General features: G+C 35.1%; 1 protein-coding gene across 3 annotated transcripts; it reads right to left on the bottom strand.

The window, feature by feature from the left end:
• Positions 1 to 10764: 10764 nt before the first annotated feature.
• SCYL2 (SCY1 like pseudokinase 2) lies at positions 10765 to 52547 on the bottom strand. 3 transcript variants are annotated; one of them, XM_032844276.1, is made up of 18 exons: positions 52314 to 52547; positions 42957 to 43114; positions 39450 to 39594; positions 36875 to 37024; positions 35088 to 35309; positions 34520 to 34636; positions 33807 to 33932; positions 32724 to 32900; positions 30620 to 30631; positions 30385 to 30507; positions 26863 to 26976; positions 23861 to 23993; positions 21875 to 21993; positions 17576 to 17676; positions 15779 to 15845; positions 14723 to 14815; positions 13467 to 13586; positions 10765 to 12406 (listed from the first exon to the last, which is right to left on the bottom strand). In XM_032844276.1, the coding sequence occupies exons 1-18, from the start codon at positions 52488 to 52490 to the stop codon at positions 11762 to 11764; spliced, it is 2799 nt and encodes a 932-aa protein (XP_032700167.1). In that variant the 5' UTR covers positions 52491 to 52547; the 3' UTR covers positions 10765 to 11761. The 3 variants fall into 3 exon arrangements, with proteins under 3 accessions (XP_032700167.1, XP_032700166.1, XP_032700168.1); XM_032844275.1 differs by having other exon boundaries at positions 14723 to 14818; positions 52314 to 52546; XM_032844277.1 differs by lacking the exon at positions 30620 to 30631 and having other exon boundaries at positions 14723 to 14818; positions 52314 to 52546.
• Positions 52548 to 70421: the final 17874 nt, after the last annotated feature.

Below are 70421 nucleotides of genomic sequence, written 5' to 3'. Positions count from 1 at the left end.
AGGTAGGTACAATTATTATGCCATCTACAGATGAGGAAATGGAGGCCAGAAAGGTTAGGTAAACTTGCTCAAGTGCACACAACCAAGACACTAAACATAGACAAGAGATGAACCCAGGAATTCTGCCATCAGAGCCAGCACTTTAAGCTTCCACACTAGAATTGGGGATAATAGAGACAAGAAAATATCAAGCCAGACTTTAAAGAATTGAGGTTTGTTTTATTCACCTGCTGTTTTTCTTTAAGGCCTACTATGTGGCAGGCCCTTCTGAGGCACTGTGAGAGGTTGAAATGGAAAGGCCTCTTGAAAAACAAAACCAACCACAAAATGAGTTCGTGCAGCACAGCAAGTGTATGGAGTTACGGGAGCACAGGCAAGGACACCTCACTTGGCTTGCTGATGGGGAACAGGAGAGGACTTCCTAGATGAGGGGCGTGGGAATGTTACTTTCCAGGGATGAGAGAATGAGGCAAACTAGGAAAAGAACAAGTGCGAGCAAAGACTTGCATGAGGGAGTATAGCATCTGAGGGTAACTTGCATACTTTCAGAGTTGGGTGAGTGTGTGCCATGTGGTAGAAAACAGCCAGAATTATGATCTTGAGCTTTCTATAACTCAACTGTTAAACATTGGATCCCCATCTCAAAACATCAGATAGTGTAAAGATACAGGAAACGTGTAGAATAGAACCTCCTGAGGGCCATGAAATGAAAGCTTTTTTTGGGATATGTAGACTGAATGTTTATTAGAAAAGAGTCCACCCATCAACACATATTAGATGACTTCTTGGCATCCTGTATCAAAAAAGTCTCTTCTCTTAGACAAAATATTAACTCAGACCTCTTTAGAAATACTTGTTCAGATCACAGCAGGCTCTCATCTCTTCTCACCACTGCTGGATGGATCAGGGGTGAGCTCCTACACCCAGCTAAGGCAGTCAGTCAGATGCCAGATTCTCCTGGTAATTAAACTTTGGAATTGAAAGACTGCTAGTTAACTGTGCAGGACCCGGGGGCTGTAACTGTGGAATGGCTACATTCCCTGTATGGACTGGAGATGCAGAGAATACTGGCCTGACAAAGAGAGGAATGAAACAGAATGAAACTTTATCAGGGTGAGTATGTCTCTGCTTATAACAACCTTCCAGTTCCTGTTGGTCTGGATCCAGCTGTCCTTGGACCCTTGGGTTTCATGAAATACCCACACCCTTATAACAAATTGACCTTTTGTAGCCTGCTCTAGTTAAGACAGCTTCTGCTCCTCACAGATAAAGAACTTTGACTATTGCAATGGGTTAAAACCCAAATCCTGTAATGCGAAGACTGTCTCTACCTACACGATACAGGAAGATTCACTGTCCAGTTTACTGACAGGTAGGATTTCTAGTCCCCAACAGTGAAAAGAGTAGAGCCTGTGGCCTGGTTGTGAGCTGACGTTCTAATCTACCTGGGATGGGTGTATGGGGTGGGGTAGGTAAGCAAACGAATCCTAAGTAACCTGAAGATAATTATTCAAGAACATAATTTCATCAAATCCAATCAAAGTGTTTGGTGGAGAATTTTAACCAGGCTTAGAGCTAATGACCAAGTTATTCACCCTTTCAGATAAGAAACTTCATATGGAAACAATGGTAATGAAGAAAACTAATCATCTTGAGGTCCCTTCTCTCCTGAATTCTGTGCCAGCTTTTCCAGCCAATCCCTTTCTCCACCCCAACTCCACACTCCTCCTACCCATCCTCCCATTACATACTGAGACCAGCATAAAAATTTTTTTTCCAGAATCTCTCTCAACTTTTTACAATTTATAATTATATTGTTGAAAACTATCAGTACTAAGCAGAATGTATATAAAACGTTTTTTTGTTACACTTTCATATTTAACATTCATTCTTTTATTAATAGTCAAGGTTGTATACAAAGCAATTTCAAATATCTCATTTGATTCTCACAACAACCCCGTGGAACAGGTATGGATATCAAGACTCAATTCTGCCCAAGTCAATCTGGCTAGTAGAATGTGGAGATCTGGGGGTAGGTCCTTACACCCATTTCCTGAGCTTGTAATACCATAGTACACAGTACATTGTGATCCTATAATCCTACTGTGCGTACTGAAGATTGCCTTTAACATAACTCAGGAAGGTGTACTCAAAATCTTTGTATCTTTAAAAACATCATTGAGGGGCACCTCAATGGGTAGCTCAGTCCACTAAGTGTCTGCCTCTCGATTTCTGCTCAGGTTACTGTCTGAGGGTCTTAACAGCAAGTCCTAAGTCAGGCTCTACACTGAGCATGGAGCCTGCTTAGGATTCTCTCTCTCCCTCTCCATCTGCCCCTCCCCCCTCTTTTGCTTTCTCTTAAAAATGAATATAAATTATACCTCTAAAAGTAATAAAACGCTATACGTTAAATTGAATGTAAATAAAAAATTAAAGGGGCACCTGGGTGGCTCAGTTGGTTAAGTGCCTGCCTTCAGCTCAGGTCATGATCCTGGGGTCTTGGGACTCAGCTCCACATTGGGCTCTCTGCTCAGTGGGGAGCCTGCTTCTCCCTCTCCCTGTGCCTGCCCCCCTGCTCATGCTGTCTTATACACACTTTCTCTCAAAATATTTTTTTAAAAATGTTAATTAAAGATGGATGAATGAATGAACAAACATCATTGAGCACCTAATGATAGGTAATCTTGTGCAGCTACTGTGGAAATTCTAGAAATAAATAAAATTGGGTGCTGATTTTTAAAATTACATCCTGTGTTGTTGGCTTTCACTATAAAGTTCCACCAAAAAGTAGGGCCAACCAATAGTAAAATCAAGAGAAATTGACATAAAACACTGATGTACTAGGCCCTATATTAAGACTGCCACTTTCCACCAAAGTGTGGTAACATAACCTTTCTAAGGTTAATGGGAACCTTTGGCCCATTCTATAGTAATTGCTTCCTTATCTATCTTTGTGACTTGAGTTTCTTGATATTTTATTCTCACAAAGTAAAACGATAAAGTATATGCAAAAAGTAGAATGACCAAATAGATATTGTCTCCATTTTGCAAATCAGGAAACTGAGGCTGAAACTCAGTAACTCGTTCAAAGTTACAGTTTGTGGAGGAGCCAGGATTTAAACAAATCTGATTACAAATGTTCATTATGCCCTGCTGATTCAGGTCCATCAATAAAGCATTGTCGGTCCTATTATATTACAGCTCACTCTGGTTGGGTACTAGAATTCAATTAATTTGGCTCTATGTTCCTAAATCATAGAATAACATTTTATACCCTTATTAAATAAAATACATCTCCATATACTTTGCAAACATAAGGTTGCATATATGGACACCCTGGGAACATACCCAATTCTATTTTTGGTTCATCAGTGTAATTGCCTAAATATTCGGTGTCATTAATTTTTTCCCAATTAATGAAAATTTAAAAGAAAGTCAAATAATCAAAATAGAGAAATTCAGGATGCCCATATAGCATGGAATAATTTCTAAGTGTTTCACATTTTTCATAAAAGAATTTACTCATGACATAAATTCCTTGTATTTATGAAGCACTTTTAACTTCATTCTTAACTGCTTCTTTGATCTTTATAACTATCTAGAGGACCAGCTTGGGCAGACTACCCCACTTTACTGTTAAAGCCAACAGCACGGGGAAAACTAATGATGTACTTTGTTCTTTTGAGGTACTGAGCAGGATTACACTCTAAATCATACCCATATATTCATCTGCTAGCTATCCCTGAATGCCTTTAACAAATTACCTACCATTTCATCTTAAAGAATCCCATTCCCCACAGCCCCCAGCACAAGACAATTATCAATTATCAGCTCTGTCTTCTGGCTGTAAAGACAAAAGAATTTATTTTTCTTTAACAATATGTTTTGTCTGGACACTCTTGAGTATATATTGGCTCAGACTCAGTCTGATATCCCTATTTGTAAGTAATTGGGGAAATACTGGTTCATTTCATCCATGGAAACACTTTCCAGCTCTGCTTTACACACAATTGATGGTGATTTGAAAAAGAGATTCAATAGCTTAGGTTGTGTCCAAGGCCAAAATATCCTAGAAGATCTGATAAATTAGCAAATACAGTTGCATCATAACAAGGCAACCTGAAAATGTAAGCAGAAATCAAGATCAGAGAGGATATTTTGAAGAATTTTTCACCATCTTCTCTTTCAACTTCAGACAGAACTCAGAATGTCCACATAATTTCAATAGATGGAGCGGCTAACAGGGTTCATATTTAGGACATAAAGAATCAAGATGAAACAAACCTACACACCTTGGATGCATATTTCTTGTGAGGTCCTATCCTTCTTATAAATTCAATACTAGGAGACAAATACTCTTAGCAATCTATCACAACAGGCTGGTGTTCAAAAAAAAAAAAAACCGTACCTGCAAAAGTGCCAAAGGAGCAGACCATTAATTGGGAGACAGTGACATCTTCTGGTAGTTTATGACAAAATACATTTACGCCAGACATTTTTTCCTCTGGAAACCAGCTGTTGTTTTAAAGGAATAGATTTACTTACCTATTTAGTATACCTTTATTATACCCATAGGTGCAAATTCTTTAATTTCTGAAATGAATGAAACATAAATTAGCTAAAAAGGACATTATAGCTCATTTACTTGCTCCTTGCCTTGTCATCCCTGGGTTCATCTAATACAGAAGGTTTTAAGCAGCCAATGTTCATTCTACTTTTTCTGGTAATCAGTCATTCAAACACTTTCCTTAATTCAAGCAATTTCATTTAATCTTTTCTTAATAAAGATTTTACTTATTTATTTGCCAGAGAGCGGGAGAGCGAGAGAGGGAGAGAGAGAGCACACCAGCAGGGGGAGGAGCAGGGGGAGCTACGGAGGCAGAGCGAGAAGCAGGCGCTCTGCAAGCACAAAGCCCAATGTGGGACTCGATCCCAGGACCCTGGGATCATGACCTGAGCTGAAGGCAGACACTTAACCAACTGAACCACCCAGGCATCCCTGTCTTCATATAATCTTGTAATTCCAAAAAACCTGCTCCCTATTCCTCTCCACAGTGTATACAGCTTAATTTAGGAAAATGTGATCCCTAAAGTAATCATTTGATAGCATCAAAAAGAATTTTAAAAGGGCAGCATAAACAACTCACTGTAAGCATGTTGGGGGGGGGTGGGGAGGTAGCATCCAAGGTTGACCTCATGTCCCATCTCTTGAGGAAGCCTTCCTCACTCCTAGTCTAGGTTGGGCTTGTCTCCTATGTATATCTGTCATGTTACTGTCCTATAATTGTCTGCTTACTCAGCTATCTTTGTAACTACAGTGCAAATTCCTTGAGGGCAAGGCCTATATCTCATTACTATTTGTGTCCCAAAAATCTCACTTTGCCAAACCTATAACCTATTTTTTGAAGAATGCATTCAAACTATCCTAGGTGAGGTATCTGTTCTTCATTCAAACAGATATTATTTTAAAGGCCTATGTCCGTGATGAGATGAGGAGGATATCTATTGAACACCTACTATGTGCCTGAAGCCTTGCCAGGTTCTTCACTTTTACTTCATTTAATCCTAATAACCCTGTAAAGCATGATCCTCATTTTATAGCTGGGAAAACTATCTGTGGTCAGCTAGTGAAAGACACAAGATTTAAATTCATTCATTCTATATATTTATACACTTATTCCAAAATGATCATTTCTAAAGAAATGATACAAAACTGCAAAGAAAAAAAAGGAAATCAAAACAAAGGAGAAAGCATAATTTAAAAAATCAGAACCAGAAGGTAAACACTAAACAGTGCATACTATTAACACACTACATTTGCTCCAAGTAGACTACAAATTGGCTGAACTTTCCAGCTCTTTATATGTGATTTCTCACATTATTCAGAGACATTCTTTTAAAGATAAGGGCAAACCAGTTACTTAGAAGCACGTTTACTCCTGAGCTGAAACCTGACATTTCTCCTGTGGGTCCTCAAAGAAGGCATCGTATGTTAGTGAACCATCGTCATCCCTGGCATGAATTTAAGTTTCACAGTGCAGTCCAAAGCTAAGTGTGGTAAAGGAACTTGATGTGTAGCCAAAGGTGCCCCAGACAAGAAGTCTCCAAAGGGGGCTTGATTTCATTCACAATTTCAAAGAGAAATGGACTGGTTACTCAATTTTTTGGCCTCTTCCATAAATATTTCTCCAAAATGAGATTTTGAATGTTGGGCAAGGGAGAGAGAGAACAATGTTGTTCTCTGACAAGTACCGGGGGCCCATGCAGCATATTATCACTGGTGCTGGAAGAGAAAGGACATCCCTTCTGAAAGTAGAGCAGCCTAACAAGGCTATTGCTCTAAGGAGAGGCCTTTCCCCCTTTCCACACAAGTGATCTTCAGAGTACCTACTGTTAGAGACAAGATTTTCTTAAAAACAAGTTTGGATCTGTTTCAACACATGAACAAATGTATAATCATGCCACCTCCATACAGCATGAATGCTACTGTTTTAGCTTGAAAATTTTTTAAAAAGCATATACCGAAAAACCCCAACTTTATCTGGGTTTAAAGTCCTACACACTCTGTATGCTTCTAGTGTGGCCCTGAAAATGCCCTATATTGGACTTTTGTTTCATCGTTGCATTTAGAAAAACTGGCAAGCTTCAGGACAGAGACTTAGAAGAGACCTACATGAATGTTGATTCCTACCTTCAAACTTTAGACATTAAAGTCTCAGTCTTGACTTACTTATATGGAAGTCCAAACACTGACTTTCCTAGCAACCGAGGCCACCTACAAAGGAACGTGTACAAGAAGATGGAAAATGCAGGGGCGCCTGGGTGGCTCAGAGGGTTAAGCCTCTGCCTTCTGCTCGGGTCATGAACTCAGGGTCCTGGGATCGAGCCCCGCATCGGGCTCTCTGCTCAGTGGGGAGCCTGCTTCCCCTCCTCTCTCTGTCTGCCTCTCTGCCTACTTGTCATCTCTGTCTGTCAAATAAATAAATAAAATCTTAAAAAAAAAAAAAGAAGATGGAAAATGCAAAAAATTGGAACTGCATCAAGTAAGTATAGTTAAAGTAGCTAAACCATATCTCTACTATGAGCACATTTCAAAAGAACTTTTAGGAAATCAAGTTTTAATATAGGCTAGGTATATATAATCAATCCCATTATCCCTTTTGTTAGCAGCATAAATATATATCCTATGACCCCATTTTTAAATGGCCTAGTAACAACATAGTTGTCAAGTTGTATACTTGAAACTAATATAACATTGTGTCAACTTTATAGTTCAATTTAAAAAAAAAATTTAATATTTTAAAATTCTAAAATAAAATGGCATAGTAGATTCAGGAGTCTTATCAGTGAGGTTGAGGCCAGGAGAGAATCCACACCAGGTATCTGAATGGGGAAATTCAAATAAAGTAATTATTATCCAGAAGGTGGTTAACTAATTAAAGGGATAAAAGAGAACTCTAACCTTAGAGTACAGAAGTAGCAAATGCAGAAATAAGCAGGTACTTCTAGGCTGAGAGAAAGTGAAAAAAAATTAAGGAACTAAAGCCAGCTGCCTGATGGAATGGCTGAGTTGTCAGGGAAGCAGCCCACTGGAGCTGCTCCAAAGGAACAGTAAGGTTGGGAGAGCCTCACCAGGGTGCAGCTGGAACTCTCGGGCTGGGGCTGCTGAGCTCCTATGGTCAATTAAAATAGAGAATCGGGACCCAGAAGAGACATATCTTCTTGCTGCTCCTGCTTTGGAGAGCCACTTGAGGTCCCTCTATAAGGAAGCCTAACGTTCTGCCAAGCTGTCCAAAGAGACAAGTTTACAGGGTCCAGCTGCAGCATCACAAAGCAGGGCAGAAAAGGACGCGTTCGGAGCTGGGAAAGAGTTAAGTTGGTAGGTGCCATGGTTCACTCTCATGGCTACTCAGCTTCTATACACCTACACTATGTAATAGACTGCTACTAGCAACATGTGGCTACTGAGTGCCTGAGTTCAGCAGAAAATAGACACCATAAAATAAACACCAGGGCTCAAAGACTAGGTACAAAACAAAATGTAAAGTATCTCATTAAATTTTATATCAATTCTATGTTGAAATACTTTGGCTTTATTTACTTAAAACATGTTTTTACAATTAATTTCACCTATTTTTGCTTTTCAATGAGATTACTACAATATTTTAAATTATGCACATGGCTCGCACCGCAGATAGTTTAAATACTTTCTTGAGTGGCTGGAGAAACTTGGCTGCTTTGGACAGAAAAAGTTTCTAATATCCACCAACCTCCATTTTGATGAAATGTTTTTTCCCACTGTACCCCACCCCCAAGGTTATGTGTTTTAATTCTGCTACATGTCTGGATACTGCAAGGAGCACTAACCTGGCTCCCCCAGACCTTCTTACCCACAATTCAGAGAAGCAGAGAAGCTGATTTTGACCACAAACTTTGTTTTGTTGTCTCCCTCTCCTTCCTCAATGCCAATTTTTTCCAACATAAATATACATGGAATCAAATGAGTACTGAACACATCACTGAGACCCAGAATAGTCTCAACAAAAGCAATTCCAGAAGAATTCGTAAAATAAGGGATATAAAGCATGCAACATGGTAGAGTATCAGATTGCCGATTAGGGGGAAAAAAAAAAAAAAACTAGCTTCTGTTCCTGGCTCTAATCTCCTTGGGTGAGGCCATATAAGTATGGTCCTCTATTTCTACATCTCCTTGGAAAAAGGGCTGAATCATTCCAACTTTACTCAAATTACATCATGAAATTCTTTTAGAGATTGCAAAGATGTGTGTGTGTGTGTGTGTTTTAATGAACAGGACAGAATAAAAAAATCAGAATATACCACATGTATTAAAGACATTTTCTTAAACTTTTGTTACTGGTTTGCAACATAAGATATATGACTTACTGAGTGTCAGTTACAGCTTGAAAGCCACCAATGTAGATTTCTTCAAATCCTATATAGTTTAAATTCTTACCGATTCATCTTGCTCAAAAATTATTTCAAGACCAGTAAATCACAAAGCATAAAATCACAAATTAATATGGAGATTTTTATCAAAGCTAAAATTTATTTGGTGCATACTCTGTGCTATCAGGTATTTTCACATATACCTTTTCCTTTAATCTTGTAAAAGCAACCATGTGAGGTATTTTACAGGCCAAAAAAATAACAAAAACCTACTTCCTCAACTTGTTCAGGTGAAAAGAAGAGTTATAAGCATTCCAAAATAAAAACAAAAACAAACAAAAAACAGGCAAGTACACAGTCCATTTCCATCTCCTTTTATATATATTCTCACACATTTTAGCAGTAGGAGACTAAGAAACCAACTCAAATAAAGGGAATCCTTCTGGTCATTTTCGTCTACAGGTACTTTTTAAGCCACCAACTTTCTACCTAAGGACCTTAAGGGCTTAAATGCTGTCAATATCTGAAATAATTTTAAAGTGATCTAATATTTTGAAAAATTTGTTCCCATAGAAATACAAGCCTAAAAAAAGGGCACTATATTTTTTCAGATGTTATTTATTTTTTTTATTTACTTACTTACTTACTTATTTATTTCAAGTAAGCTGTATGCCCACTGTGGGGTTCGAACTCGCAACCCTGAGATCAAGAGTCGCATACTCTACTAACTGAGTCAGCCAGGCACCCCTCAGATGTAATTTCTCAACAGGCAATGGTACCAGTTCAACTGATGGAAAAGATTTAAACATCTTCAAGAAAACAGAAGAAGTGTAGGAAAAAATTTCTAAAAATGTAGCACCATTACTTCAGTGAATTAGCAAATTTCAAGACATGAAAATTACCTAAGAATTATGTATTTTTTCAAATAATCTATCTTTATATTTAGAAGTTCAACTTGTATGTTGTTATATTCAGCTTTCCTTCTAATAAGGAGCTCAACACTGACATCAACTTATTTTACAAAATAAAAAGCCACTTCCTAACAGTGACTACTAACTTGTTACTAAGGAAATTCTTCAACATTTGGCATTTATTCCAAATGCAAACTTTTCTCAAGAGAAATACTAATATTGTGTTACAAACAAGACAGATAACCTGATCAAGGTGTGAATGTATTTCACAAAAAACATGTGATCTTCCTAGAGCCTTTCTTCTCTTGTATAAATTTCTTCAACATTCTTATGAATCTTTTTTCTAAAACCATATAATAACAAAGTACAGGTCAAACAGAAACCAGATGTAAAGCTGACCTTTTATTTTTTTAAAGTATCCCCTTACTGAATAATGCCAGCAATACTATCACAAAATTACATTTTATAATCAAGTAATGTATACTCAATGTATATTTTTAGTATGTGTGTGTGTGTGTGTGTATCAATATATATATGTATCAATGACACACTAAACTTCATATGATTTATTTTAAATGATTGCTGGTTTTGGAGACTTAAAAACCACAAACTCTATGGCAGCAACTATAATGCATATATAGTTCTCTGAAAGATCATTTTTAAATTATTACACAATGGTGAAATATAATTTAAACAAAATACAAATAACATTTACAGCATAAGGCTTTGTGGTTGAACAATATTTTTAAAAAATAAAGCATGTTTCCTGTTAGAAGAATTTTGTCTTTCTTTCCTAAAAATGGCTAACTGTGCACATAAAAATGCAAACAAAAGGTTCCTAAAATTTCTAGAAAACAATTAAACTTTAGTTGCAGTAATTGATGAGATCAGACTTTACCATGATGACCTGAAAATTAATCTGTTGGTAGCGAGAAGATACAACTGCTCATTTTTAGAGAAGTAAAGTTTATTACATTTGAAACAATACAGCAGAAATCTCAAAAGTTTACTCATTAAATATAGTTTCTTACAAATATCCTTTTGAAAATGCAATTCATATATGCTGCAACCTCAGAAGTTTGAATTCAAAATGAAATATGAAGGCAAGAGTCAGGGAAATCACATCAGAGGGCTTTGTCAAATATCTGTACAAATCAGTACATATTCTTCTGTCTGTGATATAGTAGGAAAGAAAGTGATTCTAAATATATCCAAGTAAATGCAGAAAAATACATTACTATTTGAGGCAGACCATGCTAAAACATAATTTACAATGATTAGTTTGCATTTAAGATGGTTAATAATGCCTTTAGTTTGAACCAACGAAATCAACATTAAGTGAAATTTTGCAGTATTTGCTCAGTCTTTTGTATTGAACATCAGTTAATCTGAGAAGTAAATAAGATTGGAAAGAGCAAGCGACCTGATCCTTTTCGTGAGGTTTATCATTATCTCACTCAGTCATACTAAATGCAAACAAATCAATAGAGCATCAAGATTTTTCACACATTAAAATGAAGACAAATGACTTGTGAAGGCAGACTGTGTACCATGTAGTATTTAACATATGAATCTTGCATTAACCATCAACTCAATTTTTTAAATAAAACAAGATTTACAAGCTAAAATAAACATTTGATTAAAAAATTCTGCTATTCAAGATACTCAGGTGTCTTTTTTCTCTTTGAGATTGGTAAGGGTTGGGTCTTTTAAAAACTTGAAGAGGAGGTGGTAAGAGGAAAAAAAATCCTCAATGCTTTTAAAAACTCAGCTGTTAAGAAGTCCATACAACTACTATGCTGGCGTGGAAACAAGGTGTTTTCTGTCAGAGAACCATCCACTTCCCCACAGAAGTAGTTCCTCCGAGCCAACTATATAAAGATGTAAATCAGCTCACCCATGATTAAAATTGAAGTAATTCTTCAAAAATAGAGCAAGACACCTCACCCAAAAAGATCTTTTAAGTCATTGCTAGCTGAACTGCTATTGGTCATAGTAGTTGGCGGCTGTGCAAAGTTCTGCGGGTTAAAGAAAGGATTAGCCTGCACACCAAAGGCGGATTGTCCTATCATATTCATCTGTGTTCCTATTACTGAACTGCCCATACCTGGAGACCCCTGTGGTGGTACAAATTGATTAAGCCACTGATTTGGTTTCTGTTGTGACAACTGGTTCATGCTAACTTTGGGTTTTTGAGGGCCAAAGAGATTATTAAGAGCAGACATATCTGTGGGTCTTTGTTGAGTCGGCTTTGCACCGGCAGGAGGAACACTCACAGCACTGAAGTTTGGCAAAGTGGAAGGTGTTCCCAGGGTCATCTTGCTGACTCCAGGTGTGCTTGGACTACCGAATAAGTTCTGGTTTGTATTAACCGGCATGCTGAATCCTGAAGTCTGAAAGCCCATGTTAGCATTTAAGCCGTTGGTCAAATTTCTCTTGGTATTTTCAATTGGTGTAGAAAACATCATGCCAAGGCCCATGGAAGGAACAGAAGTGAAGGTACTTGAAGCAGAAATTTTAGGGGTACTAACAGAAAGGCTGGTCAAAGATGACATGTTATCCATCAATGTATCTGTCAAGTCCTTAGTCTGAAAAATATGAGGGAATTACTTTATCTCCAAGATTTCTAAATCAATTAAAGTCAATAAATGACAAGTTAAAATTAAGCTCAACAGTCTATACCAAGTCAGCAAACCACGGCCTACGGGCCAAGTCTAGCCAGCCACATATTTTTATATGGTTTTTGTAGATGAACACTGAATTGAACAAGAACACTGAACAAGAAACCAAACTATAATCAACTTGATGACAGGGAACACTAAATGTAAATTCCAATTAAATAAAATGCTGGCCTCCCCCACTGCTCCCCAAAATAGAAATATGTTCTTCTCTCATTGGTATATCTGTATTGCAAAAAGGATACTCTATTACTTTTATATTTTGAATTATATCACAATTTTGTGGAAATTTGTTTTCTCTATTCTTACAAAAGTACCTAGAAAATAGTTTTTATTTTGCCTCTTGCCCCACAAAGATTTTCCTCAGAAGAAGAATCTTAGTGATCAGGAGATAACAAAAAATAATTTAAAGATCGCTTTTAAGATAAAGTTATTTCTGCAGCCAGTAAGAGTATAAACTCTCTACAGGCAGGAACTTAGAACAGTGCCTGAAACATAACAGGAAATAAATACTGGTCAGGACATATAGACAAGTATTCCTAAATCAAGTTACAGACAGACCTAACTATAACTGAAAAGCCAAAAATTAAAATTACTTTTTGCTCAAAAATACATAGATGCATAAACATAATATTCCTGATCATTTCAAGGTGAACAGAGTTACTTATTAAATCTAGTATTTTTTAAGAAACCCTCTTATTCATGTAACTTTCTCTATATTGGTAACAATCACTATCATAAAACATTGTATCTTAATCAGGCTATTGAGGAGTTGTTGGAAAATCCTTTCTGCCCATACTTCTTAGAAACTCCATTACTGAAGTATTCTTTGAAATATAGTTTTATACAAACACTAGTTGGTAGAATAAGTTATATACTTACTTCTTCAGTACAGTATGCTTGAAGTCATGCAAAAGTATAACCTGAAATTAAGTATGCTTAAAATGATGCAAAAGGAATGAATTCTGACCTGTTTGACTGGAGCAACAGGTGTGTGTACTTGGGGTTTAAGAGGCTGCTGGCTTTTCAACTTCTGTGCCTGCTCCTGTTCTTTTGCTAATTTTTGTTTTTCTTCAAGAGTAAGAGACGCCTCAAAATGAAACAAAATAAAATATCAACTGGCGACTTGGTAATTTCACTTGTAAAACAGAAAATGTCTTTTTTTGTAAAGTATGTCTTGGTATGTTTGACAATACCAAATAGTTTGCAAGCTACTCTTGCACTGATGATTGCCACAGAATTATATTTTGAATTATTATAAGATTCAACTTTAGGTAGAAACAAATCTCTGCTAAAATACTTCCTTCCAGTATAAAAACAGTTATTATTTTAATACCATTCATCACATTGACCTTTTTCCAAACAAGGGGAATATCATTTAGTGGTTTTATTTTATAAAATTGGGAGACTCTTGTTCAACTCTAATCTATTTTCAAAAATATTTTAGGAACTAAACAAAAAGCTAAGGAAAACATAAAAAGCTTCTTTCACTGCTAATTTCTGAATCAAATTTGACATTTATCTTTTTCTTTTATCAACCTTGCTAAACGATAAGCTCACAGTGTGTTCTTACAATTTTGTAAACCCAATGTCCAGTAGCTTTGCACATATAGGTTCTAGTATTTGTCAAATGAACAGAAGAAAAGTTGCTCCCTGCAGAAATTCAAACTTGACATATTTATTATAATGAATACTAACCAATACTTCAACTACGAAGTATCATTTTACAATTTATCACTGAAAATCAGAAGCAGAGAAGAAACACACTTCTTTATCAAGAAGTGTGACTGGCAAAGTGTAGTAGAAAGGACAAAGAAGGAAGGCAATCTAGAAATAATACCACGTGGGTGGGCTGTGTATAATAAAGGAAGTTAAAATTCTTAAGCCTGTTTATTCTCAATGTGAGTCAGGTCATGTTTCCATGATAATTTTTAAACTTCATAAAGATTATTAAAGCATGCTTCCTGTTAAAATGCTAAACAGTAGTATTTCCCAACAAAAATCTGTAGTTTATAGGAAGTCCTATAATAAAAATCAGTGCATTACAGGTTAATTGGTTTTAAGCAGATAATTTGCTTAGAAAAGAGATTTTTATTTTCTTGCCAAAAATATTTCCCTAATTCTCCCAATGGAAGACGCTTGATGCCAGCCCTTTATTTCAATAATAAAGCCATTATTGAAATTTAAAAAAAAAATCAGTGCATTATAAGAAGTAAAGAAATTTACTCTTTTATGCTTATTCTGTAACCCATCCTCTTTATTTTCTGATTCACTGCCAGTCAGAAAGTCTGCTCCAATGTTGTTAAAGACTTTGTCAATCTGCTGAAAAAGAAAAATGTCAATCATTTGAATGACATCAAAAAACTGTGATTTTACACTTAAAAAGCAAAAGCCCCTCAGATGAAGCACACTGTCAAACTCTTTTTACAAAAATTAAAATGATCTAAATAAACTACCTTGTGACCCAGCAAATTGCATTACTAGGTATTTATCCAAGGAATATAAAAATACTGATTCAAGGGGCACATGCACTTCAATGTTTATAGCAGCACTATCAACAATAGCCAAATTATGGAAAAGAGCCCAGATGTCCATCAACTGATGAATGGATAAACAGGTGGTATATTTGTATAATGGAATATTGCTCAGCCATCAAAAAAAATGAAATCTTGCCATTTGTGATGACGTGGATGCATAAACATCACATCTCTGATCGTTTCAAGGTGAACAGAGTTACTTAGTACTATTAAACCTAACATTTTTTAAGAAACCCTCCTGTTCATATAACTTTCTCTTTATTGTTAACAGTCACTATCATAAAACATTATACCTTAGTCAGGCTATTGAGGAGTTGTTGGAAAATTCTTTCTGCCTATACTTCTTCGAAACTGCATTACTGAAGTATTATAAATAATGCTAAGTGAAATAAGTCAGAGAAAGACAAATACCATATGTTTTCACGCATATGTGGAACTTACAAAACAAAACAAATGAATATAGGGGGAAGGGAAAGAAAAACAAAATAAGTAAAAACAGAGGGAGACAAACCAAAAGAGGCTCTTAACTACAGAGAATAAACAGGGTTGCTGGAAGGGAGTGGGGAGAGGTTAAATGGGTGATGGGAACTAAGGAGGGCACTTGATGTAATAAGCACTAGGTGTTGATATACAACTGATGAATCACTAAATTTTACTCCAGAAACCAGTATTATACTATATGTTAACTTGAATTTAAATAAAATCTTAGAAGTAAACAGATAAATAAATAATCTAAATATCTTACCTGAGACCCAACATTTGTAACCTTTGTCTCCTCAGAAGCATTCATTTGATTTCCTATATCCAAAGATCTGCAGGAAAGTTGAATTATGACAAAGCAATAAAAAGAAATGCTTATTTTTGAAATACTCATACTAAAAACAGTTCATCCGTATGGTTTTTCTTTTAATTATTTACTATAATTAATGTCTGCTTGCCCCAAAAAAGTAACATTGCATATACAAGTCTTTTTTTTTAATTCCATATTTGATATTTACTGGAAAATTCACTTAGTGTGTCTAAAACCAGGAAAGCATGATTCTTACTGTCAGAGAGCTTATAGCTCACTGAGAGACAAGGTATGACAGGAGGAACTTGATGTGATTATATTCAGAATCTGATTTTCACAATAAAGGCTATAATCACTATGATGAACCAGAGCTAGGCCTTGAAAAATAGGTAAGATTTAGATGGGAAAAAGAAAAAAAAAGTTCATTTACGGCTTAAGTATAAATATTAGATATTAAATTTTTCTTATAAATTTTTAAACATTATTTATCTGGTTCTTATGTTAATAGTCAATCCATCAAACAACATAAATATATACATCACAGAATATTAGAACATACAAAGGGCTATTTCATGTCATTCTACACCTGGTATATTTATTTCCATTAGCCTTTATCTTACACTGGGGCAGAAGCTAAAAAATTCTATCTGGGAATCTTGCTCATAATTGGTATCAACTTCACTGATGTTCTGGTATCATTTTTTTTTTTTTTTAAGAGGGAGAGGGAGAGAGGGAGTAAAAGAAAGAAAGAGAGGAGAGGCAGACGGAGAAGGAGAATCTTAAGCAGGCTCCACACCCAGCATAGGCCAGATGTGGGGCTCAATCTCACAACCCTGAGATCATGACCTGAGCCTAAATCAAGAGTCAGACGCTTAACTGACTAAGCCACCCGCATGCCCCTGATGTCTCTTTTCACTGATATCTTTTGGTTCAGGATTAAACAGACATCCTAAAATCATGTGTTTTTCTTTGGCAAACAAATACAGTGGAGATTTCATTTTAGTAAACTGGAGTTTAATAAACTCCAGTAATTTTCACCTTTCCCTTCTTCCTTTGAATACTAGTATTTTGCAAATAACTTAATATTCTCCCTTAAAAAAAAAAAGTAGATGATGTGGTATTAAATATGAAATGAATGCTCTATAAATGTTTCTGGAATCAGGAAAAACAAAAAGGGAGAAATCAAAACACCAGGGTTTCACAGATTTGAAAAATATTTGTAAGTGGTGCTCTTAGTGATCACCCTGAATTTACACCTTTAGTAGCTAATGCTAACATAACAAGAGACTTTCTCAGAAATAGAATTTTCCTTATGTATACAAAATGCTAAGATTGTATCATATTACACTTTTGTACTCAGAAATGACATTTGATTCTCCACAAGATTCTATTTTACACAGTTCAAGTTAACATATAGGAAAATTTTTAAATGCTTTACATGTAAACAAATTGAAATCTATCAGTTTTTCACTACGCAGAACAAACTGATGGTCACCAGAGGGAAGATGGGTGGAGGGCTAGGTGAAAATAGGTCAAGGGGATCAATGATGAACACTGAGTAATGATGTATAAAATTGTTAAATCTCTATATTGTACACCTGAAACTATATGTTAATGATACTAGAATTAAAATAATAAACTTAAACTAAAAAAAAAAAATCAATTTTTCTAGTCCTTATTCCAGAAAATCAGTCATGAAGTAACTTTAATCTCACTCCGGGGCCATGTACAATCCATATGCAACCTACTTACTTCTGCTGTTCTTGCATTATATGAAGTTGTTCCAGTTTAGTCTTATGTTCAGACTCCAATCTGTTAAGCATCTCTTTTATGACGGAAATGAAAGAATTGAACTGGTACAATAAGAAATTGATACAGTTATAATGTTTCAAGTTAGCAGCAAATGTAATCTTATAAGATAATTCAACAAGTTAACCATAATACTCTCTATTTTTACCAGAATATGACCCACTCATAGCAGTGATGTCACAAGAATAGTATATTTAAACTTAGCATATCACAGCAAACTTTTATAGTATTTCTGTATGATGGTGATAAAGCTGATGAGGATTTTAAGTTCCAGAAATTATGTCTCAATTAGTTTTATAGCCTGAGTTCTCTAAGAGGTATTATTCAGCAGTCTTACAAATTTACCCCCAGCAGTTATTACATATTGATTTTCCTAGAATAGTCCAAAATTGACCATCTGAATTTGTACATATCTGGAAACAACCCATTTAATTATGCATAACAAAGTCAGTTTATTCAGATTGTTATAAAAATGACATGTTTGGCTACAATAAATCTGTTCCCTAAAGTTAGCAGAAATATTAAATGTATATGGTTTAACTTTCAAATAATTATAGTTCCTAAAGTGTATCTAATACTATGTCATAATGTAGTTTAAGCTTTGGTTAAATGATGATTCTTAGGGTACCTCAGATCATCATAAACAATTTATTTAGCAATACCATATATTACAGGAAGAATCTAGAAACTGCTTTCTTTCCCTCCTAAATCTTTTTGTACTGGGTATTTATACAACTCTTCATAGTAGGTTTATTAGTATTTATATTCCTTGGGGCACCTGGGTGGCTCAGTTGGTTAAGGGTCTGCCTTTGGCTCAGGTCATGATCCCAAGATCCTGGGATTAAGCCCCGCGTCAGGCTCCCTGCTTGGTGGGGAACCTGCCTCTCCTTCTCCCTCTGCTGCTCCCCCTGCTTGTGTTCTCTGTCAAATAAATAAGCAAAATCTTAAAAAAAAAAAAAAAAAAATTCTATTCCTTAAATGAGGAAACTATGGTTCTGGGAGAGAGAAAGCAACTTAGTAAGAGATACTAAATAACATATGGGAGCATAAGAATTCACTTAAGTCTGTCTCCAGAGCTTGTGCTCATTTGTACTCCACACTGCCTCTCACCATGATGCTCAATCATCCCTTGTCTTACCATGAGAGTAACAAAACGCATTATTTCCTTAGCAGTTTACCTGGACGGACACTCTGATTAGTTGTTGTTGTTGTTTTTTAACTTTGTAATGAAGTATAACAAACTAACAGAAACGTATACATAGATAAGCACACATGTTAAAAAAAAATGAGTTTTGGTCAGATGTAGAAAAAGAACACTGGCAGCACCCCATAAGCTTCCTTGTGACCCCTTCTAGTTACTTCCCACCCTCTTATCCTCCAAGTAAACACTAGTCTGACTTCTGGCAGTGTGGTTTTGACTATTTTTATACTTTATATAAATGGAATCATTTGGTAGATCTTCTTTGTCTGGTTTCACTTGCTCAACATTATGTTGGGGAGATTCATCCAAATGAATGTAGTTGGTTCAGAAGAATTAACACAGTGGGCCTGGACTGCTATCTTTGAAAAGGCCTGCTTGCGAGGTTGACTGTTGGCTGGTGTCCAGGAACTCAGATTTTAGGAGAGTTCCCACCATTAACTGATGAAAGTGGCTCACTAAGTTGTACAAAGACTGTTTTATGCTAAACATCTGCTTTCCTTCTGGAAGTCTGGAATTTGGGTACATGTCAGGCAGATAGAGCTACAACACTTCACATATACTATGATAACGCATTACCAGGGAGAGTAAATATATTGAGATGACTCTGGAAACCTGCAGCTGGTTTCCTCCAGAGTGCTCCAGACTTCTTCCTTTGCTGATTTTGCTTTATACCCTTCCACCATAAAAAATCATAGCCATGAATACAACTGTTTGCTGAGGGCTGTGACTCCTTCTACTGAATCACTGAATCTGGAAGTGGTCTTTGGAACCCTGACCAACACAAGCTGTATTATGTTTTAACTGCTACTTAGTATTTCCTGTTTTATAGTCAAATGCAAAAAAATGTACTTTTTTTTTTTTTTTTAGATTTTATTTATTTATTTGACAGAGAGAGATCACAAGTAGGCAGAGAGGCAGGCAGAGAGAGAGGGTGAAGCAGGCTCCCTGCTGAGCAGAGAGCCTGATGCGGGACTCGATCCCAGGACCCTGAGATCATGACCTGAGCCGAAGGCAGCGGCTTAACCCACTGAGCCACCCAGGCGCCCAAAAAATGTACTTTCTTATATCAAGTTACCTTTTTCCATAATTTAAAATATCCTTATATTATAATCAGAACTGACAGAAGAGGGCAGTCTTAAATTAGGAACCCTCTCCATGAAGTGAATAGCAGACAATACCCATGTTAACTATTGGAAAATACCAGAAAATATGAATCAAAATATTTCTGTTGATGAATATAGACCCCTAAAAAAAATCAACCATAAAGCTGAAGAAAACTAACACCACATTCCAAATGAAATTATATATTATGAAATAAGCATTTGGGAATATTTAAAAACATTCTAAATGACCAAAAGTTGGACTTAGGCATATTATCATCGTATTTTTCCCCAATATTCAGTTTCCCTTTTTGCCAATTGTAAACTCAATCCTGCCATCCAAGATATGAAGAAATTTATCAAGCCAATTATCAAGCCAAAAATTGAAATTCAGGGACAAAAACTTTCAGAGGTTTACCCTACTACTTTAAATGAAATTTGGGTCTGATTAATTTTATAAATTTCTCTAACTCCAACACCCCATTCACTCAGCACTCTCCCCTAAGGCCAAAAGCTTTCCTGCTTAACTCCCAGCTTTCTGCTTCCTTAATTCCTCTAATTTATTTTCAGTAGTTAATTCCCAATCTTGCCTGCCTATCCATTTCTGACACTCTCTGGTAAATAGTAACCAATTCTCAGTCTTTTTTCCATTTTTACTCCATTAAATACCAGTTCTACAGTAAACAAATGACTTCTCATTACTCTAACTCAAATTTTCTCTCAGTTCAATAAATATTTTTGATTTTTAGCACTGCATTAAGTGCTGGAGCTATAATAAAGTATAAGATATAATAACCAGCCTTCTGGGAAAGGCAGACACATAAGTGCATACCTGTGATAACTACAGTGACAGAGCTATACAGAGAGATAACTGTATAATAATCTTTGACCACATTACCTCTTTGAGCAAATGTTACCACATCTTAAAATCTCAAATACCTAAACCAGTACGCCAGAAACTAACACTGTATGTTAACTATACTGGAATTAAAATAAAAAACACATCAACAACAACAAAAAAACAAATACCTAAATCAGAGAGCAATTTGAAGTCTACCTATACTAATCTCAATTTATCTATCTCCCATTACTCCCCTACTGTATTATAGGTATCTCTCAGTCAAACTGGATTATTCATTTCCTATGGCAGATAGACTCTAAACTCGTTCCCAATTATCTCCTCATTCTGCTGCTCAGGGCTTTGTGTAACTCCCTGTCTTTGAGATTAAGCAGGAGCTGTGACTTGCTGGTAACCAACAGAATTCAGCAAAAGGAATTGATGTCATTTCCTTGATCACACTATAGGATGTTGTAACTTCCATCTTTTTAGCAGATTCTCTTTCCCACTTTGATGAAACAAGTTGCCATGCGGGAAGGCCCATGAAGCAAAGAACTGACAGGGCATCTAGCTAACAGCTAGAAACTGAGGCCCTCAGTCCAACAACTTAAAAGGAACTTCGAAAAACTATGTAAGCAGGTTAGAAGCAGAGCCTTCTTTTCCCCAACTGAGCCTTCAGATAAGACCCCAGGCTTTGACTGTAACATTGTGAAAACTCTGAGCAGAGAATTCATGCCCTGGCTTGGCTGACCCACAGAAATGATGAAATAACCATCTAGTGTATGATGATTTGTTACACAGCAATAAATAACAGATATACACCCCAGACACATTACATTGATTTTTTTCTTTGATCATGTCAACTTCCCAGCCCCAAATCTGAAGTAGTCCAAAATCCTACATATCTTTCTAAGTTCTAGTTATTTACTATCTCCCAATGAGAGACCTATATACTGCTTACTTTGAATCCACAAACTTTCTTTATTGAATTCTTGGCATATTTTTTCTTGTTTTAGCCACACTTAAATGTAACATATTTATATATTTAATGCCAAGAAAACAGTAAGCTGGATAAACTGAATAAAGCACAAAACTATTCTTACCTGATTAAGATTAAGATTATTTTCAATACTCAGGGGAATCAGATGAGGCAATACTTTTCCAGCCAACTGCTCTTTGGTGATTCCCAGCTTCTTATGAGTAAAAGTACATTTATAAATACCTGATAGAAAAGAATGAGACAAATTTCATAGTTCAATACCACAAATTAAGAGACATTAGGAAAATACTGTATCTACATGAAGTATCTTGATAATTAATATAATTACACATTTCTCTTTGTCAATGCCTAGAAGGATGTTCTTACATTGGATCAGAATGATTTCAGCTTTATCACCAGTTTAGATTTAAACACCATGACGTATTTATCCTGAATTCTTTCGGCTTAAGAGCACAGTTAATGTCAGAATAACATTAAAAGCCTATCACACCACAGGAGCAAGGTTACAGAATGACCCTCTATCCTGAAATTACCTGAATATATAGTTCAGACTTCTCACTCAAGCTTGAGACATCTATTTCACAAGTGTGTGAGGATAGGTCTTATACATTTCTTCACTTCTTCTACTAATCAGACTTAACATGGTTGAAACTTTAATAATTTAATTCAACTCCACACAATCCTTCCCTACAGTCTCACCTATTTACTCAAAAACTTCAAGACCCTGCTTATTACACTTATTCTACAAAGCCTTCATTTGGTAAACTGAGCACATTTGTTTCTCATTCTCTGAATGCTTTTGTTGTGTTTTGTATATAATCTATACCTTCAGAACACACCATGTCCTATAATTTTGCTGTTAAGGTACACTTCGCTTATATACTCAAAGAGTAACTTTATTGAACACCTACTAAATGTTTATTCATTAGGCATTTATTTGCTATGCTCATTACTTCTGTCTTCCCATTTTATCACTGAATTCTCGTAAGACTCCCATAATGATACATTTTATCCTCATTTGGTAGATGAAGCAACTTTTCAAAGTCACTGCAGGAATTGACACAACCAGGATTGGAGCTAGAGATCTTTCCACTGTGCCAAAGTCCTTCTCAAGAAAACAAATTTCTTTGAGCGGAGAAGTTTCGTACCATATCCCATGCCTACACAGGTCCACAATAAATTATTTGCTGACCATTCCTACAAATATTTACTGAGGACTTTCTGTAGACCAGGCACAACAGTAGGTGTTAAAAATACACAGCTGAATAATTTGGTTTTTCTTCAAAATTAACAAACTTTAAATTTAGTAAAATGTAAACTCATTCATGTTTTTGTGATTCTATAATTATGTCTGTTTCCATGAGTATAGTAGCACCTCAGAATTTCCAGACTATAACTAATAGTAAACAAATTCTATTGTCAAAGCTATAACTATAGTGAACAATTTCAGAGTTTCTTGACAGAGTAATCTGTAATTATGCTGATGGAAAAGAATGTGCTGTAAGGTTGATATGCTTCATAAACCCATCACTTAATAGTGAAACATACTGGCTAAGATAAATCAAAAACCAGCTCTACCATTTACCAGTTGTGTTATCTTGGATAAGTTATTTAAACGCCGGGCCTCAACTTCCTTACCGTAAAACAGAAATAACAGTACCTATCTCATTGGAATGTGGAGAGGACAAAATGAGATAATGAAGAAAAAATATTCAGCATAGCGCCTAATACAAACTGGGTACCAAGTAACCATCAAGTATTACTATTAAGACTGGTATCAGCATTTTAAGCAGCTTTGTTTGCCTTTCTTATTTAGTATCATTTCACAGAGAAAACTACATATGATCATGGTATTTGTGAAGCTAGGATTTCCAAAAGTCTAATTCTTTTGTAAATGTCAAGGAAGACCACAGTTTTTGCTAAAATTAACAAAAAGAAAAAGTTCTATCATGATATTTATCTCACCATTCCTCAATTACTGAATGCAATATACCTGAAAAAGGATACAAAGGTTTTGTAATTTGGAAGATTCATTTGCATGACTATAAAACAATAAAGTAGCATCAAATGACATTAAGTTTTCAGCTACCTAAAATTCCCATGAGGACTGCGGGTTCCTTGGATGGAATTTGTTGTAAGAAGGGCAGGATATCATCAAGTACAAACCACTTATCCAAGTATTCCAAAATCTTTCCTAAGCACACTAATGAATTTACACGAACCTATTAAAAGAGGTAAATTGCATTAGTCATTTAAAGTCTTTGCAATCTAGAACAAAACATTTAACTCTAAATTTAATCTTCATATAGATATATTAAAATCTCAAGAATAAAGATAGGTTTAAAAGCTCTCCTCCTTTAAAAATATAGGAAATCCACATATTTACTAACTTACTGGACTTGTTTCAGTAAGAATTTATGGTTGCTTTACCAGGACACTAGTTAGATAAAGGCAAGAAATGACTTCAATTTTTGTATCCTTCTAAATAAAGTGATTAGGATTTGAGAAGCTTTACTGTATATGTGTTTACTAACAATAATTTTTTGGGGACATCTGAATTATGAAAAGGACTACATTCTCCTAGCTTCCAGTACTTTCCTCTAACTCAAGGTTAATTCATTCTTAAATTAAATATTTCAACATCATGTAAAAATTATTTATATTTTAACCTACATAAAGTTTTCTATTTCTAAATATATCTTTAACACCAATAACTAGAACCTGATACTTAGTACATTTATCAAAATTCTATCTATATTTGCTTGACAACTTTGATAAGCATGTCACACCCTATTTTTTTAGCTTGAATATGTTAAGATAGAATACCGTCAGAAAAAAGGCAAAGCAAAAAAATACAGCACACTGTTACATACAAAAAAACTGATGGTTGCCAAACGGGAGGTGGGTAGGGGGCTGGGTGAAATAAAGGGGATTAAGAGTATACTTATCATGATAAGCACTGAGGAAGGTATAGAATTGTTCAATTATTCTATTTACACCTGATACTAATATAACATGGCATGTTAATTATATTTCAATTTTTTTTTAAAGATTTTATTTATTTTTTTGTCAGAGAGAGAGAGAGAGCGCGAGAGTGAGCACAGGCAGATAGAGTGGCAGGCAGAGGCAGAGCAAGAAGCAGGCTCCCTGCTGAGCAAGAAGCCCGATGTGGGACTCGATCCCAGGACTTTGGGATCATGACCTGAGCCGAAGGCAGCCACTTAACCAACTGAGCCACCCAGGCGTCCCAATTATATTTCAATTTTTAAAAAAAGAATATTTATTTCTCTTTATCTTCAGTAAACAGTATTAAATACAATTCTAACTCAAAACTCATGTTTCACTAATTTCCCAGTTAGAATTCTTTAATCTTAGAGGTCTATGTATATGAATGAAATTCAGAATTCAGATTTGCTCCTCTGAAGACACAAGCATAAAAGACACATGTATAAAATGCAAATCCATTCCAGAGTTACTGTTCTAAATACATTGATTATAACTCTTTATAATCATGTCTTTAATGGCTCAGTTGGCATCTTAAAAAGAGATATAAACATTCCCAGGCATTAATACAGACCATTTAAGTATCAATGCTTCCCACCTTACCCTACATACTTAGAACTAAACTAGAACATGTACTTTTACAAAATGTATGCTAAAATAAATCTACACTGCCATAAAATACAGTGTGCCTTATATAATTTTTTTTTCTTTTTTTTCTAAAGATTTTATTTTTTATTTTACTTTGAGTAATCTCTACACCCAATGTGGGGCTTGAACTTACAAGTCCTAAGATCAAGAGTCACATGCTCTACAACCAAGCCAACCAGGAGCCTGCAGATTTTTAAAGGATATTTTGAAAATGAAATTTTTAGCTGAATATTACTACCATTGATTTTAAAAATTCAATCATAAAATTTAGAAAATTTCAGAGAAAAGAAGTGGATTTCAAATCTTTTTAATATTTATGAAGAAAAAGACTCAGAGGGGTAAGTTAACTTGCCCAATGGCACAGGACAGTTAATAGTAGAGTCAGAATAAAAACTCGGGTTTTTTTACTTCATTTCATACTGTTCATCTTGGTAAACAATGATATTTTTTTCCATTTTGATGTTGCTTTCCATCTCAGTGCTTTTATACCAAATAAATAAATAAAACCCATGACCTAATATGGATTGGATCACTATAAGGTAAAATCATGTCATTTAAATCAGCTTAAGCTACAAATGCTTGTATTTATTTAAATTTACATTTTACCTAATAAAGATGGAAGAGATCTCCAAAGCACTATATTTACAAATTTAATAACATGACCATTATCAAACATTAATATAAAGAACTGATCAGATGAACGAAGGACATCTCTCCATCTTTTCTAAAGCTGCTATTTGAAGAGAATATTCAATGTTACTTCCATAAAGAATTATCTGTGGGATCAATTCTTATGATCTACTGTTAGAGAAAAGGTTGGGAATAAATATTTCTCCCAATACGAGATAATGAGAACTGTTACTTACTGCTATTTACTACATCCTTGACTACCAACTATGTTACAATTCTGTATTCAAAGGAATCAGCTGCCTTTGGCCTAGATTCTTGAGTACAACTATTCCCCCACCCCAACCTTGTGTTCGTATTAATGTATTTTACTGTACCCTAATTTTTTTTTGAAAGTAGGCAAGTAAGTGGTAGGTACAAAAATATAGATAACTAAAAGTAAAGGCAGTTTATGAAAGGAAGCTGTTCAAAAAGTTTTTAGGCTTTTACAAGTTAAACTCATGATTATTTTAAAACTACCAACAAAATAAATTGTGAATTAAAGCATAAAAGTCTTAAGAAAGAAAAATTACCCAAATTTTCTCTTGAAGTACTAAAATTAAGGGACAGGAATAAGGCCAGAGATGTAATACTACAAAATTATGTATGAGGGAAAACTACAGCTATTGATCACTTTTATAGCACTGTATGCAGGCCACCTATAGCCAAGATGAAATATATAAACAAACTATAAAAGGGTTATTTAACAATAAGAAAATAATTTAAAACAATGAGAATTTAAAGAAAAGCAAAAATTAATATGTAATTACTTACAGCAAGGGAAGACGTTTGTAGACATGCATTTTTAATTCTTGGTATCAAAGCATTTTTCATGGATGGATAGTCTATAAGATTTGCAAAGGTTGGAATGATGTTTAAACAGAGTTCCTATTAAGAAAATACATGGATTCAATCTTAGGGAAAGATTCTCTTCACTTCTCTCCCACATATTAAAAAATATTTTACATTTGCATGGCTAATTTGTCACACAGTTTGAAATAAACTTTTATGTATATTGTATCATTTGCTCCTTTCAACAACTATTTGAAAGCAGAATATTTATCACTAATTTTCAATTTCACAGATGAAAAAACACACTCAAAAGACCTTCCTCAAAATCATACAAGGTCATATGACCTAGCATATGGTAACAACACTCCTTGGTCTCATACCTAAATTTCTTTCCCTCACAAAACAATTCATCATTTATTATTTAAGAATAGGAACACCTAAGTTTTGCTTTCTTTCACAATGAGGGAAAATCAAGTACAAAGTGACATCAAACTATTCATCTTAAGGGATTTCTTAGCTGTTACATAAATCCTTATGACAGAATATAATATGAACATTTTATTTAATATATTTTAAAAGATTGTTTAATAATACCAGGGAGAAAATGCAGTAAGATATTATCACATAATCCCAACTTTTAAAATGTGTAGGTACACGTGTCTGTCTATAAGCTCAGGGAAAAAGACCTAAGGACAGATCTGGAAATGTTAAGTCTGGGCATCTCTGAGAGAGGATTTTAATTTTCTTTATATTTTTAAGTACTTCCAAATTCTGAAACTTCAGCAAGTATAACTCACAGAACCAGGAAAAAGTTATTTTAAAACATTGTTAACTAATGCTGACCATAATGTAAATGATTTTAACTGGGAACTCTGAATGAGGCTAACAGAGGAAAAAGGGCAATGACTAAGGAAAAGGGAACTAAATGAGTTAAAGAAAAGAAAAAGAAATGGCTTGAGAACTAACTGGCTGAAGAACATACATCTCAGATACCTTAAAAGGGCAGAATGATCGTTGATACTGTACTCCCGTTACCAGAGGGTGCCTCCATAGGGAAGGTCAGCTTTTAATTCAAGAGAGTGAGCATGCATACACATTGTACTGTGTAACCGAGCAGTAGGTTACAAAGAGGAAAATCTTAAATGATGTATAAATCATATAGGTAAAGGAGGGGAGGAAGAGGTTCTCCTGAAGAGGAAATACAGTGAACAACCTAAGAACAGGAGACTGAAACAAACCAAAACTCAAGGAAATCATTAACTCATTCTCAGGAACTTCTGCCTCTTAGTTATACTTTATAACTGGTGGTGGAGAGGGAAGAATAAACATGGCTTCTATGTTTAATTTTAAAGCTAAAAAATGTTTAAGTTGCTTTACATACATATTTCTGTTCATGCCTCTAAGCATCCTAACTTTTGTAAACCATCTTCTACTTTTCCAGGTATTTTTCTAAACTCTTTAGCCTCTTAACTATTTCTAATAAAACTTCACTTTAAAATATCACTCCAAAAATGAATTTCGGAAGTTACTTTCCAGTCTTCTACTTGCATGAAACTTCAAAAGATTGTTGTTTCTTGCTCTTGCTCTAATACTCTCCCAAAGCTTAAACAGTCTTTTAACTTTATCAGACTCTGCCAAGCAATGCTCATACTAATTAATTGGACTGGTGACTAAAGACTTATATTGAATGATACAAGAAATGCTGGTTTGTAAAATTCAGCAAAGTTGCACAGGTCAATCTGGATTAAATGTTAACTACTTCAATAAATATTCACTGACTGATAATTACTGGCTAAATGAAGTCCCTTAGGAAGAAAAATGGGCTTTCATGTAACTCAATTTTTTTTCTCCTTCCTAATCTCAGGGACTATAAAACCAGGTTGGCTACACAGGACCTGTGGGAATGTTTTAAGAAGCTATAATTCACAACTCCTTTGGAAAGGGCTAAAAAATAGAAGTAAGTACACCCTCCCCAACTGTCCCCTGTCATTTGGACAAAGGCAGCATATCCTCACCTTTAAGAAGGTATGACCTTATAAGGACAAAATTTAACATCAACTTCACAACTATGAATAAACAAATGAACTTAGACAAAGACTGAAATGAGCCAAAAAAGTAACCCTCATATATGTGGGATTAGGTTCACATCACTTATTTTTAAGTAATCTCTATACCCAACGAGGCTCAAACTCAACCCTGTTATCAAAAGTCACATGCTCGGGGCACCTGGGTGGCTCAGTGGGTTAAAGCCTCTGCCTTCGGCTCAGGTCATGATCTCAGGGTCCTGGGATCGAGCCCCGCATCGAGCCCCGCATCGAGCCCCACATCGAGCCCCGCATCGGGCTCTCTGCTCCACAGGGAGCCTGCTTCCTCCTCTCTCTGCCTGCCTGACTACTTGTGATCTCTCTGTCAAATAAATAAATAAAATCTTAAAAAAAAAAAAAAAAAAAAAAAAGTCACATGCTCTACTGACTGAGCCAGCCAGGCACCCCCAATATTAGGTTCACATTAGGAAAAAGAAGGTTTTGGTCAGTAACTTTTAAATATTAAAATTTTAGGGATGCCTGGGTGGTTCAGTTGGTTAAGCTTCTGCCTTGGGCTCAGGTCATGATCCCAGGATCCTGGGATTGAGTCGCACACTGGGCTCCTTGTGGGGAGCCTGCTTCTCCCTCTGCCTGCCACTCCCCCAGCTTGTGCTCTCTCTCTCCCTCTGACATAAAAATAAATAAAATCTTTTTAAAAAATTAAAATTCTGTTTCTCTTTACTAGAATTTCTATACTAGTAAATAATCTTTAAATATAAAACCATTAAGCAGTGCAATGATCTTAATATAGGTACTTATTTTTTCCAAAGTAAAAAAAAATCAAAAAACTAAATTACATTTTTAACAGTGATCCAAAAATTTTTTCCAGACAGTTCTGTAGAACCAAACTTTTAATAGCAAAGCTAAAGAACTAAAAGTTTGGCAAAGTACACGATATTTTAACATCACCTTTGTGACAAACAAGCGTGACTACAAATGTGTTAGGAATGGTCACACTAAATTACTGTCTGGTTTTCTATCTACTTGCTCCACAAATTAACTTCAATGTAGAAGGAACACTTAGAAGACTGAGTTATCAACCATGAAAGAAAATTATGAGTATGGGAGTACCTACTTAACATTTTCTTAAGAAAAAGGCACATGTATCTTTGACATTTTCATTCCTATGTTAGTTACTCATTCAGGAAGAAGATATAAATCAAATTTTCCAGAATAGAACATCTTTCATTTTATTTCATTAATACAGGCATTTGTCAATTGATTCTTTAAACTAGTTGGGAGCAGATACATTTTAGTAACAGTACACAATCCAATTCAATGGATTAATATATATCACTACTGAGTTTTATAGAAAAGATTTTACAACTCAACGCCAAAATGTACTTCTTTCTTTTGCTTTAAAAACAAAACAAAAAATAAATCAAAATCATTATTAAAGAAAAAAAATCAAATATTATACCTGGATCTGAATGGAAGGAGCCTCTAGTGCTCTGTAAACCATTGGTAGGACACTGTTCTTTATCTCATCAGGAGGAGTTTTGGTTAGTAGCAAATCCATTTTTTGTAAGAAAATTAACAAAATCTATGTAAGAAAAGAGGAACAATGTATTAAAGTCTAGAATCCTTAAAAGATTTCACTTATGACAAAATTCAAAATATCTTCAAAAAAGTAAGTTCTACATTTTGACACTCACCATGTTGCTAGCCTGAAGGCATGGAAGAAAAAAACATACAAATCAAGTTTCTTACATTTTCAGAAGCACACTATTTAATATCTGCTCTCAGTTTAAATATTCAAATGAAGACTAATTTCCTAACTCTCACACATCTTCAGTAATACATCACTCACCCATAACTACCACTATCTGGAATCTACTGAACTGGAAAATAAATAAATAAATAAATAAAATAAGCCTGAAAACAGCAAAGTCAAATATCCCAAAGCAGTAAATTCACTTGGCTTCTAAGTTTAAAAGTAGAAGAAAAGGTACAGAAATGAAAGGGACTCCACTCCCCTATGATCCTTTGTTGTGTTTCTTAAATTCCACATATGAGTGAAAACATATGATAACTTCATTTAAATGACTTATTTTGCTCAGCACAATACCCTCCAGTTCCATCCATGTCACTGCAAATGGTAAAATTTCATCTTTTTGAAGCTAAGTAGTTTTCCACTACACACACACACACACACACACACACACACACACACACACACACAACCATTCATCTGTTGATGGACATCTGGGCTCTTTCCATAGGTTGGCTATTGTGGACATTGCTGCTATAAACACTGGAGTGCAGGTGCTCCTTCGGATCATGTTTGTATCCTTCAGGTAAATACCTAGTAGTGCAATTGTTGGGTCGTAGGGTAGCTCTATTTTTAACTTTTTGAGGAACCTCCATGCTGTTTTCCAGAGTGGCTACACTAGCCTGCATTCCCACTAACAGTGTAGGAGGGTTCTCAGAGAGAGAGACAAACTCTAAGAGACTATTAACTCTCAGAAACAAACTGAGGGTTGCTGGAGGGGAGGTGGGTAAGGGAATGGGGTAACTGGGTGATGTGCATTGAAGAGGGAATTTGATGGAAGGAGCACTAAGTGTTATGTGTAACTAATGAATAACTGAACTCTACATCTGAAACTAATGATATACTACATGTTAATTAATATAACTTAAATAAGATTTTTTTTAAAAGAATTCAAAGGGACTGTCATGAAAAATTCTAGAAAGAACATTTTCAATTGTCCCAGATCATTTTCTCACCTAGCTACAACACATACCTACAATTATAAGGAACAAACTGTCCCTTCTATTCATGCAGAATACTGAGTGACCATGTGGCTCCATTACTTTGCCTCCTAACATCTTGACCATGTTTGGGAAACTCTGTTTCAAAGCCTATAGTTCCCTCACCTGCCCTTTCCTAGACACAGGAACTCTTGCCTTATCACCACAGACTTCCTTTTGTTCCTCTCCTTTCAAAGAAAGAACCACGAATAGCCTGTCATAAAACCATTATAACAAGTAGTTGATGGTTTACTAATATGCTACTGCCAGTAGTGTCAGAAACACGTAATAATATTTACTATGCACCTAGAAATTTCATTTAATCTTAACAACCCTTCTTGTTTTAGAAATGAGCTAACAGGCTTTAAGAGAGTAATGACTTGTCCAAATCATACTCCTAGTAAAGATGAAGATCAGATTCAAACCCAGTCTTAAACCTAAGACTACCTTGATTCTGACAAATAAATATTACACTAGAGTCTACATCAGAAACTAATTACATTTTCACTAACAATACACACACATATTATTTCTCTGGTGCTGTAATCACTTCCCCTCTTCTGGTGAAACTATTTATTACCAGGAAAATAAAAGAGAAACAACTGGCATAAACTATCTACAAATTAAAGGCCCTAAATAACAAAACAAACAAAAAGCAAATAGACGAAAGTGGAGGAGAAAAAGAAATAGTCTTCCCAAATCTGTAACTTTTAATAAAGCCAATAAGAATGGTATACCACATGCCAAATCTCATTACAATTTATTTTCGGAGATGGTAAATTATGGAGAGCCATACACACTTACTTGCAAAGTTTAATTATAATTTTAGGAATGGTTCACTTCAAATATATGCAAAATAGTTTCTGACTAATGGAAAAGAAGTCTCTAGTACTTACCTCAATTTTAAAAAAGCCACATATCCATTCCTTTCATTTTCAATGATAGTCATCATTGACTAACATCATTAAATAACAGCAGATAAATAGAAAAGAGTATCTATACACATACCTGGATTGGCTCCTGCTGTTTAAAGACAGGGCCAAGTTCAGGTAGAATTAATTTGACATACTCTTCTTTGGTGCATTCTTCGGCAATCAGTAGAACATTGGGCAAAACAAAAGGTACCATGTCAGGGTTTACAAATTCTGAAGTCAAACAAGGCAAAATTCTCTGCACAATGACACGCTGAAAGGCAAAAATGTTTTCATAGAACTAAATTTAATTTCACATCTTTAGTATTAATATTGAAGTTACAGTCTTAAATCTCCAATCCCTTTGGGGAAGATGACCGTATAATTTATGGTTGAAACTGGGACATTGTTGAGAGTAAATGTCGGGGTGCTCCGACTATGTCAGCACAAAAGAAATAACTTGGGAATGTTACAGATAAAGGGGGACAGATGGTCACCACTCCTTTAGGAAACCTTCTCTCATTAGTCTTCACTAGTATGTCTCTCCTCTTCATTACTTATGATTCATACCAAACAACTTAAACACTGTTCTGTTTTGTAAACTCTATCTACACATACTCTGAGTCTTGGAGAGCAAGAATATTTTGATTCCTTTTTTTATCTACATAGCATCTAAGTAAAGGGCTAGACAAACAGTACATAATCAATGAGTATCTGACAGATTAAACACTGGAGATATTTTTGTAACCAGGAATCACCAGTTTTCCAACCACAGACTTCTAAGGCATTCACCAACATTTTTTATACTAGAATACGCTCATGATATAATAAGTAGAAAAGGTAACTTAAAGGCATAGGAGAGGCTAGTAACAATACAGATGTACTGCTTAATTGCTGGTGAGGCAATGATCTCCACAATGACAGCTTATGGACTTCTCTTCTGACATTTAATGTCCAGGTACTACCTTTGCATAGGTAGTACTCTTCTAATTTTCTTATCTGTCTAATTTATTAAATTATTTTTGGGCCCTGAGAAAAATGTCCACTAAACTTTCAGGTTCAGTCTGCAGCCTTCCATAATCATTTATGCACCTAAAGCAAAAATTACATTTATTTCTCTGGAAGAGTTACTATAGTAAATAAAAATCCTGACTATAATAAAAAGTGATCAACAACAAACCTTGGGCAGTTTTGGTAGGACTTTTGGCAGTCCTTTGAAAAACTGTGATTTCTGAAGATTATCTCTTTGGAATAAGGTATCAAAATACTGCAGCGTTACTGCACCAACATCATCAAAGAAGGGAATCTAAAAACAGGAAATAAAATTATTTTGATAACTATTAAAGTACTTCTCATACCTGAAACTGCCACAATATTGTAAAACAAATATTCAAAAACATTTAGCAAAATGCTAAAGATCACTTAATAATTCTAATTATAAAAATAAAAATAAGGAAGTAATAACCAAATTGCTTCTCAAGTTCAAATTTTCAGTCACTACTTGTAAGTTAGCTGGGCAGTAACATTTTCTTTACCAACCTAGTAAATACTGAAAGATTAAGTAAAATATCTTGAAGGCATAAAGAGTACTATTCATCTATTAAAATCCATAGTTACATGAGTAAATTAGAGGCTCATAGATTTTTGTGTCCAAAATTACTATACCTACATGACTATTAAGACTCTGATTATTTGAAATCTTAATTTTATATCAGAGCAGTTATATACATAAATTATTTAACTGCTTAAAATTAAAAGAAGTTGAATATTTAACATATTCAAAGATAAAGATGCTATCTGGGGACTCTATCTGGCTAAATCTTGCTTTAGAAGCGCTTAATTTACTTTAACTCATTGTCCCTCCACCTGAGGCAGGAATTCATGTGTACTCACCTTTGTCATTTGATCTGCATCTGGTCTTACAGTTGGAGTGACATTTAAGAGTAGTTTTACATGTTCACGGACTTCCTCAGGTATATTTGAAAGTGAACTAGATCCTAAACGGCTCAACTATTTACAAGAGTGATAATATTAAATATGAATACAAAATATGCAAGAACACAATACATTTATAGTCAATAGTCTATTTTTAAAAACTTTTTGAAATTTACTCAAAAATATGTTACAGTGAACAAACTGCTAATTCTGTGGCAAAACACTTATCCTCAATACCTGAAATTGTTTATATTACTGAAACAAATGCCCAGCATTTTAGATCATATTTCAGTAGTAAATAAAAGCCACAATTAAAGCTGTAGTAACAAACATTAATCCTCATTATTTACAAAATTACTTTTGTTAAGCTGATTTTATGTAAACTTAAAATGAGACATCATCTTATTTTAGAGAATTTTCTGAACTCGTTTTTTTAAATCAAAGAAACATTTAATACTTTCAATGCAAGCAATTATATATATATATATATATATATATATATATATATATATATATGGCAAATTACCTGATCCAACTGCCTACTAAAACTCTTGTAAATATCTTGCTTGTTAACTTCAAATATGGGTTTCCCTTTATTAAATACAGCATACATGACAGTTCCTAGTGAGTACATATCACTGGCTGCTTCACAGCTCACAGAAAGTATGTATTCAGGAGCCAAATATTCAGGATTTGGAAGACACAATGATGGTAAATTTGGGTCCCATTCTTTACAAGGAAACTTGGGCTATAAGAAGACAGAAAAAAGATTACATAGATTAAATATTTCAAAGTAAACCAAAAACACTATCAAGCAGTAACAACCTAGCTTTAAATTCATACTCAGTCATGGAAGTAAAAATATCATCACCACCTTCAATCTTAAAATTTTCAAATTTTCAAATCTGGAAAGGGCACTAAACAAACTGAAAGATACGAATAAGAACTCTTGCAACCTGGGTGCCTGGGTGGCTCAGTAAATTGAGCATCTGACTCTTGATTTCGGCTCAGGTTGTGATCTCAGGGTCCTGAGATCAAGCCCTGCAATGGGCTCTGTGATGACTATGGAGCCTCTTGGGACTGATTCTCTTCTCTGCCTTTGCCCCTCTGCTCACTCACTCTCAAAATAAATAATTTTTTTTTTTTTTAATAAAAAGAACTCTTGAAACCTTCGGATTATTGGAGTTCTCTCCCAGAAGACAAATTATCACCATAAAATTCAGTATGAATATGAAAAGGTATAGCCTATGTTCTATGATACATAGGCTTCAAGTTTTATGGACCCAGATTATTATTTGAAACCTTGTTCTTTCACTAACTAGCTGTGTGATTTAGGTAACAGGTTCAAAAGGTTGTTGTAAAATTAAACAAATGTACAGAAAAAAATGGACCTAACACAGTATCTGACCCATTATATACCAAACCAATAGTAATTCTTTCTGCTTCCCTTAAAAGTTATTTACTTAAATTACAAATCTATTTTAAGGTCAAATCATGGTGCCTTTAACAACTTCATACATACATTAAAAACTAGAAATATTGCATTATTTTCCTAAGTATAAATAGCCAGAGATATCATAATCACTATGTAATAGGTACTTTAGAACCAGAGAGAACAGGTTCAAATTCTACCTCTACCACTTAACCACCTGCCTATACTTAGGTACATTATTTTATTCTATGAGCCTAACTAACCCATCTATATTATTCCCATATCTCATGGATTGTGGTGAGGATTAAATAAGTAAATACATTAAAAAATGCTTTGTTAGAAAAGTACTTCAGTAAATGTTAGTTCTTATTATCACTGCTACTGTTTTTATCATGCTCCCTAAAGAAGATTTTGTGGTCCAATGTTGGGAAAACACTGCTAGAGATTCACATTGTTTGTTAGTGTATTTGATATCAGGAGGAAAAAAACCTACTTAACCCAATAGTTCTCAAATTTGTTTAACTCTAGCATCCTTTAATCAAGTAACACTACTGTGAAATTAACTAGCTAAAGAATACTCTTAGGTAAAATGAACATTAGAAATTTTCTGTAAGGCTGTACATTTAAACATACATTGTACCATGTAGCCTATTTCGACACATTTATCAGACTTGCAAATTCTCTAGTCCATTCTGGATGCATCACAAATTTCTATAGCCTTAAAAATATTAGAAGACTGGGGCCCCTGGGTGGCTCAATCAGTAGAGCATGCAACTCTTGATCTCAGTGTTGTGAGTCTGACCCCCACCTTGACTGTAGAGATTACTTAAAATCTTAAAAAAAAAAAAAAAAAAAATTAAAAGACTTAAAACCTTCATTACCTCTTGCTCAGAAGGATTGGTTGATGATAAACAAAAATCAAAGCCCATTATTTTCCAGGCTCCACTTTTATTCAAAATTATATTTTCAGGTGTTATATTTCCATGGACCATTTTCACACTGCTATGTAAAAATGACAATCCTTCAGAAACCTGTAATTGGGGGAGAAAAAAGACTTTTACATTAAATAAAACTCCTTTCAATTACAATAATAAAATGCCTCTAAAATCATAATTGCTGCTTCTCACAATAAAAGATTTTTTTATATGTCAGGGAACAATTAAATTTCATCATAAATGCAAAAGAGTAGATATTCTCAGTTGCTATAAGGATCTAAGCTTTAGTGGGAAAAACCCAGTTATAAAACCAAAATACAATTCTTTATTAAAGTTCCTTTCCAAAGGCAGATAAGCAAAATCAAAGATACTTTAAAACCGTTTTTCTATCCAAATTTATTCAGTTTCTGTGTTTGAAATGTGAAGGCATCTTCAGTTCCCAAGTTACAGATAGTAAATATCAAGGGACTCCTTGTCACAGTCTTACCACTATTGTTCAACATAGTACTAGAAGGCCAGCATCAGCAATCAGACAAAAAAAAAAAAAAAGAAAGAAAGAAAAAAAATTCAAATTGGCAAAGAAGTCAAATTCCCTCTCTTTGCAGATGACATGATACTTTATGTGGAAAACCCAAAAAAGACTCTGCCCCCAAATTACTAGAACTCACAAAGCAATTCAGTAATGTGGCAGGATACAAAATCAATGCACAGAAATCAGTTGCTTCCTTATACACTAACAATGAAAATGGAGAAAGGGAAATTAAAGAATCGATTCCATTTACAATAGCATCAAAAACCAAAAGATAACTTGGAATAAACCTAATCAAAGATGTAAAGGATCTATATTCTAGAATTTAGAGAACACTTATGAAAGAAACTGAAGATGACACAAAAAGATGGAAAAACATTCCATGCTCATGAATTAGAATATACATTGTTAAAATGTCTACGCTACCCAGAGCAATCTATATTTTCAACACCATGCTGATCAAAATACCAATGATATTTTTCAAAAAGCTGGAACAAACAATCCTAAAATTTGTATGGAACCAGAAAAGACCCCAAGTCGCCAAGGAAATGTTGAAAAAGAAAAAGCTGGGGGCATCATGTTGCCTGATTTCAAGCTCTATTACAAAACCGTAATCACCAAGACAGCACAGTACTGGCACAAAACAGACACACAGATCAGTGGAACAGAATAGAGAACCCAGAAGTGGATCCTCAACTCTGTGGTCAACTAATCTTTGACAAAGCAGGAAAGAATATCCAATGGAGAAAAGACAATCTCTTCAACAAATGATGCTACGAAAATTGGACAGCCATATGCAGAAGAATGAAACTGAACCATTTCCTTACACCATACACAAAAACAGACTCTGAATGAACAGAAGACCTAAATGTGTGATAGGGATCCATCAAAATCCTAGAGGACAAAACCTTGCTGACCTTGGCCACAGCAATCTCCTGCTAGACACATCTCCAAAGGCAACAGAAACAAAGGCAAAAATGAACTTTTGGGACCTCATCAAGATAAAAAGCTTCTGTACAGCAAAGGAAACCATCAACAAAGAGGCAACCCACAGAATGAGAGAAGATATTTGCAAATGACACTACAGATAAAGGGCTGGTATCCAAGTTCTATAAAGACCTTCTCAAACTTAACAACCAAAAAAACAAATAATCAAGCCAAAGTTTATTGTATGTGAAATTTATTGTATGTTAATTAACAACTTAACAAAGCTGTTGAAAAACAACAGATAAAATTATCTCTGTCCCCAACGGAACTAAGAATCTACTGTATAAATTTCTATAGAGTTGAAGGTATTTTAGCAGGCAGGGAAAGGAAAATCAGAAACAGTAGACATAGGGTGCCTGGGTGGCTCAGTGGGTTAAAACCTCTGCCTTCAGCTCAGGTCATGATCTCAAGGTCCTGGGATCGAGGCCACACTGTGCTCTCTGCTCAGTGGGGCCACACTGTGCTCTCTGCTCAGTGGGGAGCCTGCTCCACCCCCGTCCCCCACACCTCTCCCTGCCCTCTCTCTGCCTGCCTCTCTGCCTACTTGTGATCTCTGTCAAATAAATTAAAAAAAAAAAGAAAATCTTAAAGAAAAAAAAAGAGAGAAAGAAAAATTGGACATATATGAAAAGTCTAACAAGATCTCTTGATACCTATTAAATAATTACCTTAAAGATGTAATTTTTATTTTTTATTAAATATGTTAGTATTTCAACTTAATATTTTATTTATGAAATGCATTCACTCAAAGAACTCAAAAGGGAACCAACCCATCAACCAGTAAGTACCCTTCTACAAAGGTTATCAATGTTATGTTTCATAAACTTAAAATATAAACCTAACAATAAACTGTAGAAAAACTGCAGAGCATAGAAATAATTTTTAAATTACTGAGAGGATCCAAAGGTTTACATAAAACAGTTGATATTGCTAATAAGTTTTAAACAACCAAAAACAATTTTGAAGGATAAAACTCTTTTCACATGGTAAATAAAAATAACATACCTGTAGCAAACCATATTTAGTTTCTACATCATAAAGGTTATAATCCTTAATGTCTGGAGGTACAGGGGAAGGTAGATTTTCCCAGTTACCTAAAACATTGGCTAAACTGGCAAAAACTGGTTCTGTACAAAATGCTAAGCAATCCCTGTTTTAAAAAAGAAAAAGAGTTATTTACCATCATTTTCTTCCACATTATCAAAATCAAATATACATAAAATATTCATAGTCAACAAGAAGGTAGACTTAGATTTATTTTCAGCATCAATGTAACATTTAAACCACCATTTTCAGAATGTACTCAAAGGAACCTACAGATTTCCCAGACCCCTCTGGAGCAAGAAGAGTTAGAAAGAGGCACAGAGCACAGCACTAGGTCCCCTGTAACTACTTCAATCAGAGAAGTTTTGCTTTACCCTTTTTTATATGTAATTTTAAAAGGTGTCACAGTTTTTATATTTTTAAATTACTACTCTTTGGTGTATAAGAATATTGAGAAATTCAGAAAATGTTAGATACCAACATTGAGTAGGCTTTACTCATAAAGAGCTCAGGCTTTGAAGAAAATACCCAATTTCAAGCCCCAGTATCCCTATTCCCTGACTAGGTGAGTAGGACACCTTGGCTCTGAGCCTCACTTTGCCCATTTGTAAAATGGTGATAAAAAACCACCCTGAAGGGGTGCCTGGGTGGCTCAGTGGGTTAAAGCCTCTGCCTTCAGCTCAGGTCATGATCCCAGGGTTCTGGGACCGCGCCCCTCGGGCTCTCTGCTCAGCAGGGAGCCTGCTTCCCTTCCTCTCTCTCTGCCTGCCTCTCTGCCTACTTGTGATCTCTGTCTGTAAAATAAATAAATAAAATCTTAAAAAAAAAAAAAAAAACACCCTGAAGGGTAACTGTGAACATCAAAGGAGATAATGAATGTAAGGTACACGGCAGAGTCACTAGCATGGAAACTTAATAAATCTTTACTGCTGCTATTATTATTACCACGTGTTTGAGATTCAAGTCCTAACGTTTTATGCTTTGGGCTTATTTAGGCTCTGGCAATGAACTACATACAAGGTACTGTGGTAACAAAGCTAGGCAAACACTCTGCACCTGGACTGTAGCTGTTTAATGGCAAGTACATCTTTTGCTGTTTCATCTGTCCACCACCTTGAACCCAGTTTTCAAATGAAAGCATATGCAGAAGCTTCATATACATGAAAGATTAAGACAGAGCTGCTTAGGCTGAGGGAGAGTTATTACATCTGCTCAGTCATCAACAAAGATGCTACCTTGTTCTTTACTCCCTCACCAAGCTCATAAACACAGTGGGCAACCAGGTTTCCATTTGCTGAACTGTACTGGAGGAAAACTGATCAAATACTCTGAAGTCTTTTCTACAGTACTCTGTAATTCCCAAGACTCACGTATTTGAGCTACTCCTATTTTTTTCCTCTCTGTACTAATCCCAGCATCATTCTTGGCCACATCACTATCCATATTATTACTCCTCCAGCTAGAAGCCCTCTTATCTTTCATGAATATTCACTCCCATCACCTTACAGTCACATACCAGAAGGGCTATATCCTCTTCTCAAGAACCACTTCCCCAACCACAGCTACTTACTAGCCATTATCTCCTACCCCTTTACTACCTCCACCAAATCTAGCTCCCCAACACCTTTACTAACAAAATTCCAAGTATTCAGTCCTGACCATATGTATTTAACTCCTTTTTCTCCCAACTATCACAATAAACATCACCCTAACTATCCGTTACCAAGCAAACCCCTACTAACCCTGTAATAACCACTACAAGTATTTTTACTCTCTTATGTCATAAGCACAAGGAAAGAATAGAAAGCCCATGCCTTTTTAAATTCACAGTGTTAAGTCACATAGCATATTTTAACCTTGCTCTTTTTTTCAACATTCAAGAGCATTCCTTTATAGTCCTCTTCCTAGCTCCTCATTCCATGGCCCCCATTTACCCACTACTCACCTATTATCCACTTTGTACTTTAAAAAAGCATAAAGTTCATCTAACATGAATGACCTCATTTCCCTAAACTTCGCTTCAGTATATTAGTGATTAAACTATCATCCTATAATTTCCTTTGAGTTCCTCCTCTGGGACTTTATTCACATAATGAAGTCTTCTCTGCTAGTCTCCTTGGTATCTATTTTCTAGCTTCCAAACCACCATCCTACTACTGATATTATTAAGATCAATAACAACCTCTCCCTAGTCAAATGTAATGAACTCTTCTCAGTCCTTATTTTCTTTTTCTTCAGTGGTCCTCAGTGATAGTGGGTCCCTTCTCCTCCTTTAGCTTCCATGCCATTCAGCTGCCTATTCTTCTCCTGCCATGTAACAGTGATCGCTGGTTTCTTTCCCTGACTCTTCTTTTCCCTCTACATTTCCAGTTCTTCTGCAGTACTCTGTTCTTTCGACTCATGCTCTTGCAAAACTCTTGGTTTCATGGTTTTGATTACTGCCTCCATGTTACCCTCAATACACATCATCAACTCTGACCTTTCAGAGTTGGTAGATGACTTTACTACAGCACATTTCTTTTGGAGAATTCCAGTGTTATTTCTACATTATTAACTTATTAAAAACTGGAAGTCATTTTTTCCTTCCCTATAGTTGTCCTATTTCTATTAATTTTATAAGTTTACAACTTAATAATGAAAATGCCTTAAAGTAATTTTTGAATTGTCTCTCGTAATGATTGCCAATAACTCCCTAGTTCTATAATATTTAAATTACTATAAAAGAAGTTGTAGGGACAGCTTTTCCCCTCAAGAGACTTGAAAAGTAATAAGGAAATATAAGACACATTGATACAAGTTAAAATAACAAAGATGGGTAGGATTCTGATAGGTGGCATTGTAGACACTGAAAGAAAACACTGCAGAGGAAACAGCATTGTTTGAAAAGCTCAGAACAAGTGTAGCAAACAAAACGTATCCACTTCGGGGCAGAGTTCACAATAATGAATGTTACATAAGAGTCAACAACTATACTCTTCTTTTGAGTTTACTCATGAAAAGAAGAACAATAAAAGTATTAACATCATTAAAGATTTATGGTCATATTTCTGAGTAGGAACACCATGATATACTAGAATAAAAAAAATGGGCTCAGAAATCAAGGTGTCCTAACTATGTGACTTAAGTAATATCTCTGATCCTTAATTCTCCCATGTAATTGTGAGAACTGAATGAGTTAAGCAAATGTAAAGCATTTAATACAGTTTTCACAGTAAATTTTTTTTTTCTTTTAGGTTGAAAGAAAGTAACTTGTGCTCTTGGGGGAGAAGGTAAGTGACAGTGGATTACTGAAGATTTCAAAATAAAAAGTATACAGAAATCCAATACATAAAAAGATAAAAGCATCCTGGCTAAAGGAAAATTCTAAGAATTTTTCACCGCCAGCATGCTCCACAGACAGAACTTAAACATACAATTATTAACTATTTGTTCAACAAGTCTTTTATGTAAGTCTTTATAAAAACTTACCTGGATTCTTCTAAAGGGTGCTGGACAGTAAGAAGTCGAGGGTGTCGTAGTCGAGTTAACTGCTGGACTCCTCGTTTTAGAGAATCAATGATTTGATCCTTTTCAAATTTTTGATATTTGTCAATCAGCTTTTTATCAAAGACAAAAACAGCCACTTCCTAATGAAAGAATTGTGCATCTAATTTTAATCAAAATATACAAAAGTAAGAAAATTTTATTCAAGTGTCACAACAGTCTACAACTAAAATCTAATGTCATGGAAATTATAGCACCATTGTAATACTTTTCTGATATCAAAAAGTTGGTTTCTTCATGATTAGTAAATCTAAATATTTTTAAAAGTATGAGACCTAGAGCCCTATCTAAGAACATAGGAAAATCTCCATCTTTGAACTCTGATACACACAAGGTGTATGTAATGTGCCGTACCCTATGTAGCAATCTCTTATTTAACCAGAATTCAAATAAAAGTTAAAATGTTTAAAAATTCAAAATGTTATTCATAATGATAACCCTGGATAACCTGATAACCCTACCCTACAAAATCTTGAATCATTTTTTGAAAGAAAAGTTGTGTATGTCAAGGAGTGTCTATTTATACAAAAGCCCATGTTGTAAGCAACTTCTACATATGAATAACCTATACTCACTCTTTCCTTCCAGCCTATCCCTCTCTTATTATGGGCAGTAACTGGTAATGAATGGTACCAGTAACAGAAGTTGCTCTCCCACTGTTCTCTCTTTAAGAATCATTCACACTTATTTATCAAAGCACACATCCTCCTTACTATCTACTTCCTTTCATTTTCTCTGTTACCCAAGGAAAAATAGTTCCTGTCCAGTTACCCAATCTTAATAAATCAATCAAAAAATAGCTGCATTGATAGTTGATGTATGTGGAACACATCAGTGATGCTAGATTTCCATCATAAATGGAAAGAAAAATGATAAAGCTGGAAGCAAAATTTACAAAGAATCAATGCTAGCCTTCCAAACTTCCTTGAAAGATTCTGAATGACTTTTTATGAAAGTATGAATTTTATAAAAGTATGTTTCAAAAGCCTCTATTTCAAACCTACTTACTACTACTCAACTATCAATATCCAAGACAGCATTTTTCCACTTTGTTGTCCTCTTATTATTTCTGTGCTACATTAGGATTGTTTTTCACAATTTAGTCTGGCTACGTAATTACCTAACAGAGATTCACTGCAGAATCCCAAACCAATACATTTCTCAAACACAACGTGTTTTAAGTTGGAGCTCCTTATATGTATATAAGTAAGTTAAGGATTTTAGAGGATTAAGTCTCTGAAAAGTGAAAGATAACAAAGGGACTAGTTAATAATCAACTTGAACATCCCATTTCCAAATCATTTGTAAAATTTTAAGGAATCATTTCATTCCTCATAGCAATCCTACAAGATAAGTTATGACCTTAATACAGAGATGAGGATACTGTGGAAAAGGTATATGTATTATCTAAAATCCCACAACTGGTGAGATCAAGATTCAAATCCAATCATTTTAACTCTGAGGACAACAGGCTTAGCCAATACACCATGCTGTCTCCCCAGAAATAATACAGGGACAATAAATATAGAGGACCCCAGTAAAACATAATCTACGTCTTCAGGAAAACAATCATTGAGAGATTTAAATAACATCCATGTATAACTATATCATCTTAGCTGCTTTTTTTTTTTTCCATAATCTTAGCTCTTTTGATCATCTATAAGACACAGGACTATCAAGAGCTAAGACTGTTATGTTATATTAATTTGAACTAAAAAAATAAATGACCTAGAAGTTCAAATTCCTATCTCACTATTAAAGCACACAATCTTATTTTAGTAAGCATTCTGCTACAACACATTTTATATATGCATCTAATTTAAATGTGTTTATTTTTTCAAGATGTTTTGAGTCCTTAAAATAAAGATCACATGAAATGGTTTTTGAGCTCTTGCAATTTCACCACTCTTAAGGAAAAACACTATAGTTCATAAAGAAAAAGAAACAATATAAAATTCTCTCTCTCAGATATTTATTTATTATTTTAAGTCACAGATAAAAGATTTCTACATAGATCAGATTACCAACCATCTTAAAGAGTTTTCTTTGTTGCAGTTTAATTAAAATTAAATTTCAATTTCAACAAAGTTGTGACTAACCTCAGACCTCATAATGACTTCCTAAAAACTCTCAGCCTGCGCCTCAAAACAGACTATCATCTTTTATTTTTTTTTAAAGATTTTATTTATTTATTGGACAGAGATCACAAGTAGGCAGAGAGGCAGGCAGAGAGAGAGAGAGAGAGGAGGAAGCAGGCTCCCTGCTGAACAGAGAGTCTGATGCGGGGCTCAATCCCAGGACCCTGGGATCATGACCTGAGCTGAAGGCAGAGGCTTTAACCCACTGAGCCACCCAGGTGCCCCAGACTATCATCTTTTAATTTATGTTTTCCTTCTACTACTTCACTACCCACTGTTAACACATATCACTTGTGTAGAAGTCCTGACCCCATATATATTATAAGCTTTTTAAAAAAAGAAACCATAACCCCCAGTACCCACTTACAAAAAAAAAAAAAGAAGAAGAAGAAGAAGAAGAAACCATGCCCTAAGTGCCTCTGTATCCATTATAGGATCTACACCTAGACAACATTCAGATGTTTACTGCCTAGTGGTCAATTAAAAAAAAAAAGCAGTTACTGGAAGCATTCCATTATCATCCTGAATTAAAACCTTTTTTGATTCTTTATTATGAAGATTTTCAAATATACAGAAAAGCTGAGGTAGTGCAATTACCCAAAATACCTTGCACTTAAGAGTCAACTGTGAATTCTAATTAAATTTGAAGCCTCTTATTTACACAAAAATTACTAAAACAAAATGCAAGAGTATTTCGCACCCTATTTTTCTTTTATTCACTTCATAGTCTTTAAAATACATTGGCAAAGGAAGTTATCTACTAAAAAGTATGTTTTCTCAATAACCTATCTTTAAATAAAAATGGCTATAAATAAATTATTCTAAAAACTAATACTTGTCAAAATGGAGACTACCTTTTGATACAAGTCTAATTTATAACTTTTTAAAGCTATTTGCCTACTACAAAGTTGAACCCTTGCTGAAAACAAAACAGTCTAAGTAATAAAAATCTAAGTAGATATATACCGATATGTCTAGGATTCCCTCATAGTAATCATAACCTTCACTAACCTATCCCTCAGAGCCACCAGGGATGGTTTCTGAGATACAAATATTCTCCAGGAACTCTATTTTATAGACTTTTCATGATGACTGCCAACCATCACACTCTTCATTTTTCAGGTGATTTCAGGGCAAAGTTCCTTTTTTAAAACAATAAAAACAAAATCTAAATTTTTATTTAGATTAAGTTTGAGAAGACTGAGAGGTAATAAGATATACCCCTTAAAATTATTAAAAATAGTCTATGATCATTATTGACCTAAACAACTTGACTTACACATTCAGCTTTGCATAATGGTTTCTTTTATTTAAAACTGTTATTATACTTTTCATAATAATTTAATCATGCCTTTGCCTACACAATATCAGTAAACCTCACCCGTGAATACTGGCATTTGGATAACATAATGTAGATTTTGCAGTAAGGAAGGGACATGTCCAAGACTACATCTGGTAGAGTGGCTATAATAATGAATATCAGTTATTTATAATATAAATTTAAAAATCAATCTTCATATCCTCATAGGAACAGCCATTTAACTAGGGTGTTTTAAAGCTTATGCAGTAGTTAGGGCAAAAGAAACAGGCCAACATATGTGACTTTTAAGCCAAAATAAGACTAAAGCTGCCCTATTTATGGCGGGGGGGGGAGTCTATTCTAAAACTAGATTAAAAAAATAATCATAAATATGGGACGCTAACTAGAAGACTACTAATAAATGTTAAGTTAAATTCACTTTGGGGGCGCCTGGGTGACTCAGTGGGTTAAGCCTCTGCCTTCAGCTCCGGTCATGATCCCAGGAAGCCTCTGCCTTCGGCTCGGGTCATGATCTCAGGGTCCTGGGATCCAGCCCCACATCAGGCACTCTGCTCAGTGGAGAGCCTGCTTCCCTCTCTCTCTCTGCCTGCCTCTCTGCCTACTTGTGATCTCTCTCCCTCTGTCAAATAAATAAATAAAATCTTTTTTTTTTTAATTCATTTTGAAGAGTAGTCACCTGGCAACAGAATCTTGTGTCAAGATAAACAGAAATACTTAATATAATAAATAAATGTTCAGATAGTAAACAAACCCACACATTTACTCTTTTTTTTTAAATCTTCCCCCAGAATAAATCTATTAACTTGACATAGTAGAGCTGAAAGAAATTTCAAAATGTAGAATTATTCTTCTACTCCAAAGGAAATAAAAGGTAGGTATACCAGTGGGACAGAAACTCCATTTATGTACTGCTTTTCTTACAAATTATTTAAACACATTAGCAGCCCTGATAGTTACAATATTCCTATCTAACAGATAAGGTGATGGTACTTCAATTTTTAAAGGACATATATACAAAGCAACCATTTCTCACTTATGACTAATATATATAGATAGATTGACCAAAAATTTCCATTTAATGGCTTGTTTAAATTAAGTATAATTTAAAAATTAGAAAAGCTAATGAAATCCAATTAAGGATGTTTATCTCAGAAATCTCTCTAAAGTAAATATTCTTTACAACGGAAATAAGAATATGCTTGAAAAGAATACCTATGTTTAGATACCATTTTAATCCTAAACATACTACTCTGTAGAAAGACTAAGTCAGTTATAAAGCTCTAACAGAAACACAGCATTATAAATTTTATGCCCAGCAATTAATTACCTACCAGACATTATAAAAGCTTAGGAGGTAGAGGAGTAAGGAGTAATTCACTGAATTTTCAAAAATTAAACAGACCCTGAGATCGTGCCATTTGCAACAACATGTATGGACCTAGCAAGTATCATGGCAAGGGAAGTAAGTCAGACAGGGAAAGACAAATACCATACGATTTTACTTATATGTGGAATCTAAAAAAACAAAACAAGTGAATAAACAAACATAAAGCAGAAACAGACCCAAAAATACAGAACAAACTGATTGGTTGGAGAGATGGGCAAAATGGGTAAAGGGGAGTGGGAGATATAGTCTTCCGGATATGGAATGAATAAATCACAGGGATAAAAGGTACAGCACAGGGAATATAGTCAATGGCATAACAGCGTTGTGTGGTGATAAAAGATTAACAACATTTGTGGTAACCACAGCAAGATGTAGGAGACTTGTCAAACCACTATGTAGCAAACCTGAAACTAATCTAACATTGTGTGTCAACTACAGTTCAATAAAAAAATTAAAAATAAGTAAAAGGAGACCCTCTGCTCAGAATGCCTTAAAAAAAAAAAAAGACTATAAAAAGGGTTGGTATGAATGTGAAAAACTGTAACTGCTGATGGAAGTACACATTCATACAACCACTCTAGAAAAACGGGCACTGAACAAATATAAACATTATTACCTAAGCAATTCCATGTCTAGATAATGTGTCATATATGCCAATGGCACGTACAATAATATTCATACCAGTACCCCATATTTTAATGAAAAGAAAAACTATTTTCAGCAACACAGATGTATCCCATGAACATACATTTAAGGAAAAGGAACCAAACACAGCAGCACATACTATGATTTCATTTAAATGAAGTTCAAAAACAAACAGGGAACACACACACAAAAAAACAAATAAACATGCAAACAAACAAAGGTTCAAAAGCAGGAAAAATTAAAGAGTCAAAGGACGGGATAGCAGTTATCACCGGAGAGAAGGTAGGGAGAAGTAATGACTATGAAAAGGCATGATGAATATTAGCAATGTTTCCTTAATCTGGATGTTGGTCACTGCTGTACTCAGGGTGAACATTCTTCAACCTGTGCACTATTCCACACATTCTTAAAAATATGTTTATATTTAAAAAACTAAATAGATTATTTTTATTCCCTAAATGTCATCCTGAAATGTCTTATAACATCTCTACTGAAATTCTAAAAAGAGTAATAGTTAGGAACCAAGAGCTGCTTCTAAATGAACACTCAAAAGGGAAACTAAATAATACATAAGCCTAAATAGTAGCTTCAAATGCTTATAGGCTATAATTAATGATCTATCCATTTCAACATGTTTATATGTTTTAAGTTTACCCAAATAATAACTTTTAAAAATCTTCATTTTGTATACAAAACTGGCCTAAACACCTTATTTAACTATTGTAAAAAATCAACTTTAAACTTCTCTTGAAGACTTGGGAATTCTTAATTGTACTTTCATAAATTACTCATTAGGAGATGTTTCTTTAAAGAATGTCTTTCAAAAACAAAAACAACAGAAATTGGTTTTTGGAAGCATAAACCCAGAATAATAACAATACAGATATCCAATCAGATACAATGATGTTACCAGGCACACAAATAAATTTTTATTTACCAATTCTTTTTATCTTGCTACATTCCAGGTTTCATAAATATGCACTTTTTTCATCTGTCTGTAGGTGTTTTTATTACTACTCCACTCCCCTAAGAGGCTTTCAAACATTTACATTAAAGAGGCAAAAGTTGTACATGATCTGAAAATTCTAATTCATCGTGTACTACCATGAACTTGAAATAACCCTAGCAAAAAAGTACACAGAGAGACAGTCCTAACCTTAAGTCCCTAGCCTGATGTTACCTCACAGTCAAATTTAAGAGCATATAAAATGTTATAAACATAAATGCAATCAAGTACACTGTATGCTATATCAAGAAAGACTGAGAGGGCGAAGAAAAACGCCCTCCCTCAGTGTCCCTTTACACAAGGGGAAAAAAAGGACCAAGAAGAATATCCTTTTCCATTACTTTTCCTCTGGTTTCTCTAAGATCAGTATTGTCCTACAGAACTTTTGGTGATGATCAAAAGTTCTATATGTGCATTGTCCAGTATGGTAATACTAGTCACACAGAGCTAAGGAACCTAGAATTGGTGACTAGTGCACCTACGGAAATGAATTTAATTTTAACTAATTTAAATAGGCATATGTAGCTTGTGGTTACTATAGTGGATAGCACAGTTCTACATTACCTATCTTCTCTAATTCCCTTTTATTAAAAAATGAGATAACTGGGGCGCCTGGGTGGCTCAGTGGGTTGGGGCCTCTGCCTTCAGCTTAGGTCACGATCCCAGCGTCCTGGGATCGAGCCCCGCATTGGGCTCTTTGCTCGGTAGGGAGCCTGCTTCCTCCTCTCTCTCTCTCTCTCTGCCTGCCTCTCTGCCTACTTGTAATCTCTGACTTTCAAATAAATAAATAAAATCTTTAAAAAAAATGAGATAATGGAAAAAGAATTAAAACTACAAGTAAGGGAGAAATTAAAATGAGGCTTCAATGCCAAGGTGGTTAAAGACTTAGCTATTCCTCAAGGAATCAGCCAGTAGTCCAGAGAGGATAGTCAGGTCAGACACCTTAGGTTTGAAAGAAGCAAAGAAAGAAGATTCAAAACTGTATCCACAGAGAGCATGGATATATTACAAAACTATCGTGTTCCACAAAGCAATAAATTAGGGGGGAAAATATAGTAGTTTCCTAAGAGAACCCAATTCTGGCATTCAGCAGTTGAGAAATGGTGTGTTACTGTGCAATATCTAATCAATTACCTATTATTTGTGCCTGGTTTTCATGTTCTATAAACAGCAACAGAGGCTTCAACATTATCAGAGAATTTCTGCATATGGACTTCTCATATAAACACAAATAACTAGAACTCTTTTGGCTAAGCCCAAAGACGCTATTATCTTACATCCTTAATAAATAATGCAAAATTTAGTACATTTGGTGTTCTTTCATTTTCCTGTTATATAATTGATTATAAAAGTTTGTGTCAGAGGTTGGTCATTTACATAACTTCATGGCCTCATTAATGGCTTTTTAAGTATTCAATATTTAAGAAATCACTTATTTTTCGAGCTCTTGATGAATTGAGAGAGAAAACAATGTTCAAAAATGACAAATCAATCAGCATTTAAAATAAAGATTGGCTCTGGACTTAAAGACTTCCAACCAAATGACAATAAAAACAAGATTTACAGGTCAGGTACAAACCACATACCAGCAATCTATCACAAGACCAAGATTCCTACTTCATAAAAGAAAAACCAAAGCCAATTCAATCTTTAATATACTTGCTGTTTGGGAAATAAGCTGACTTTGGAAAAGTCACAAGTAATGGACATCCATAACTGTATGACTAGGACAGAGTCGCTGGAAAATATGTGTAATTAATTCCAGACATTTTATAATCTGTTTGTTTCACTTATAGAGAAATAAAAGTACTTTTGGAAACAGTGATTTTTCTTTTTAAAGAACACTATTTCTACAGAGGTTTTAAACCTGGTGGTTTTTCAGTTCTTCAGCAATTCCAACAGAAAATGGTTAGTAAAATTTAACACTAACAATACTCCACATTTCTAAGAACCTTCTGTTGGTCTCTTAAGTCAAATTAAAAAAATAAAAATAAAAATACAATTCATTCAAATGACTCTACTGAAAGAACAGTTAGTTCTGAAATAACTTTGAAATCAATATATTGTAAAACACATTATTATTCCACAAATGTACTCCCTTCTGATAATTAAAACTAAAAAGAATGTTACAGAAGTCTATTTTCCAGAAGGCTATAAAACAAAATAAGAATGCACTAAATAAGAATGTATTTAATGTTGGAAAAATTTAATGGAGTACTTTGCCAATAACTTATTGACAAATTTAAAAAGGAACACAATATTTATTCTAAAAGAAACACTTCACTAAAAATCTAATATGTGGGATGTGTGCATGGCACAGTGTTAAGTGTCTGCTTTCAGCTCAGGTCATGATCCCAGGGTCCTAGGATTGAGTCCCACGTTGGGTTCCCTGCTCAGTGGGGAGCCTGCTTCTCCTTCTGCCTGCTGTTCCCCCTGCTTGTGCACTCTCCCTCTCTCCTTCTCTGACAAATAAATGAATAAAATCTTTAAAAATAAAAAATTTTTAAAAATTAAAAAAAATACAAATCTTATATGCTTCTTTGCTCAACAGACACATTAATTTTATTAAGTAAGCAAAATTAAATTACAAGAGAGGATGATACAGCAAACAAGTTATTTGTAACCAGGAGATTCAGGGCATGTTTAAAAGCATTTATTTTTTTATGACTTTGTTAGATAGAAATGAGAAGAACCCATTACTTTTGGTATTTTGTAACATAAAAATGCATTATGGTACTTTATTAGCATGTGTGTTTTGCCAAATGGACTGTGAATCGAAACTTACCTGTTTTGTTGACTTTTTTGTGCCATTGAAAATTTTCCAAGCTAGCCCATTGCCACCACTGGCAATGTGTCGACCAACATCAAATTCTCTAGTGACAGGGTTTCCCATTACAGCACTAGTGACATCAGCTGTTACTTTTGTAACAGTACTCTTCAACTTATTAAGCATTGACTCCATGGCTGCAATACTGAGTAGCTATAATTACCTAGAAACACAGGGGGACAGGGAAGCACTGATCATTTCTTTTTACTTGTTTAGGCACTTAACATTCATTATTTAGTCTGAAAAACTTAATATACTCCAAACAGTGAACAAAACAGTCCTATATAGATAAAAGGTACACGTAGGTTTTGTCTTCAAAGAACCCAACACACCTAAATCCAAATTTAGACCTAGGAACCAACCTGTTTTTTTCAACCTCAATTATTAAAGACCAGGAAAAAACACATTCCCACTTGACAGTGACATGATGTTGTTCAACTATATAACATGGACCCTCAACATTTTAGTGGTGTAAAGGGTCTAAATCTTTCCTCACACTGAAAACAACCATATAAAACCTGAAAGGAGCGGGATGCCTGGGTGGCTCAGTAGGATAAGCATCTGCCTTTGGCTCAGATCATGATTCCAGGGTCCTGGGATCAAATCCCACATTGGGCTCCTTGTTTGGCAGGAGCCTGCTTCTCCCTTTGCCTGCCTGAGCATGCATATACTCTCTCTCTGACAAATAAATAAAATTTTATTAAAAAAAAAACAACAACACCTAAAAGGAGCTAATGCTATACTTAACAATAAATTTACATTTTATAGAATTTTTACTCACTAGTAAAGAAATTAATAGTGAATTGAATGGCAGCACCTGGCTGGTTTGGAAGAGTATGTCACTCTGGGTCTTGGGGTCCTGAATTCGAGCCCCATGTTGGGTGTAAAGATTAACTTAAAAAAAGTGAATAAACTTTAAAAAAATAAAATATTAATAACAAATAAATAAAATAATTAACATCAAACTATGAAATCACTTGAGAGTATATTCTAACAGAAAAGCACTGGTGGCAAAAGAACAGTAAAACATGCACAAGCAACATGTAATAAAGTATGTTTAAAATTTTACACACTTCTAACATCTCAGATTTAAAGTGAGGGGGTGGAAAACAATTTACCATGCCAATGGACATCAGAAGAAAGCAGGGGTGGCAATCCTTATATCAGATCAAATAGATTTTAAGCCAAAGACTATAATAAGAGATGACGAAGGACACTATATCATACTCAAAGGATCTGTCCAACAAGAAGATCTAACAATTTTAAATAACTATGCCCCTAACGTGGGAGCAGCCAACTATATAAACCAATTAATAACAAAATCAAAGAAACACATCAACAATAATACAATAATAGTAGGGGACTTTAACACTCCCCTCACTGAAATGGACAGATCATCCAAGCAAAAGACCAACAAGGAAATAAAGGCCTTAAATGACACACTGGAAGAGATGGACATCACAGATATTTTCAGAACATTTCATCCCAAAGCAACAGAATACACATTCTTCTCTAGTGCACATGGAACATTCTCCAGAATAGATCACATCCTCGGTCCTAAATCAGGTCTCAAACAGTATCAAAAGATTGGGATCATTCCCTACATATTTTCAGACCACAATGCTCTGAAGCTAGAACTCAATCACAAGAGGAAATTTGGAAAGAACCCAAATATATGGAGACTAAACAGCATCCTTCTAAAGAATGAATGGGTCAACCAGGAAATTAAAGAAGAATTGAAAAAATTCATGGAAACAAACGATAATGAAAACACAACAGTTCAAAATCTGTGGGACACAACAAAGGCAGTCCTGAGAGGAAAATATAATAGCGGTACAAGACTTTCTCAAGAAACAAGAAAAGTCTCAGGTACACAACCTAACGCAACACCTAAAGGAGCTGGAGAAAGAACAAGAAAGAAACCCTAAACCCAGCAGGAGAAGAGAAATCATAAAGATCAGAGCAGAAATCAATGAAATAGAAACAACAACAAAAAAAAACCACAATAGAACAAATCAACGAAACTAGGAGCTGGTTCTTTGAAAGAATTAATAAGATTGATAAACCCCTGGCCAGACTTATCAAAAAGAAAAGAGAAAGGACCCAAATAAATAAAATCATGAATGAAAGAGGAGGGATCACAACTAACACCAAAGAAATACAGACAATTATAAGAACATACTATGAGCAACTCTACGCCAACAAATTTGACAATCTGGAAGAAATGGATGCATTCCTAGAGACATATAAACTACCACAACTGAACCAGGAAGAAATAGAAAACCTGAACAGACCCATAACCAGTAAGGAGATTGAAACAGTCATCAAAAATCTCCAAACAAAAGCCCAGGGCCAGATGGCTTCCTGGGGGAATTCTACCAAACATTTAAAGAAGAACTAATTCCTATTCTCCTGAAACTGTTCCAAAAAATAGAAATGGAAGGAAAACTTCCAAACTCATTTTATGAGGCCAGCATCACCTTGATCCCAAAACCAGACAAGGATCCCATCAAAAAAGAGAACTACAGACCAATATCCTTGATGAACACAGATGTAAAAATTCTCACCAAAATACTAGCCAATAGGATTCAACAGTACATTAAAAGGATTATTCACCACGACCAAGTGGGATTTATTCCAGGGCTGCAAGGTTGGTTCAACATCAGCAAATCAATTCATGTGATACAACACATTAATAAAAGAAAGAACAAGAACCATGTGATACTCTCAATAGATGCTGAAAAAGCATTTGACAAAGTACAGCATCCCTTCCTGATCAAAACTCTTCAAAGTGCAGGGATAGAGGGCACATACCTCAATATTATCAAAGCCATCTATGAAAAACCCACCGCAAATATCATTCTCAATGGAGAAAAACTGAAAGCTTTTCCACTAAGGTCAGGAACATGGCAAGGATGTCCATTATCACCACTGCTATTCAACATGGTACTAGAAGTCCTAGCCTCAGCAATCAGACAATAAAAAGGAAATTAAAGGCATCCAAATCGGCAAAGAAGAAGTCAAACTATTACTCTTTGCAGATGATAGGATACTATATGTGGAAAACCCAAGAGACTCCACTCCAAAACTGCTAGAACTTGTACAGGAATTCAGTAAAGTATCAGGATATAAAATCAATGCACAGAAATCAGTTGCATTTCTCTACACCAACAACAAGACAGAAGAAAGAGAAATTAAGGAGTCAATCCCATTTACAATTGCACCCTAAACTATAAGAAACCTAGGAATAAACCTAACCAAAGAGGCTAAGAATCTATACTCAGAAAATTATAAAGTACTCATGAAAGAAATTGTGGAAGACACAAAGAAATGTAAAAATGTTCCATGCTCATAAATTGGAAGAACAAATATTGTGAAAATGTCTATGCTACCTAAAGCAATCTACACATTTAATGCAATTCCTATCAAAATGCCATCCATTTTTTTCAAAGAAATGGAACAAATCATCCTAAAGTTTATATGGAACCAGAAAAGACCTCGAATAGCCAAAGGAATATTGAAAAAGAAAGCCAAAGTTGGTGGCATCACAATTCCGGACTTCAAGCTCTATTACAAAGCTGTCATCATCAAGACAGCCTGCTACTGGCACAAAAACAGACACATAGATCAGTGGAACAGAATAGAGAGCCCAGAAATAGACCCTCAATTCTATGGTCAACTAATCTTCGACAAAGCAGGAAAGAATGTCCAATGGAAAAAAGACAGCCTCTTCAATAAATGGTGTTGGGAAAATTGGACAGCCACATGCAGAAAAATGAAATTGGACCATTTCCTTACACCACACACGAAAATAGACTCAAAATGGATGAAGGACCTCAATGTGAGAAAGGAATCCATCAAAATCCTTGAGGAGAACACAGGCAGCAACCTCTTCGACCTCAGCCGCAGCAACATCTTCCTAGGAACATCGCCAATGGCAAGAGAAGCAAGGGCAAAAATGAACTATTGGGATTTCAGCAAGATCAAAAGCTTTTGCACAGCAAAGGAAACAGTTAACAAAACCAAAAGACAACTGACAGAATGGGAGAAGATATTTGCAAACGACATATCAGATAAAGGGCTAGTGTCCAAAATCTAAAAAGATTTGCTAAAGAACTTAGCAAACTCAACACCCAAAGAACAAATAATCCAATCAAGAAATGGGCAGAGGACATAAACAGACATTTCTGCAAAGAAGACATCCAGATGGCCAACAGACACATGAAAAAGAGCTCCATGTCACTCGGCATCAGGGAAATACAAATCAAAACCACAATGAGATATCACCTCATACCAGTCAGAATGGCTAAAATTAACAAGTCAGGAAATGACAGATGCTGGCGAGGATGTGGAGAAGGGGGAACCCTCCTACACTGTTGGTGGGAATGCAAGCGGCTGTAACCACTCTGGAAAACAGCATGGAGGTTCCTCAAAATGTTGAAAATAGAACTACCCTATGACCCAGAAATTGCACTACTAGGTATTTACCCTAAAGATACAAACATAGTGATCTGAAGGGGCACGTGCACCCGAATGTTTATAGCAGCAATGTCTACAATAGCCAAACTATGGAAAGAACCTAGATGTCCATCAACAGATGAATGGATAAAGAAGATGTGGTATATATACACAATGGAATACTATGCAGCCATCAAAAGAAATGAAATCTTGCCATTTGCGACGACATGGATGGAAATAGAGGATATCATGCTTAGCGAAGTAAGTCAATCGGAGAAAGACAACTATCATATAATCTCCCTGATATGAGGAAGTGGAGATGCAACATGGGGGGTTAAGGGGGTAGGAGAAGAATAAATGAAACAAAATGGGATTGGGAGGGAGACAAACCATAAGTGACTCGTAGTCTCACAAAAACAAACTGAGGGTTGCTGGGGGGATGGGGGTTGGGAGAGGGGGGTTGGGTTATGGACATTGGGGAGGGTATGTGCTCGGGTAAGTGCTGTGAAGTGTGTAAACCTGGCGATTCACAGACCTGTACCCCTGGGGATAAAAATATATTATATGTTTATAAAAAAATAAAAATAAAAAATAAATTAAAAAATAAATTAATTAAAAAAAAATTTTACACACTTCTAGGGGTACCTGGGTGGCTCAGTGAGTTAAGCCTCTGCCTTTAGCTCAGGTCATGATCTCAGGGTCCTGGGATCGAGCCCTGCTTCGGGCTCTCTGCTCAGCAGGGAACCTGCTTCCTCTTCTCCCTTTGCCTGCCTCTCTGCCTACTTGTGATCTCTCTCTCTCTGTCAAATAAATAAATAAAATCTTAAAAAAAAAAATTTATACACTTCTGGTCATGATGCAGAAACAAAGAATGAAATTTATTCTCTCCCCTTGAACAACTAGAAGCTGGACAAATATATGAAACAAATGTTTTCAGACACTGAACAGACAGCATAGCCATATAATCCTAGTGAGAAAGCAAACTAACAAGGTGAACCCTAGGATTACCCCAGCTTTCTGCCTTGAGGTACACTGCAAATCAGAGAAGAGAGCAGAATTCCAAGCAGCAGTCTGAGTTAAAGAGCTGAAGAGACAAATTGGAATTCAAGGATTCAGAGGTGGTGAAGAATTCTGGGATCAAATTTCAAGAAGAAGAGGGAAAAATCAAGGAAAGAGAGAGAGAGAGAGAACTATGCTGAAAAAGAGCTCCAGAAATTTGCACAGAAATCTGATGCTTTGTTGAACACTAAGATGCCCATACATGGAATGAAACTCAACGAGGTCATCAAGGACCAACTAGAGAGCTATTAACTGAATAGTTCAAGTTCACACTGGGCTGCAAATCACTTAACTTCTCACAAGCTAGACTAGAGAGTCCTCATTGATCACTAAAAGCATTCAGCAGAAACCCCACAAGGACCATGCCATAGTAGTAGAATAAACTGTTCTTAGAGTAATATGTACTCTAAAGCTGCCCTAACAAACTAAAAGCAAGCCTCAAATCATCAAACTAATCATAAATTACTTAACTGCCTACCAGAAAGAAACCCAATTATTTTAAAAATCAGATATTTAATAATATAACATTCACAATGTTCAGCATGCAGTCAATAATTACTAGATATGCCAAGAAACAAGAACAAGTGTTCATAATCAAGACCAAAATCAATCAATAAATACTCCAAAATGATAGATTATGGACATTAAAGACATTAAAAAGCTATCATATATCTAAGTATTTCAAGGAAAGCATGAACATAATAAAAGAAAATGGAATACCTCTTAAAAATCCTAATGAAAATTCCAGAGATGAAAAATAAAAGCTCAAAAAATTCAGAGGAGGGGGCGCATATGTGGCTCAGTGGGTTAAGCCTCTGCCTTCAGCTTGGGTCGTGATCTCAGGGTCCTGGGATCGAGCCTTGCGTTGGGCTCTCCTCGGTGGGGAACCTGCTTCCCCCCCCGCTCTCTGCCTGCCTCCCTGCCTACTTGTGATCTCTGTCTGTCGAAAAAAAATAAAATCTTTAAAAAAAATTCAGAGGATATCATTAACAAATTAGACAAAGCAGGAAAAAAAAATTAGTAAACCATGAGGCACCTGGGTGGATCAGTTGATCAAGTGTCCAACTCACTAAGATCTTCATTTCAGGTCATGAGTTCAAGCTGCATGTTGAGCTCCATGCTGGGCATGGAGTCTACTTAAAGAAAAAAAAAATTAGTAAAACCTGAAGATAGAATAAAAGACTAGGAGGAAAAAAATGAGCAAAGTCTCGGCGACCTTTGGGACAATATCTCAGTCTAAAATATGTAAATGAATCCCAGAAATGAGAAGATAAAGGAAGAAATAATATTTGAAAAAATAATGGCTAAATATTCCTGAGTTTGATGAGAACTATACAAGATGTCAAGAAAATCGATGAGGGGCACCTGGATGGTTCAGTGGGTTGAGCCTCTGCCTTCAGCTCAGGTCACGATCTCAGAGTCCTGAGATCAAGCCCCGCATAGGGCCCTCTGCTCAGCAGGGAGCCTGATTCCCCCTCTCTCTCTGACTGCCTCTCTACCTACTTGTGATCTTTTCTCTGTAAAAAAAAGAAAAAAAAAATCGATGAACCACAAGCAGGATAAACACAAAGAAAACCATATTTAGACATGTCATACCAAGTAGCTAAAAGTCAGTGATTAAAAGAAAAATCTTAAAAGCAGCCAGGGAAAACAGGAAAATCATACATAAAGGAAAAAAACATAAGAATTTCCGCAGATGTCTCATCAGAAACTATACAAGTCACGCAAATAAATGGAGGTCTCTAAAGTACTAAAACAAAAACAAAACAAAAAATAATCAAAACTTATCAACCTTGAAATCTATGAGCCATGGGAAAAAAACTTTCAAAAAGAAATGTAAGGGGTGCCTGGGTGGCTCAGTTGGTTAAACTTAAGTATCTGCCTTCACTCAAGTCATGATCCCAGGGTCTTGAAATGGAGCCCCATATCGAGCTCCCTGCTCAGTGGGGAACCTGCTTCTCCCTCTCCCTCTGCAGTTCCCCCTGCTTGTGCTCTCCATGCTCTCTCTCAGTCAAATAAATATTTTAAAATAATAAATTAATAAAATTAATTTATATTAATAATATATTTATATATCTAATATATTAAATATATACTTACTATATTAGATATATTAAAATATTATATTTAATATATGTAATTATAATAATTAAAATTAATTAATAATAATTAAAATTAATAAAAATAATAAAATAAGGGGCGCCTGGGTGGCTCAGTGGGCTAAAGCCTCTGTCTTTGGCTCAGGTCATGATACTGGGGTCCTGGGATCAAGTCCCACATCGGGTTCTCTGCTCTGCGGGGAGCCTGCTTCCTCCTCTCTGCCTGCCTCTCTGCCTACTTGTGATCTCTGTCTGTCAAATAAATAAATAAAATCTTTAAAAAATAATAAAATAAAATAAATGTGAAATACTTTTTCAGGAAAACAAAATCTAAGAGAATTTGTTGCCAACAGATAGTCACTGCAAGAGATATCAAAAGAAGTCCTTCAAACAGGAGGATAAAGATATCAGATGATAATGTGAATCCACAAAAAGAATGGGGGACACTAGAAATAAAAATTATGTGGGTATATATTAAAAACAAACCTCATGTTGTCTTTTAAAGATCATTTCAAACAAAAATAACAAAAATATATTGATATATGAAGTAGTAAACAATATGACAAACCAAGGACAGGAGAGGGGAAATTAAGTATATGTTTGAAAGATTCTTATATGTTAGGTGGAATAATATCACTTGAAAATAGATTATAGCAAATTAAAGACATATAATAAATCCTAGACTAATAAGTAAAATAAAAGAGATACAACTAAAAGGTCAATAATGGAAATAAAATGGAATCCTAAAGTAAAATGAATACAGAAAGTAGGAAAAGAGGAAGAAAGGAACAAAGAATAATTGTGACAAGTAGAAAATAGCAAGATAGCAGACTTAAATCCAGCCCAATAAATAATTACATTAAGTACAAATGATTTAAAATTCCAATTAAAAGGCAGAGATTGTCAAACTAGATTAAAAAGCAAACCCCAATTATATGCTGCTTTCAAGAAATCCACTTTAAACCCACTTTACAAGATGACTTAAAACTAAAAGAATGTGAAAATATATCAAGCTAGAGTGGCCATATTCATAACAAACAGAAAAGGCAACATTTCATAATAACAAAGATGTTAATTCATTAAGAAAACAAAATCTTAAATGTGTACATACTGAATAAGAGCTTTAAAATAAATATAGTAAAAAAAATGACTGAAAGAAACAGACAAATCTACAATTATAGTTGGAGACTTCAAGGATCCTCTCTCAGTAACAGGTGGACATAGGCTGAGTAGACAAAAAATCAGTAAGGATACAGAAAACCTGAACATTATCAAACATGACCCAAAACACCCCCCTGACAACAGCATCCATTTTGTTTTCATGTGTACATGCATCACTCAGTAAGACTGACTATGTTCTTCCGGGCCATAAAACAAATCTCAAAATATTTAAAATTACTTTAATACAAAACAAGTTCTTTGACCACAATGAAATTAAACTAGAAACTAGTAACAGAGAAATATGTAGAAAAAAAATGCAAATATTTGGAAATTAAACACTTCTCAATAACCCAACAGCTAAAATAAATAAATCACAGAAAATTTTTAATATTTACATTATATAATGTAAATATATATATAAATTATCTTTATTTACTTTATATATAAATTATATATTATATAATTTATATATAAATTATATAATATATAAATATATATATATATATGAAAAAGAAAAATCAATGATGCCAAAACCTGTTTTTTTTTTTTTAAAGATAAGCCTCTAGCCAAATTAAGGAAAAATTTAAAAGACACAAATGGTTAATATCAGAAATAGAGGAAACTCTACAGACTTTAATCCTATTTAAATCTCATAGATTTTAGGGGTGCCTGGGTGGCTCAGTGGGTTGGGCCTCTGCCTTCAGCTCGGGTCATGATCTCAAGGTCCTGGGATAGGCCCACATTGGGCTCCATGCTCAGCAGGGAGCCTGCTTCCCCCTCTCTCTGCCTGCCACTCTGCCTACTTTTGATCTCCCTCTCTGTCAAATAAATAAATAAGTAAAATCTTTAAAAATAAATAAATCTCATAGATTTTAAATAATAAATCTATACCATAGACTGATCTTATGCCAATTAATTCAACAACTTGAATGAAATGGAAAAAACCTGTGAAAGCCAAAACTACCAAAATTGACTCAAGAAGGAACAGAAAATCAGAAAAGTCCTATAAAAAAGAAATCCAATTCATAATTACAAACTTTACCACAAAATAAAACACCAGGTTTAAATGGCTTCACTGTTGAATTCTATCAAACATTTAAGGAAGAAATAATAACCAGGTCGGTACAAGCTTTTCCAGAACACAGAAGAGAACACTTCCTATGTAGAAGAAATAATAACCAGGTCGGTACAAGCTTTTCCAGAACACAGAAGAGAACACTTCCTATGTATTATTGCCCTGACACCAACAACAAATGACACAAAGGAAAAATGCAATATCCTTCATCAACATGTAAAAAACCTTAACAAAATACTAAGTACATCAAATCCAATAAATCCAACCCGATGATCAAGAGGGACTTACCTCAGGAATGCAAGGTTGATTTAATACCCAAAAACAAATTCATGTAATTTGCCATATTAATTGAATAATGGAGGAGAGAAATACAATTATCTCAATAGAAGCAGAAAAAACTTTTCACAAAATTCAATACCCGTTCACAATAAAAACTCTCAGCAAACTAAGAACAGAAAGAAACCTCCTCAGGGAAGTTGGCTCGCTCAGTCCATCAAGCATGTGACTCTTAATCTGAGGCTGTGAGTTCAAGCCCCACATTCAACGTGGAGCCTACAAGGAAGGAAGGAGGGAATGAAGGAAGGGAGGGAGGGAGGGAGGAAAGAGAAAGAGGGAGGGAGGGAGGGAGAGAGGAAGAAAGAGGGAGGGAAGGGAGGGAGGGAAGGAAGAAAGGAAGAAAGAGGGAAGGGAAGAACTTCCTCAACCTGATCAATGGAATCTTTGAATACCTACAGCTAATATTATATTTAAAAATTTTTTAAAAATTGAACGCTTTTTCCCTATGTTTGGGAACAAAGTAAAAATATCTACTTTTACACTTTAATTTAATATTCTAATGGAGGTCCTAGCCAAAGCAATTAAGAAAATAAAATTAAAGGTTTTCAGATCATGTACACAGAAAGGCAGAAGAAATCTACAAAAAAAAACCTACTGGAACTAGTATGAACTAGTATGAGTTTACTGAGTATTACAGAATATACGAATGGAAAAATGGCTATTTTGATATACTAGAAACAAACACTGGAACTTCAAAAATACCATTTCAAGGACATGAAATACCTATGGATACATTTAACAAGATATGTAAGACTTGTACAATGAAAACAAAAAATTGCTGAGAAAAATGAATAAAGACTTAAAAAGAAAGACTGTGTTCATGAAATGTAAGACTCAATATTGTTAAGATACCAAGTTCCCCACTGATCTATGGACTCAATACAATCCAAACAGAATCCCAGAGGCTTTTATAGAAATTGACAAGCTGATCTAAAATATTACTCTGTGAGAAGGGGTCCCCAGACTTTACTAGATTGTGAAGGATTCAGGGCACAAAGAGGTCTAAAACCCTCTTATTCTTCAAATCTTCCACTTCCATGTTTACTCCTTCCTAACAATGATTTGTCTGACAAAGTCTGTATCCTACAAATCTTCCTTAACCAACAATTTCCTCCTAATTTTTTCCCACTTGACCACAGAAAAGTGTTTTTCTCAGCTATCAAAATCTTCTTATATGGCATTTCCCTGGATATAAAAAACTTTGAATTGGGGAGATGCAATTCAAAAATGCATTAAAACTGAATGTCTCTTAGAGTGCTTGGGTGGTTCAGTGGGTTAAGCCTCTGCCTTCGGCTCAGGTCATGATCTCAAGGTCCTGGGATCAAGCCCCAAGTTGGGCTCTCTCCTCAGTGGGGAGCCTGCTTCCCCCTCTTTCTCTCTGCCTACTTGTGATCTCTGCCAAAAAAAAAACAAAAACAAAAACCTGAAAGTCTCTTAAAAATAAAGCAAGAAGGGGGTGCCTGGGTGGCTCAGTTAGGTGTCTGCCTTCAGCTCAAGTCACTCCTGGGATCAAGCCCTACATCCACAGACTTCTTGCTCAGGAGGGAGCCTGCTTCTCCCTCTGCCTGCCACTCTCCCTGCTTGTGTTCTTTGGTCCTCTCTCTCTCTCTCTGTCAAATAAATAAATAAAACCTTAATAAATAAATAAATAAATAAAACAAAAAGAAATTTGGAAAAAAGTACTGAAAGAGGCTGTACTTTATTTCTTCCAGACACTAACAGCAAGACCCCATGCCTTATTGATCACAGAATTTACAATTAAGAAATAAAACAGCTGTCATCTGGATGTATAAGAATGAGTTAATTTCACTATTCAATAAGCAAAAACTCCAAAGTTTTGATGAAAGTAAAATAATCACAATATGCAACAACCTGGAAATTAAATCCTTTGTAACTAACAAAACTCTTGAGGAAAACTTTCAGATACCATCAACTTAAAAACATGCAAAGGAGTACATTGTTTTTCAAAATTATTTAGAGAACACACAAGCAAAAATATTTGGAAGGCCATTGGCCTAAGGCAGCACGAGTTTGTATCCAGTTTTCTATGTTAATTAAATTATATTTATGTAAATATGACCTACTTTCTTCTATGAAAGATTTTAACTGTCTGTAAACAGAAAGAGACTCTCTTTCCCTTTTTAATTTAATGCTGCATTTCTGTGAGCAGTTAGAAAATGTTACTATTGGCATTGTGAAAATATTTATTGCTATGCCAAGTTGTTCTCTATGAACATCTGCTGCTGATTTTGATGGGGCATGTGAAGGGACATAAAAACCTTATTTAAAACCTACATATCCATTCCTCTAATTCTGCCTGAGTAGCTACATATTATATGCCATGTACTCGTTACACACTGGGAATACAGATGTAAATAGAAACACTTCTGCTCTTTAGGGACTTAATCTGTAGCCAGTGGACTCAGATTGGTAAAGACCTACAGCAATTAACAGAGAGGTACATACCATGCTACAGTAAGGGAGAAAAGACCATGATGTGATTTGAAAACTACAAATAGCTCAGTATGAAAGTAAAGGATAATTTCAGAGGTAATATTCAAATTTGAGAAGCTCTTCCATCATCCATCAGAGCCAAGAGTAGCATACACATGGTAGGAAAAGACATGGAAAGTCACCTGGTAAATTATTTAATATTTATTGAGTACCCACTGTGTACCTGATACTATATAAGAAACTGTGGGAGAAAGAAGGAAAAATAAGCCACGAAAGATCTTACCATCAAAGGGGCAAGAAACAGAGAAGTAAACCAACCATAGCATTAGCCCACAGTGATAAAATCTACAAAATATATATACAAAGTCTTATAGGAGCAACAACAACAACAAAAACCAGGAACAGAGGGAAGAAGGTGTTAGCAAAACATTAATGCTAGAGATGTCTCTAAAGGTGAATAGGAATGAACTAGACAAAGAATGAGAGTAGTACAGAAGTAAAGATAAAGTAAAAACAAAGCAGTTCCGATAAAAGCTGGAGGAAACAGGGAAATATGGGAAAAGAAACAGAAAAGCCAGATCACTAAGAGCAATTAGTAGTAAGCAATCAAGCCATAAACCACAGAAGGGTTTCAAGCATGAGTAAGATCAATCACTCTATCAAGAAGAATGAAAGATATACCAAGAGTGGAAGCAGAGAATATGGCAAGACTGAAGAGAACATCAATATGTAGTTGAGGGATGATATATAGATCATATATATCTATACATATATATAGATCATGATGTATGATATGTCATATCATATATATAATAATAATATGTCATTATGATATATACAGATATATATCACATATATAATTAAAAATGTATACAAAGCAAGGAGACAAAAGAAAGGACACTTGGAAATAGAGGCCGGGAAGACAGGGAAGAGATGGTGGGATGAGGGGGTATTTCAAAGGTGTTACATGGATATTTATTTTATAATTATATGTTAAACTTTGCTATGTACTTTTATGTACTATATGTTATATTTTAAACAAATTTTAACAGAGGGAGAAGTTGCTCAAGTAAGGTAATAGTAAGGAAGGAAAAGAAAGGAAAAAGTAAGAAACAAGTATGAGTTAAAACTAAGAGAACTTAGTGACCAGTTAGATAAAGGATAGGATCAAAACTAGGAATCCCTATTAAGTCTCCCATTTCAGAGTCTAGGTTTTAGGAGAGGAAGAATTCAATTTTGGACATGTTGAAGTTGAGCTGCCTGAATGACATTCACACAGAGATACACCTAATAGGTTTTTAGATATACAGGCCAAAAACTTAGGAAAAAAAGTCTTGATTGAAGACAAAACTTTGGGTACCATGAGCTTATGAACAGTACAGCAGTTAAGGCTATAACCTTGAAAAAGGTTAGCCAAGAGGACCCAAGAATATCATGAGAGTAACAGAAGGCTAAAGACAGATGAACTAAAAGAACTTTTAAAAGAAGACCTGAACTTAAATGAGATTTTGAATTAGCAACATCCCTTTGACATGTAAGAAACCTAGAGTTCAATACCTTTTGTTAAAATGACAGCTTTTCAAATTTTCACTTGATTATTGAAGAAAAAAGCTCATCTTTTCCAAAGACAAAGTTACAAATGACAGAAATGTCCATTCATATAAGACGTTTCACCTTGTACACCATTTAGGAGAATTCACTTCAAATTCAATCATCTTTCCCTCCTAAATTTCAGTCAAAATAAGATTTGGGACAACTTAATTATGATTCCAAGACTATCTCTCTCTACCATCTGGCTCAGCCATCACTTGGTTTTTGATAGAACCAGAAGGTAAATCTGAAGCAATACTAGATTTTATATGCACCTTCCAGAAGGTGGGTTGACTATTAAAGCACCTGATGGCAGGTAGCTGAAAGGAATTAGCAATTCCTTCATTTCTGCCTACTCATAAATCTAGAGATAGCAGGAATATAATCGGTAAAATTAGATTTATGCTAAAAAAAATTCCTGCATTTTCAAGTAACATAACTTACTTACTTCCCCAAGAATAAAATATTAAAAAGTAGAATTAGCTTGCATTTATGTATTTGTTGTGGAATTACTGTAATGCAAATAAATTAGTCACAGTAATTACATGTATTTATGTATTGTGGAAATACTGTAATGCAAATAAAATAGTTACTATAATTACAATAATTACAACTATAATGAAATTATACTTAGTACTTGTTAGTCTCATGTTAGTCTCAAGAAACTAGTCTTTCAATAAGCACAAAATAATACACACTGACCACAAATGAACAATGCAAATAAATACCAATGAACTCAAAACATTTTGTTTTATTCCTTAAAGAGGCACAAGTATCTGAAATTTCTTTCTATGTAAATGGCTGAAAATAAAAGAATACCACTTATACAGTAACTTATACAGCTAAGTATTCATAAAATGAAATTTTGTGATTCAAAATAAGAATTACATTAATGTGACACAAATACTTTTGGTAAAGTGATTCATAAAATTTGGGGAAACTGTCGCACCTTACACTCCCATATGCAGTGCTTATCTATTTATGTCTAAAGTAAAATAATTCTGAGATATATTCTTGAAATACATTTTTTCTCTTGTGAGAGCACTCAGAGATTACTATAAGCTTTAAAAAGATACAGTTGTCAAAAAAATGGTGAACAGGGGCACCTGGGTGGCTCAGTGGGTTAAGCTTCTGCCTTCAGCTCGGGTCATAATCCCAGGGTCCTGGGATCAAGCCCCGCATCGGGCTCTCTGCTCATCGGGGAGCCTGCTTCCCCCTCCCCCTCTGCCTGCCTCTCTGCCTACTTGTGATCTCTCTCTCTCTCTCTCTGTCAAATAAAAAATAAAATCTTTAAAAAAAAAAAAAAAGGTGAACAGTGTTCTTGGCCTTTCCATCATGTTTAATCTTATTCAGAAAACACAGATTACACCAGCCGAGTACAATCATTCTCTTTACAACTACAAAAAGTATCTAATAATTATCAGTTGAGCTAGAACAGATTACTTACAGGAGACAACCGGATTTAAGAAAAACATAAAACACGAAAGAGTCTCAGGAATGAACAGTGATGCACACATGTGTTCAACAAACTACTGGTTACCTACTACTTGGAAAGCACCATACTGGATGCAGTAGGAGAAACAAGAAGTAAAACATTCCATCACTATTAAGACCATTGTCCCATAAGACTTAAAAAGCAACATGAGAAATTTTAGGGCAACATATGTTCAAATATCGAACTAGTAATGTGAACAATAAGATCTGAGAAAAGATCACATCCAACTCTTCTGAAGGCACTTGAAGCCCACGTGCTTAGTGTAGTTTTTACTATAGGAACTCAATCAGATTCTTAAAATTACCATAATTTATAAAAAGTAGCAGCATGGGGGCGGTATCTCACTATTCAGCCCCTTCAGCTGGAGAAGGGGGAGAAGGAATAACTGGGTAGGAAATGAGACTGACCACTAAGCTCATTTTCTTAGGTCTACAATTCTTCCTTGCTTTAAGAACATACAAAATCTGAAACACAGTGAAGTAAAATATGTGAAAACTGAAACTCATAAAGCACCGAACTGTTGTCTAAGGCAATAGTTTTCAAATACTGATGAACATCTAAATACATCTAATAACATCCAAATGACTGGCTAATTTGATAATCACATGGATGCCTACCTACTATCTCAAACCTTTGGAATCAGAATCTATAAAAAGCAGTCAGGGCATTTGTATTTTGAGCAGCTCCCCAGTTGTTCTCATGCAGAGTGTGAGAATTAAATGTTATGTGATTAAGTACATGATCATCAGTGGCAAGGAAACCTGAGTTCAAATACCTTTTCTAATACTTACTAGCACTGGGACCAGCAACTACCTCCCTAACACTATTTCTAATCCATAATAAGTGGGACAGGCCACCCAAATATATCAAGTGGTTGTCTGGAGGACTAAAGATGACGACACATAAAATGCTTAATGTAATTCCTAGCACATTTAGTAAGCACTGAACAAATTCATTCATTTAACAAACATTTATTTAGCACTTACAGAGTATCATGAGAAATATTTCATTAATTTATTAAGTATTAATAAATATGGCAACTCTGCAATGGTGTCACAGGAACAAAATTATGGGAATCTATCCTATTCAAGAAAGTCTTCCCGGGGGCGCCTGGGTGGCTCAGTGGGTTAAGCCTCTGCCTTCGGCTCAGGTCATGATCTCAGGGTCCTGGGACGGAGGCCCGCATCGGGCTCTCTGCTCAGCGGGGAGCCTGCTTTCTCCTCTCTCTCTATGCCTGCCTCTCTGCATACTTGTGATCTCTCTCTCTCTCTCTGTTTCAAATAAATAAAATCTTAAAAAAAAAAAAGAAAGAAAGTCTTCCCGGAACTGAGCTGAATAGGCAGTAGTAACTGGATCAAGAGGAAAGAAGTGCATTTCCAGGCAGAGGAAGTATCATAGCCAAAAGCCACATCCTTGAAGCAGAACAGAAAGAACAGAGTGACTAGGGGAGAAAGAAATGCCACAACTCACTGTGGAGATGAGGCTGGAAAGGTAACCAGGGACCCAAACAGGTTGTTAAGGATGCTAGTTTCTCTTAAAAACAATAAAAAATCATTGAAGGGCTTTACACATGAAGACAATGTGATTAGATCTGCATTTTGAAAAAGTCACTCAATCTGGTGTGGAAAACTACAGATGTGGCCACAAAAATGCAGGTAGGCCATAATTAGGAAGCTGGTTATACTTCAGATGAGAGCTGATGATGGCTGGAACTAGAGTACTAGTAGTGGAAATGAAGAGTGGACATAATTAAGAGGCCAAATTAATAAACATCAAGAAAAATTAATACGAGTCATGCAAGACAGGAAGATGTCACACTTCTACTATAGAAAGGGATGGTGAAGCTAGTCACTTGAGTTAAACACAATATGAGGATTGTTAGTGATGGGGGGGAGATAATGAATTTCAAACATGAGTAGGGTAGTTATTCCCAATTATTGAGTCGAATTGTTCAGAAGTATGCTATTGTATAGAAGTACAATGCATCTGTTTTTTTTGGGTGTTTCTGGATCTCAGGGACAAAAGAATAGGTCTTGGCATGTGTGTAAAGTGGATCTGAACAGAATGAAGATCCTTACCTTCCATTAGATTCCTTTCCTTTACACAATCTTCCAAAAGCATCTCTTATGACTAATTTAATATTGTCTCAAGAATTCTATTTATACATTCAGCTAATAAGCCATTTTTAAGCTTTAACATGAGTATTTATATTAAAGAATAAGACAAGAAGCCGAACGAGTACCTGACTCTCAAGCCATGACCAGAACATGATCTGGTTTTAAAGTGACAGGCAGGTTTGAAGCATTCTCGTTAAACTATGTTAATTTTCCAGAATGGAT

Source organism: Lontra canadensis, unplaced genomic scaffold, assembly GCF_010015895.1.
Source record: "Lontra canadensis isolate GAN:19392208 unplaced genomic scaffold, GSC_riverotter_1.0 scaffold150, whole genome shotgun sequence".
NCBI lineage: Eukaryota > Metazoa > Chordata > Mammalia > Carnivora > Mustelidae > Lontra > Lontra canadensis.
The sequence above is the reverse complement of the archived record's forward strand: the minus strand, read 5'-3'. Positions and strand labels throughout refer to the sequence as shown.

What these genes read in the sequence shown, in the direction of transcription:
- SCYL2 (XM_032844275.1), bottom strand. Translation starts at nt 52,490, where the DNA reads ATGGAGTCAATGCTTAATAAGTTGAAGAGTACTGTTACAAAAGTAACA. An exon ending in CTAAATATGGTTTGCTACAG is followed by an intron (nt 37,025 to 39,449) that starts GTATGTTATTTT and finishes CCCCAATTACAG; the next exon opens with GTTTCTGAAGGATTGTCATT. An exon ending in TACAAACGTCTTCCCTTGCT is followed by an intron (nt 23,994 to 26,862) that starts GTAAGTAATTAC and finishes CTCTTTTAATAG; the next exon opens with GTTCGTGTAAATTCATTAGT.